Source organism: Oreochromis aureus, linkage group 3, assembly GCF_013358895.1.
Source record: "Oreochromis aureus strain Israel breed Guangdong linkage group 3, ZZ_aureus, whole genome shotgun sequence".
NCBI classification, from domain to species: Eukaryota; Metazoa; Chordata; class Actinopteri; order Cichliformes; family Cichlidae; genus Oreochromis; species Oreochromis aureus.
Window position 1 is genome coordinate 128,735,999 of NC_052944.1, and position 72,089 is coordinate 128,808,087.

Consider the following 72,089-nt stretch of genomic DNA (forward strand, 5'->3'; position numbering starts at 1 on the left):
GAGCTGCAGCTTAAGCCTCTTTTAATGTTCAAACTGTTTTTGGCTGCAGAGACACCCACAGTGAGGCTGTATACTGTTGAAAAGTCAATTATTATATACAGTGCAGCAGCTGAACTTTGTCCTGTGAGCTTCAGACTCTTTGCTGGTGTGAATTCTTTAATGTGACTTCAGCCTGCAGACACAGAGGACTGTTGACGGAGAAGCAGAGGATTTTCTCTGTTTCTACACAGACCTGGTCCAGACAGCAGAGAGCTGCAGAGTGAAGACGTTCATGGGAAGAAGTTGAGTAAGTGCAATGTCCTCTTTGAATCCTGGATCAGAAAGTAAAGCCGGTGAATATTTGGTGTTTGGTTTCTGTCTTTGACTCAGTCTGCTGTCACTTTGTTTCCGAGAGAAAAAGAGATTTCAGATTAACTGGTGTTCCTGCTGCTCCAGCACTAAAGGACAGTATAGGTGACCGCGCTGATGCCTGTTCATTAGTGATGGGATTTCCGGCTCTTTTTAGAGAACCGGCTCTTTCGCTCGGCTCACTAAAAAGAGCCAGCTCTTCAGGTTGTTTTGTTGCTTTAATTAATTTATTATTAACAATAATATAAAATTATGCACAAAAGGAATTACTAATGTAAAAAAAGTGGTTTTATTTATATATTTTATATATAAATATATGCGGTGGCCCCTAGAGACACGTACAAACTCCAAAACACATTTCTAGCGTTAACTGAACTTCCAAAACAGCTACCTAGATCACTTAAATTACACAATTGAAAGCATATGTGTATTGTTTGTGTATTTATACACAAGCACTCATATATATTCAAATAATTTTAAAGAAATGTTCATTTACCTGTTACTACCACACACCAAAACACCTCAACACTGCGCCGAGCATCCTGGAGCACTTCTGTTGTGTTTTGTACGTGTTTTGGAGTTTTTACGTGTTTTAGAGTTTGTATGTGCTTTGTCTCTAGGGGCCACTGTAAATATACTTTTATTTATTCACTCCACATAAAATGTAATAAATAAATCATATAATTCAAAAAACAACTATTCACAGTTCAGCTTTTAACTATTTAAATTTTCAGCTTTTTCCTTTTAAACACATTTAAAATGAAACAACACAAAACACTGCAAACCACAACACAATTAAATATAAATTAAAATATGAAAAAGCAGATGCATATTCTTTGTCATATTGGCCTGCAGGAATAAACTTTCTGAATCCTTTATCATCTGCAACTGAAAATAGTTGTGGATGATTTCTATACCTTTCTAATTTGATGTTGTTGTCCCTGGCTCTCTTTCTCTATCTCTCCCTCCTGCTCAGTTTCCGTGCTACTGCGCTACTACCGCCTCTCCCCCCTCTGCCCAGCGAGCACAAGGCTCGCTGCGGAGTGAAGCGGAAAAAAAGTGACAGAGAGAGGGTGAGAGAAAGAAAAAAAACCCCATGGCTCCAGTGTTGCCAGCTTAGCGACTTTGTTGCTATATGTAGCGAGTTTTCAGACCCCCTTAGTGACTTTTTTTCTGAAAGGTGACTAGCGACTAATCTGGCGACTTTTTTCTGGAGTTATTGGAGACTTATTTATGACAACTTTTTGACGTGAAAGCGCGTATCGTTCTTACTCTGAACAAGCAGCGGTGCTGCCGTGGGCACCTCACCCGTGCCAAAGCGCTCATGAACGGAGGATAGTCCTCACGCAGCTGCTATCAGGGCAGGAGATGTTCACACCTGTGCGTCCAAACTGCAAATAAATCGGGCATGAGCGAAGCCGCTGCTCCCGCACTGACTGTAACACAGTCAGTTCTTCTTTTACTGTTATGCTGTTTTGTGGATCACAGGGTTTAAAACTACTCATAAACACACACACACACACAGAAAGTAACTCCACCAGAGTGCCTATTTCGGGTCACTTTTGCCGGTCCAAGCCCGGATAAAGGTCTAGGGTTGGAACAAAAAAAAATAAAACAAAGTAAAACGAAACAAAATAAAAAAAACAATAATTGCTAAAAGAAATTTAATTTGTAGTTCTAAATAAATTCTAAATGCATTTACGAAGTTTTTTACTCACTTTATGTCTCTTCCACGATGTTATTTCTCATTCCAACAACTTAGGTTACAATTACATTAGCATTACCAATTATGCAAATTAGGCGATGACGTCATTTAACAACTTCCAGCGACTTGTAGGACAGCCAATAGCGATTTTCCTTACTGAGGAGTTGGCAACACTGCATGGCTCGCAATAAGGAGCGTCGTTCACGTCAAAGATCCAGCTCTAAGAGCCATTTCGTTCGCGACCGACCCATCACTACTGTTCATAATTTCAGCAAAGCTGATAAACTGTTGGCTAAATGTTCTTGTTGTCAGAGGTAAACATAGGTGACAGGAACAGATAATAAGTGTAACAAGTGTCACCTGGCAGTTTGTTGCTCTCTGCCAGGTGATTGGCTGAAAGAGCTGTGAAAAGGTAGTGGGTGTGTGGGGTGAAGTCAGCGCTCTTCTGTGGAAGAAACCAGAGGCAATTAATTCACTCGGGTGCGAGTGGGTATACTGTCGGTAAGAGACTTTTGCCGTTTTGTTTGGATCATTTGCTGGTTGTATGTGCCTATTTTTAATGTGTCGTTGGACTTTTTTAGTGTGACCACCAATTTTAATAGAAGAATTGATCAAGCCCTAGATCAACTGCGCGCAGGGAAACTGATCAATATTGTAGGTATATTGAGTGTTTGTTTTTAGCTTCATGATTTTAAATGGTTTCATAAAATTGGTATTTTATTGGGTAATATTTTAATTGATAATGTTGTTTGTTTTTCAGCTGTGCTGTCTCTGCTGTCCTTTTTGGTTCTTTTGATTGATTTGTAATTTTCTTTTGGTTAGTCCGTCCAGCCGTAAAGGCGGTTATTGATTGAGAGCGAGTTGTGTAAGGGCGGACTAACCTCCCTTCTTTGTTTTTTTGTTTAATTGTTTGTGCCACTTCCCTTTGCCTCCCAGATTGCAGGCCATACACAGCGCTGATTCCCAGCTGGGCTGAGACCTGAATTGTTTGCAGTGCGTTTCACGATTGCAGTGTCGCTAAGCGGGGTGTGACGGGTTGCAGTGTAATTATATTCGCACAGTTAGTGTGGTAAGTCTCATGTGCAGCTGGGATATCAGCAGGCTGTGTTGTAAGTCCTGTCTGGAAATAATGGGGAATTTGTATGTTTAATTAATGTAATAAATAAATGATCAATTTATTTCTTTGTCCCGTTCACTCCTACCTTGTCCTCGGTTACATTTTGGCATTGTTACGAACAGGATTCAAGGGAGTGGCCGGTTTTTGTTTTTTTGTTATTTTTTTTAAGGACAGCAGGGACAGGTTTGTAAGATTGGAGTGAAGGAGCAGCCAGGTCTCGATTTCCATCATGGAGGGAAGCGAGCAACAAACAATGGCCCAACGTATACAGGAGTTGGAGAATGAACTTAGAGACTTGAAAACAGCATCTGTGGCTACTAGGGCGGCGGAAAACTAGTACCCACCAGTGCACAGAGCCACACACTGGTGGGAGGGTTGCAAGGCTCCAATAATGTAGAACTCAGCCATCTAGTTGGTGAATGCTTGGAAGGGGAGGTTGATTTGGGTGGGGTTATTATTTCATGTTTGCTGGACACAGGGTCCATGGTCACAACAATCACAAAAAGTTCTTTTAGAAATAACTTTTCTCATCTCAGTGACGAAAAGCTCAAAGACTGTGGTTGGTTGGGGCTTAAAGCAGCTAATGGCTTACAAATTCCTCATTCTGGGTATATTGAGTTGGATGTTACAATCCTGGGAATTCACCTACCTCGTCGAGGGGTGTTGATTGTGGGAGATCCAACAGATAGCCACATGGCACAGAAAAAGACATCTGTACCTGGTGTGTTGGGAATGAATGTATTGAACCCTCTGTACTCTGAATTGTGTAAACAATATGGTTCTGACCTCTGGGAGGCTCCAGTTTTGAAGACTGCGCCCCGTGGGTGGAGAAGAGCGCTGAGATACTGCCAAATGATGGAGGCCATGGCAAATTCTCCCGAACCCCATCGTGTTAGAGTACAGGGTAAGAAGTCTTTCTGTGTTCCAGCTGGAACGCAAAGTTATGTTCCTGTTACCTGTCCAAAGATGCCTGTGAAGACACCCATTGACCTTTTGATTGAACCCCTAGGGCCTGATGATGGTTTTCTCCCGGAAGGCTTATTGGTGTCTCCTTCATTGGTAAAGGGAGAAGGAGGGGAGGCTTTTGTTCCAGTTACTAATGTGGGTAAAGCTGATGTCTGGTTGACACCTCGTCGGGTGATTGCTACAGTTCAACTGGCCAGTGTGCTAGTAGAGGGTCATTCTGAAATACAGGTCTCTGTAAATTCACAGTGTTGTACAGCTTATATTTCCAGTCATACAATGGCAGACAATTCAGCGGAATTGGATCTGCCTGAATTTGAAAATCTTGAGGAGAGCGAGAAACGGCAAGCAAAAGTTCTATTGCAGAAGTATAGCGGTATGTTTGCCAAGAATGAGTTGGATGTTGGTTGTAGTAAATTGATCACTCATCAAATTCCTTTGATAGATGAAACACCAGTGCGACAACCTTACAGGCGAATCCCTCCGTCTCAGTATGAACTGGCAAGGGATCATATCAAACAGCTGCTGCAAGCTCGCATCATCAGAGAAAGTAGTGGTCCGTATTCATCCCCAATAGTTCTTGTTCAAAAGAAGGATGGAAGTTTACGCATGTGTGTCGATTATAGACAGTTAAACGCCAAGACCAGAAAGGATGCATTTCCTCTGCCAAGGATTGAAGAATCCTTGGATGCTTTGACGGGTGCTCAGTGGTTTTCCACTTTGGACCTGGCTAGTGGTTATAATCAGGTGGAAATGGCTGAGAAGGATAAGATTAAAACTGCATTTTGTACCCCATTTGGTTTGTTTGAGTTCAACCGCATGCCTTTTGGTTTGTGTAATGCACCCAGTACATTTCAGCGCCTGATGGAGCGTTTGTTTGGAGATTGCAGACATCAGTCGGTGCTTTTGTATTTGGATGATGTGATTTTTTTTTCATCCTCTGTGCAACAGCATTTGGAGCGTTTGGAAGAAATATTCTCTCGTCTGGATAAAGAGGGGCTTAAAGTGAAACTCTCAAAGTGCCAGTTTTTCCAGAGGCAAGTGAAGTATTTGGGGCATGTGGTGTCTGCCGAAGGAGTTTCTACTGATCCAGATAAAATAGCTGCAGTGCGGGATTGGAAAACGCCCAGCAATCTAGCAGAACTGCGTTCCTTTTTAGGATTTGCTAGTTATTATAGGAGATTCATAGCTGGGTTTTCACGCATGGCTGCTCCCTTGCATAGACTGGTCTCGACACTCCTCCCTCCAGGTAGAAAAGGTAGGACCCCCCCCAAAACCATTATTGGATTCCTGGGATTTAGAGTGTGAACGAAGTTTTCATCAGCTCAAGGCTGCCCTAGTTTCTGCACCAGTGCTTGCTTTTGCTGATTTTCAGAAGCCATTTACGTTGGAAGTAGATGCAAGTTATGGCGGTCTAGGGGCAGTGCTCTCCCAGGAGTATGAGGGTAAGTTGCGGCCAATAGCTTTTGCTAGTCGGAGCTTAAAGCCTACAGAGCGGAATATGAAAAATTATAGTTCCATGAAGCTTGAGCTTGTAGCTCTTAAGTGGGCAGTCACTGAAAAGTTTAGGGAGTATCTTTTGGGTCATCGTTGCACTGTATTTACAGACAATAACCCTCTAAGCCATTTGTCCACGGCAAAGCTAGGTGCCACAGAACAGAGGTGGGCATCAGAGCTGGCTGCTTTTGATTTGACCATAAAATACCGGCCTGGGGCTCAGAATGCTAATGCAGACGCACTGTCCCGCCTACATAGTACTGTAATGGAATCGGATGGTCCGTTATCTAATGATATTGGAGTGCAGTGTGAGATGATTCCTAGTGTTCAGGCAGAGATAAGTGTGTTACCTGGTTGTTCTTTCTCTGATCTCTGTAGGTTACAGAAACAAGACCCGGTGATTGGCCCTTTCTTAAAGTATTGGGAGGTGGCCAGGTTGCCCGATTCAAAGGAAAGAGATGGTCTTGGTAAGGGTTCGAGGGAATTGGTCCGTCAATGGGGGCGGATGAAACAAAGGGAGTCTGTGTTATATCGCTGCACTCATACTCCTGATGGAGGGAGGGAGGCTGACCAGCTTGTGTTGCCGCAGTGTTTACAGAGCCACGTCCTTCGTTTACTCCACGATGAGCATGGCCATCAAGGGGTTGAGCATACACTGCAGTTGGTGCGCTCACGATATTATTGGCCACATATGTATGTAGATATTGAGAGATGGTGCAGAGATTGTGAAAGGTGTGTTCTTTCTAAAGCTGTTGTGCCAAAGATTAAAACCTTTATGGGCAGTATTTCTGCATCTCAGCCTCATGAAATTTTGGCAATTGATTTTACAGTACTTGAACCCTCAACCGATGGTAAAGAGAATATTTTGGTAATGACTGACATATTTTCTAAATATACTCAGACTGTCCCTACGAAAGATCAGCGAGCCAGCACAGTGGCAGAAGCTTTAGTGAAGCATTGGTTTCATTTATTTGGGCCTCCAAGTCGCATACATTCTGATCAGGGGCGAAATTTTGAAAGTGCTTTGGTGCAACAGCTGTGTAAGATTTATAAGACAGAGAAGAGTCGGACGACTCCCTATCATCCGCAAGGTAATGGTCAATGTGAACGATTTAATCGTACATTTCATGACTTGCTGCGTGCCCTGCCTCCTGAACAAAAGCACCGGTGGCCCCGGTATCTCTCCCAAGTCACATATGTGTGTGTTGAAGGAAGGGACGTTGAGTCCCACACATGTGGGGGTGCCCCATTTGGACTGTTCTGGAGACCTAGAAATTGGGGAGGAAGATGTTGCCAGCTTGGCGCAAGGGCCTCGTAGGTCAATGAGGAAGACTGCAGGACAGCACTCAAACCCATTTAAATTGCCACAATCCACTATAAAATGAGCCAAATTTTAAGTGTGCTCTCTTTTCAGCTCATCGTCGGGTCGCCGATGCCCTTTGAAGGGGAGGGTTGTAACAAGTGTCACCTGGCAGTTTGTTGCTCTCCGCCAGGTGATTGGCTGAAAGAGCCATATGACAGAGAATATGCATCTGCTTTTTCATATTTTAATTTATATTTAATTGTGCTGTGGTTTGCAGTGTTTTGTGTTGTTTCATTTTAAATTTGTTTAAAAGGAAAAGCTGAGTTAAAAGTTGAACAGTGACTAGTTGGTTTTTGTATTATATGATTTATTTATTACATTTTATGTGGAGTGACTAAATAAAAGTATATTTACTGTCAGGCTCTGGAGAGACTCGGAGGCAGACCGTCACTTGAGTTCACAATTTATTTCCACAATACAGACATCAGGTGCGAATATATACAGGTGAGGAGGAGGGGGCACAGGAAGAGGGTCTCCGGAGAACACAGGCACAGAAGGGAAAAGGGCTATGTACACGATCCTTGCAGCGGCTCAGGTTGGCTCGGACTCCGGCTAGCTCACCCAGTGGTGGTCCCAGGCTGGCGAGAATCAGTGTTACACAATAATCCAGCGAAGAAGCTTTCTCAGCCGCCGCCTTAAGTGAGCGTGGTGATGAGCTGATGAGTCGCAGGTGTTTGAGCCAGGGGCTGGAGTCGTCATGACTCCGCCCCGTAGAGCGCAGTGCACAGGAGGGGAGAGAGAGAGACGCAACATACTTGTAGCCATACAGGGACCGCCGAGGAGGCACAGGGTCATGACAGTACCCCCCCCTCAACGGGAGCCTCTCGGCGACCCACCAGGCTTACCCGGATGCCGCTGGTGAAACTCGTGGAGCAGACCAGGAGCCAGAACCGCCGACCGGGGCACCCAGGAACGTTCCTCTGGCCCGTAGCCCTCCCAGTCCACCAGGTACTGAACGCCCCTCCCCCGTCGCCGAGAGTCCATGATGCGGGTGATGTTAAACACTTCCTGCCCATCCACGAGCTGGGCGGGCGGAGGGGGCCTGGAAGGAGGGCACAACGGGCTGGAGAGCACGGGTTTGACCTGGGAGACATGAAAAACATTGTGGATATGCATGTTGCGAGGCAGCTTTAGACGAACTGACACAGGGTTGACTCGGGCCTCGATCTCGAATGGACCGATGAATGCTGGGGAAAGTTTCTTTGACTCAGCACGAATGGGAACAAAGCGCGAGGAGAGCCATACCTTCTGCCCAACCGTATAGTCCGGTGCAGGGATCCGGCGGCGGTCGGCGAGCGCCTTGTTGCGCTCTGCCGTCCGTAGTAGAGCGGCTTGGGTGGACCGCCAAAAGCACATCGATTAATAAAATCCCTCAAAACATCGTTAACTAGAGCCTGGAAGACTGCGGGCGCATTGGTTAAGCCAAAGGGCATGACGAGATACTCGAAGTGTCCGATATGTGTGTTGAAGGCGGTCTTCCACTCATCTCCTTCACGGATTCTCACCAGGTGGTATGCGTTTCGCAGGTCTAATTTGCTGAACACTGTGGCCCCCTGGAGCAGTTCGAACGCAGAGTTCAGGAGGGGAAGAGGGTATTTGTTTTTCACTGTGATCTTGTTGAGGCCGTGGTAATCAATACACGGCCGGAGTGTTTTGTCTTTCTTGTCAACAAAGAAGAAACCTGCCCCCACTGGAGAAGACGACGGGCGGATTATCCCAGCTGCCAGAGAGTCATTGATGTATCTCTCCATGGTTTCCCTTTCGGGCTGTGTGAGGCTGTAGAGACGGCCAGAGGGCAGGGGAGCCCCAGGGAGAAGATCGATGGCGCAGTCATAGGGCCGGTGTGGTGGAAGCGAGCCCGCCTGATCCTTACTAAAAACGGCTGCGAGGTCATGATAGACGGAAGGAACTGCATATAACTCTGGCGCCTTTGAAGTTCTCACGGGGATGGAAGAAGGGACAGATGGCGAGGCGGCCCGCAGGCAGGTCATGTGGCAGTCTGTACTCCACCCCATGATTTGCTCCTTCTTCCAGTCAATGTGGGGGTTGTGTAGTGAAAGCCAAGGATAACCTAGTACGAGCGGGGTCACAGGTGCTCTAAACACACAGAAGCAAATGTTCTCAACGTGGTTACCGGACAGAGTGAGTGTGACAGGTAAGGTGATGTGTGTGATGTCTGGCAGCCGGTGGCCGGACAGGGCGGACACGCGTAGAGGATGAGGCAGTGGCCGTGTGTCAATGCAGAACTTGGAGACCAGCGACGCATCAATGAAATTCTGTTCGGCACCAGAGTCAATTAACACAGAGAGGGAATGGGACATCGACCGGAGGGTGAGTTTCGCAGACAGCAAGAGACGGGGAAGAGGTTTGTTGCCGGACAGGTCGCCCACCAGTACCTCCTCCATTACTGGCGGGCGCCTCCTTTTGCCAGCGCCGGGCAGGCAGAGATGTAATGCCCCTTGCGGCCGCAATACAAACACTCACCCGCGGAAAACCGGCGTTGACGTTCCGCAGGAGTGAGTCGAGAGCGTCCCAGCTGAATGGGCACCTCCTCCTCGGTTCTGGAGGCTCTAGCCTCCCGTGCGTCGGGCTGGAGGTCCCGAGAAGCCAGCGGCTCGCGAAACAGCTGTCTTCGTGAGCTCTGGCGCGCCCGCAGGCGATCATCCACCTGAATACACAGGGACATTAAAGCGTTGAGAGAAGCAGGTAGCTCACGCAACATTATCTCATCCTTGAGTTCTTCGCGGATATTATTTAACAGAGTGGTCTTCAGAGCCTCAGGTCCCCACTTGGTCTGTGCCGCCAGGGTCCAGAAATCAACAGAAAAGTCAGCCATGCTTCGCTTACCTTGCTTCAGATTAATTAAACGATAGCCGGCAGCCTCCGTACTCGAGCCTTTGTCAAACACCGACTTGAAGCAAGACAGGAAGTCATCGTAAGACATTCCGGGGCAAGCCTGCAGCTGGGCCTGGGCCCAGGCCAGGGCCCGATCTCGTAGTAGCTGGGTGATGTAAGCAATCTTAACTCCGTCAGTAACAAACACATGCGGTAATAGTTGAAACTGCATGGAACACTGCAACAGAAATCCCGCACATTTTCCCATCTCCCCAGAAAAGGCCTCAGGTGAAGGCAAAAGCTTATCCAGCGACACCGCGGAAGCTACTGGAGCTACCGCGCTAGCAGCCGGAGTAGCAGCGGCTGCAGTAGTGACGGCAGGAGCGTGTGTTACCTGGGGAGGGGCTGCAGGAAGCGGGTTGTCGGCCAGAGGAATCCGCTGGGCAAAAGCCTGAGTCAGCGACGCCACTTCTCCACTGAGCCTTACTAGCATTTGTTCGTGTCGGTGCAGAAGCTCCTCCAGGGACATGGGGGCTGTCGCGGCCGAGGCTGGGTCTGCCGAGTCCATAACGATGGCTGGATTATTCTGTCAGGCTCTGGAGAGACTCGGAGGCAGACCGTCACTTGAGTTCACAATTTATTTCCACAATACAGACACCAGGTGCGAATATATACAGATGAGGAGGAGGGGGGACAGGAAGAGGGTCTCCGGAGAACACAGGCACAGAAGGGAAAGGGGCTATGTACACGATCCTTGCAGCGGCTCAGGTTGGCTCGGACTCCGGCTAGCTCACCCAGTGGTGGTCCCAGGCTGGCGAGAATCAGTGTTACACAATAATCCAGCGAAGAAGCTTTCTCAGCCGCCGCCTTAAGTGAGCGTGGTGATGAGCTGATGAGTCGCAGGTGTTTGAGCCAGGGGCTGGAGTCGTCATGACTCCGCCCCGTAGAGCGCAGTGCACAGGAGGGGAGAGAGAGAGACGCAACATACTTGTAGCCATACAGGGACCGCCGAGGAGGCACAGGGTCATGACATTTACGGTGGCCCCTAGAGACAAAGCAGCACGTACAAACTTCAAAACACGTACAAACCCCGAAGCACGTACATACTCCAAAACACGTAAAAACTCAGAATCACGTAAAAACTCCAAAACACATAAAAACTCAGGCTACGTCCACACGTACCCGGGTATTTTTGAAAACGGAGATTTTTCTATGCGTTTGCAAGTTTCGTCCACATGTAAACGGCGTTTTCGGTCACTGAAAACGGGATTTCTAAAAATGCCTGCCAGGGTGGATATTTTCTAAAACTCGGTTTTTGCATTTACGCGTGGATGAGGAAAACAGACAAAACGCAGCATCAAAGATGTGCGCCTTTTTTGACGTCACACTGTGCGCCACGTTTTGTTTCAGTGAAATAAATTTCTACAATAGTGTTACTGTTAATTGTACTCTCTGCAGTGTTTAAATAATTACATATACAGACACAGTTACTGTCCCTCCACACATACGACTCGGTTCTGCTTCTACGCCCCATCTTTGTTTACTATTTCCCACCGAGACTTCTAGACTTCTGATTGGCCAACATTTCTACACATTTAGGAATATATCGGCACCTGTTGCTTTGGCATGCTCCTAGCAGCGTTTTCCTTCATTTCTGCATTTACATGTGGAAGGGATTAATTTTTTAAAACGAAAAAACGGAAAATCTCTGTTTTCAAAAATACCCGTGTACGTGTGGACGTAGCCTCAGAAGCACGTAAAAAATCCAAAACATGTACAAAACACAACAGAAGTGCTCCAGAATGCTAGGCGCAGTGTTGAGCTTTTGTTACCTAGAGGCTACACAAGCCAGCAAGTACCAACGACCGGTGTGTGGTAGTAAGAGGTAAATGAACTTTTTTTTTTTTAATTATTTGAATATATATGAGTGCTTGTGTATAAATACACAAACAATACACATATGCTTTCAATTGTGTAATTTAAGTGATCTAGGAAGCTCTGTTTTGGAAGTTCAGTTAACGCTAGAAATGTGTTTTGGAGTTTGTACGTGTCTCTAGGGGCCACCGCATATATTTATATATAAACATATATAAATAAAACCACTTGTTTTTTACATTAGTAATTCCTTTTGTGCATAATTTTATATTATTGTAATAATAAATTAATTAAAGCAACAAAACAACCTGAAGAGCTGGTTGGGCGCGGAAAGAGCTGGCTCTTTTTAGTGAGCCCAGCCGAAAGAGCCGGTTCTCTAAAAAGAGCCGGAAATCCCATCACTATCCCTCGCTCCCTCTCATCTGCCTTTCCTCCACTCCTCTGTCAAGCTCATGTGCTTTATGGCTCCATCTAGTGGACTGATAGTAGAGCAGCTGATGGCAACTTCCTCTGCCTCACACTGCTGTCTGACTGCATTCAGCTGACACTGAGATGAAGCAGGAAAGAAGCAGCTGATATTTGGACAGCACACATGATGGAAAGGAGGATTTCAGTTGATGTGCACATGAATGATTTGTGTTTCCTCTGCAGGTGAAGGTAGAAAGTGTGTGTGAGCTGAATTGAGCAGCATGGATCAGTGTGAGGACAGAGAGGAGGGAGTCCCTCCTCTAAAAGCACTCTGTGTGGGGAACATGAGAGCCAGACCAAAGCTCAGAGGTGAGATGACCATCTCTAACTGTCCATGACTCTTCTCCATGTCACAGCTCAGCACTCACATCACTGCTCCATCATTATTCACAGGAACCCACCTGGACCTCCACCCAGCTCTGTGTCCTATGAAAGTAACCGAGTCAAAGATGTCATTAAAAATTTGAGCAAAGACAGTCATCTGAGAAAAGTAAGTTAATATCAATAATATGAGTTTATATGTGATCAGGCTTTTACTGAAGATTTGAACCTTTTAGGATCCATCAAAGACTCAAACCTGGACCTCCACCCACCCTTGTGTCCTTAAAGAGTGACCAGTCTGGAGGTTTCCTCATTGATTTTAAAGTCTCTGCTGCAGAGAGGTGAGTTGTTACTAAGATGAACTTATTTCAGTTTGGCATCTGATTTAAATAATTTTGATGTTTCCTGGTTTCTAAAATGCATCTCTATAGGAGAGCAGTGTTTCCAAGGACACACAGGCTCAGCTGTAACTGTCAGCCTATGTGGTTTAAAACTGTTGGGAAATCAGTTTTAGCCCGGTTCTTTTATTCCTCGGCCTCCAGAAATGCACCGGACTCAGTAGCCATTTTACAAAAACTTTATTCATCTTTATTCATCTTCATTTAAGCATGCACTTCTAGAAGGGAAGACGAGGCCGGTGTCCCTCTGCAAAATCTTCACCCCTTTGTTAGTCACAGCCAGCTTTATAGTAGCAGCCCTATCATAAATCCCCACAGAGTGCTCCAAACTCTGTGTCTGTGTGTATGCGAGCACGTGAGTGCCTGTGTGTGCGCTGCACCGTATGTCTATGTGAGTGCACGTGAATGACTGTGTGCATGTGGATGTGTGTGTGTAATAGTTTAAGCACTGTGTGTGTGTGTCTCTGTGTACGTTACTCCCTGACAGTCATAAACTCCCTCTCCTTCCAGACCACAGTTATCAAGTTACAAATGTTGAGACCCCCACACAGGTATCCTCTGGGGAATTTCCACTCAGCATTAACTCCTCTTTGTCTTACTTTCACCATTCAACTGGGGAGGGTCTCCTAAGATCTACTCCTAAGTTCATGACACAGTCAGGCCTTTATTTATATCCAGGGCAGTGTCAGTGTCTCTACCATAATTCTACATTCTATCTTAACACATTTCTAAACTCTAAAACAAACTAAACGTTCCTACATGTCTGAATAAGCTAAACATTTCTACAAATCCCCCTTTTTATCTGCCCTATGGCAGATAAAACTACACTAAATCTTTCACCATAACTTTTTCATACTGTGACTCCCCATTTCCCAAAAGTGGTCTCCTGGTGTTGGACTTTGTATCAGTCTCCCACAGCACGATTGATGAGTCTTACGAACAAAGCTCTGATACAAGGCACACAACAACACCCACATGTCACTATTATTGCATATAACAGACAAAGAAACCATAATTAACATAAGGAAACCTTTTCATTGCCCAAAGACAGAGGTCATCCACTCTTCCCGCCGGTTATCCACTCCTGAATGCTCATACATTGTGGTGGGCAACGTCTTTATGTCTTCCAGAGTTCTGGTCACAGAGCTGTCTGGAGCTGTGTTATTCAAAATAAAAATACGATACAAACATCGCGCAAACGCCCCCTTTTTCTCCCAACAACATATATAACGCCATCCGATTTTGTACCGCCATTAAAGATGTTGGACCCAACTGATCAGCAAGCTCTTCAACCGCGTCCATCATATCTCCGCCATGAACTATTTAAACCTTTACATTTAATGACAGCACAAAAGTTGAATGTATACGAGGTAGTGGACCCTTTAAGATTGTCCAACTCTATACCGCCATAATAATCAAAACACTCATCTGATTTACCTGTTTCCCTACGTTTTTGGTTTGCTTCGCCGTGTCCTGTGACGGTGAAGTCACCGAAATGGATTCGGGTCTGTCTATGGGCAATTCACTTATAAGACAAATCACAGTTACAATAGCAACAATTATCACACCAAACACTACCGTTTCTCTCCAATTTCCCCTCAACCAGCCTAGACAAGTTGACATGATATAAATTTAGATGAAAGGCTTGTCTGTTTACATCTTTTCCCATGCTGAAGGCTTCTCTGCAAAGGATCAAATCATTTGTGCTGTTCACAGAATCACAAGTCCATCGCTGGACTTCCTCTCCACTTTTGGAGCTTGGCACGCTCCCTCCATCCCTCGATTCTCACGTTCCAACGCTGCTGAAGATTTTAAGGCAGAGCACGTCGTACACCTTAGCTGTCTTCCTCAATGTCAACGTCGACACTCTTTCATTTTATTTAAGATCTTGCTGTGGAGAGTCTCCTCATGACGATCTCCTGCACGATGCTGAAGGTGATCTCTGATCCTCCTGAAGACTCTCTCCTGGCCTCAGCTCCCATCTTGTGGACGATCTCCTCAGTCACTCCTTCTCCTCATGGCACCTCACGACATCTGCAAATTAAAATGACACTCCTCTCGCCACATGGCTTCCGCCATGTGTCAACTCCCAATGAGACATGTACAAGAATGTTGCACAGTCTCCCTAAAACAATCTCCAGGGTTTCCCACTTGGAGCAGCCATACTCCAACCTGTAACCCTGTGTAAAAACATTAGTCAGCAGTTACATGTTTAGCCTGTTTAACTCCCAGCTCCACCTGGAGCCTGTATCCTGGAAGACAATGTCTGTTAAATCAAACTTCACATTTGCAACCTCTACATGAATCCTCTATATGCACTCTTAGAAAAACAAACATTAACGACACAGATGGACAATCCTGATGGTCAGACGCAGGTCAACAGGTTCCAGAGGTGCTATAAAAGGTCATAAAGTTAATCCTGCTGTAAAAGAAATGACACTGATTTCAACACAGGATGTGTTACACACTATTTTCACTTCTCCCCTGTAATAGTCAACATTTTCCCAAGAACACAGTGTAATAGCATAATCAACAGCCTGTAAACACAGTTCCCTTTACTCATAAACCCAGTAATCCTGTAGTAGAAAGAACATTAACCATTAGTGTGTCCTGCTGAAACTCACATAATCAAACACATGAATAACTCTCTGCTGTAAAAAACAAATGCAAATGATAACGCTGCGCACAAGCCCATGAATAACACACCTCTGACAAATTCACCAACACAGAAAATGGCATTCAAAAGGTTAAATCTCATGCAACCTAGGATGCTGCTGTCATCTTCCTGCTCCAATAAAAGAAACGCGCATAAATTCATCCACCCTTTTGTCCTGTCTAGGTGGAGGTTAACCATGAGTAGTGGTCAAGTCTTGTCAGCTTTTGTCAGCTTTTACCAGTCAGTCAGTTTTTCCTCTTTCCTCTCTTCCACTCATTAATTCATTCATCCATTTATTTATTTTTTTGCTGGTAGTGGAAAATATCATCACGTTTAGCTTCCACTCTCAGCAAAATGATGTCATTTCAAAAAGAAAAAGGAGAATTTTAAATCGGATTACCTCGGTGAATCCTTTTTAGGCAGGGACTCATTTTCTAATTGTCCCAAATAAGCGGCTTTCTCCAGAGCCCATTGTAATTTTTGGAGAAACTCACTTGCAACGGTTTTCTCGACATGTTGTAAAACGCTTTTAATTCCCGATGTGCAGATCTGCTCAAAGAAAAGAAATTCACAAACACAAGTCAGTGCACTTGTTCAAAACAAAAAACAAAATAAAAATAACAAACAAAACCGTCAAACAAAACTCCCAGTGCACTGTCCAAAAAACAAAATAAAAATAAAAATAACAGATCAAAACAAAATTAAATAAAACAAAAACAAAATTAAATAAAAATACAGAAGCCCAGTCTTAGGACTTATCCCAGAATATTCTTTTTCTAATGGGTGAAAACACACCAAATCTAAAACTTGGTGCCATGGTAAAACCTTCCCCATAGATCAGGAACAAAAAACAAAACAAAAATCTGCTAGTTTTATTCATTTAAACTCTGGCTGCAGGATTCTGTTCACCCCTGTTATCATGTTCCCCAAAATAATACTAATTCAATCGTCTATGTATCACTTCTCAACCCACTCAATAAACCAGATAGGATGATGGTAACAATATTGCCTACTTAAAATTGTGTTTGATTCCAATGAGCTTCATTAGATGTGTGTGTGTGTTAGTCGGGTTAATACATTTTCTATTTCTGTGTGTCCTTTTATGTACCTTCCCCCTTTTTTCTGAAACAAAACTCCATTGACTCCAAGTTTTGTTTCAGAAACATCTAAATGAAAATCTCTGTCATAGTCAGGCACAGCTAAACCCCAAATGCTTGCAGGTTACCATCGGCAACCACGCTGTATGTTATTAACCCCTTCTACAAATATCCTCTTTTGATGTGTGACACTTTATGTATGATTTTGTATTCTCTGTAGTACACATCATGTGCATGTGTGGTGTTGTCTTTCCATTTTCTCTAACAGTACTCTTGCATACCTCAGTGCTCGTCTTCCTTCCCCTTTTGTGGTGGTCTGGACACTTTGTCAATCCTCCACTTCCAGGCAGTCGTCTGTCTCCCTGGATTCCTTGACCCAATTTGATACCCCACACTAAAACAGCCTTCCTCTGTCCTCACCTGCTCCTTTCTCCTCTCCCACTTTGCAGTCCAATGACAGTCAGTTCTCTTCAGCTTTGTCCCGTGTTTGCTCCCACTGTCTCTTTCATTGCCATCTTGCTCCAAACATGGCAAGTGTCAAACTCCAACAATCTTCTCAAAAGTCCTTCACACATAGTGAAGTTGCAGCTTGCTGGAAACGCATCTCCATTCATCCAATCAAGATGATGGATCTTCTCTTTCTGATGCCGTTTGCCCATAGTGCTGCTGGACCTCTCTGCTCAGGTCTCTGGTATTGTCTCTTGGACTGCTGTCCACTGTTGATGTTCATGGCTTGTGCTTCAGGAACTGCACTCTGTGTCTTCAGGGAGAGATTAGCTTCCTTGGAGCTTGCTTATTCAGGATGAGGACGGGAAGCTACAAAACAATTCAGCCAAAAATTCTGGCTGGTGTTTCTATTTTTTTTAATGATCTTAACCTATAATTTTCTTCCGACTGCTGCCGTGGAGAATTGATCCAGGTCCGTTCCCCACCTGTAAACGACAGACTGAGAGACTTTCATTATTCACTGTGACTGCATATGTTTTCATCACTCCTAAAGCAACACATCTCCACTTATTTTGTTTTGAACTCTGCTGACTTTAAACCCCGAAAATGAAATTTTTATTTGTTCTTAACCGCAAACACAAAAAATCTTCATGATGTTGTTGTTAATTATTTTCACCCACAACACTCCAAATTATGTTTTCTTTTGTGTCCAGCAGGGGAAGAAGATGGCCTGTAGTGTCACTGCTTCCCCCAGTTGGAGACAATTTCCCACTCACACTTACACACTTTTATTTTTCTTTGTTTTCATCATTTTCTTTCTCTCATTTCATTTCATTTTTTGTACCCTATTGTTTCACACACACACACACACACACACACACACACACACACACACACACACACATTAACTTGTTAACTCACTCCTCCAACCTCATTCTCCTTTAACCCTAACAGCTCTCATACAGTCAGCAAACAAATTCTCCATCCATCCTTGAGTACTTGGTCACCTTTAAATGTCACTATTAATTTAATCAATTTATTTATCATTTCTTAACACTAATCATTAGTTCACTTTCTCCTATTTGATCACTATGATTTCTTGACTATTATTATTTCACAGAAAATCAACTAATGTACTTTTTTCTCCCTCTTTTGTCGTCAAGTAGTTCACACACACACACTCACAGGCTGGTTACTCGCCCCCACCGTTCTTTCTCTCTCACACACACACACACACACACACACTTTACTCCTCCTTTGCTCCATCTGTGAACCCGCCCCTCAAGGCTGGCTCACACACACACCTCATGCTTCTTACAGTCCCATACAAACTTTCTGCGAGACACTTTCTCTGCTGATTCAGGACAACGCCCTAGTCGGCACACAGAGCGGGTGCCGTCCGCTCTTGTACACCTCACAAATTATTCAAACTGCGCCACGGACTCGATACCGCGGTTTCTCTTCCCCTAAAAATATAAAACCAAAGTCAACCCCCCAATTGACTTCACAGTTTGCAACAACTCATGACACGGCCTCCTGCCGCGATTTCTCTTTTGTCTCAAAACACAGTCAAATTCAATCTCCAATAAACTCAGAATACATAACATTTAGTGGCACGGCCTCGCGTCCACATACAGCACAACAAACACAACCTTATAGTCAAATCTCTTAGTTCCTACACACACTCACACTTTTCCCCAAACACACACTTTCAGACGCGAATTCTTTTTGTTGCTTTAATTGACTCCCGTACTTCAAACGAGACACCGACTCTAACGACGTTTTCACACAGACTACGCAGTCTACACACGCTGCAGTCAGGTTATCAACCGCGACTAGGATCCAACACCTAGCTTTAGTTATTTAAGGCGCCCTCAGTGCCCAGGTCACCACCCCGGCTATCCTGTCCCACAGGTCCCAACGACGCATCCGAAGGAGGGTGTAGTTGCCAAACTCTGAGCACACAGCCATCAGCTGCGACGAGGCCTCTCAGCCACGCTTTCTAACTAATAGTAACACACGTTTCCTGCTTTAACGCACGGAGGAAGGATCACACACTGCCACTTTTTTCCTAATAACTAATACGGATGAAACACCGATTCTATTAATCCGTAACAAGCGTCTCCTGCTTTAACGCACGGAGATTTTCTTACGGGGCGCTAAACATCAACCTGAAGTTCTTAACAAAAGTCTCTTGCTTTAGTCGCTCTCATCAGTACGCTAAACATCAACCTGAAGTTCTTAGCAAAAGTGTCTTGCTTTAGTCGCACTGGGCGGCACGCTAAACATCAACCTGGGTTCTTAACAAGAGTCTCTTGCCTTATTCATGTCGGGACGGACCTAGCCGCCCCTTTATGCTACTGAGTGAATTTACACTGAGATATGCTCAACTTAGCGAACAGAAAATTTACAATATGCACGGTTCAGTTTTAGCCCGGTTCTTTTTTATTCCTCGGGCCTCCAGAAATGCACCGGACTCAGTAGCCATTTTTACAAAATCTTTATTTATCTTCATTTAAGCATGCACTTCTAGAAGGGAAGACGAGGCCGGTGTCCCTCTGCAAAATCTTCACCCCTTTGTTAGTCACAGCCAGCTTTATAGAAGCAGCCTATCATAAATCCCCCACAGTGTGCTCCAAACTCTGTGTCTGTGTGTATGCACGAGCACGTGAGTGCCTGTGTGTGCGCGTACCCGTATGTCTATGTGAGTGCACGTGAATGACTCTAAAAGCACTCTGTGTGGGGAACATGAGAGCCAGACCAAAGCTCAGAGGTGAGATGACCATCTCTAACTGTCCATGACTCTTCTCCATGTCACAGCTCAGCACTCACATCACTGCTCCATCATTATTCACAGGAACCCACCTGGACCTCCACCCAGCTCTGTGTCCTATGAAAGTAACCGAGTCAAAGATGTCATTAAAAAATTTGAGCAAAGACAGTCATCTGAGAAAAAGTAAGTTAATATCAATAATATGAGTTTATATGTGATCAGGCTTTTACTGAAGATTTGAACCTTTTTAGGATCCATCAAAGACTCAAACCTGGACCTCCACCCACCCTTGTGTCCTTAAAGAGTGACCAGTCTGGAGGTTTCCTCATTGATTTTAAAGTCTCTGCTGCAGAGAGGTGAGTTGTTACTAAGATGAACTTATTTCAGTTTGGCATCTGATTTAAATAATTTTGATGTTTCCTGGTTTCTAAAATGCATCTCTATAGGAGAGCAGTGTTTCCAAGGACACACAGGCTCAGCTGTAACTGTCAGCCTATGTGGTTTAAAACTGTTGGGAAATCAGTTTTAGCCCGGTTCTTTTTATTCCTCGGGCCTCCAGAAATGCACCGGACTCAGTAGCCATTTTTACAAAAACTTTATTCATCTTTATTCATCTTCATTTAAGCATGCACTTCTAGAAGGGAAGACGAGGCCGGTGTCCCTCTGCAAAATCTTCACCCCTTTGTTAGTCACAGCCAGCTTTATAGTAGCAGCCCTATCATAAATCCCCCACAGAGTGCTCCAAACTCTGTGTCTGTGTGTATGCACGAGCACGTGAGTGCCTGTGTGTGCGCGTACCCGTATGTCTATGTGAGTGCACGTGAATGACTGTGTGCATGTGGATGTGTGTGTGTAATAGTTTAAGCACTGTGTGTGTGTGTGTCTCTGTGTACGTTACTCCCTGACAGTCATAAAACTCCCTCTCCCTTCCAGACCACAGTTATCAAGTTACAAATGTTGAGACCCCCACACAGGTATCCTCTGGGGAATTTCCACTCAGCATTAACTCCTCTTTGTCTTACTTTCACCATTCAACTGGGGAGGGTCTCCTAAGATCTACTCCTAAGTTCATGACACAGTCAGGCCTTTATTTATATCCAGGGCAGTGTCAGTGTCTCTACCATAATTCTACATTCTATCTTAACACATTTCTAAACTCTAAAACAAACTAAACATTCCTACATGTCTGAACTCTAAAATAAGCTAAACATTTCTACAAGACACATTTGGACACAATTGGCTGTTTTTAACTATTTATTTTAATCACAGGTGTAAATTTAGACCTCACACATCTGGACCTAAAACAGCTGCTAGCAGTGGGTAGTTTGACTTTAGCCTGGTGGCTAAGCTAACAGAAACAAGCGTGCCAGCTGTGCTCTGTGAGGATGATACGCTGCTCTAGAAAGCAAACAAAGGTTTGTGCAGCTCCTCTTCAGAAAAGTGTTCAGAGAGCAGCTGCTGTATTAGACAAAAGCTCGCTGTGTGAGCTCAGATGTGTGTGTAACAGCTGGATGAACCTTCACAGTCACGTCTCTATCCACCTTTATTAATGAACTTCCTGTTGCTTGCAGATGACAGGAACACAATTTGTTTGTGCCATGTGATGCTGCAGGATTTGTTAACATCTCCATGATGGTAACATCTCCTCATCTAACTGCAAACACGTGAACGCTCCTAACGGCAGCTATCACAGCCACAGAGGCAGACTGTTTCTCACTGTTGCATTCAGGGACATTTGTTTTCCTGTAAAAAGCTGAACTCTAATCTAAGAGGACAGTTACTGACAGGAAACAGCTGCATTATCTGCAGTCTGTGTGATCACAGCTGTTTCAATGACTTTAATCAGATAATTTATCATTTATCAGGATGGATCAGGATGAAGTCAAGGAGGCAGCTTTATTTCAGCTGTGAGCATGCAAACACTAGAAATAAGAAAACATAACTGTAGATTTGCAGTGAATGAAGCCTCAGCTCGACGCTCCACTTCGTCCCTCTTTTGCTTCTCCAAACAGCCACATCAGTAGTCTTTGATAGAGTTTTAAAATATTTACTTACAAATTTCCAAAGATGAGTACCTGAATCCACAATTATCAAAGATTTACAGTTCAAAAGGATGCAGAGAGATGGAGAGGTCAAAAAACTGTGTGGCTCCACTCTCCTCACTTCCTGGTTCTGCAAGACTTTTAAAATAAAAGCATATATTTCAAGTACAAGAAATCAAATATGAGCTCATTCTATTATTCTTAATATGTCAGTCTGTAAATAGTCCTTCCTCACTCTAAGCCAGTGAGTCATAACTTTATAGTTTTAATCATTAACCCACATTATGTTAATTATATTAACTCCACAAACTTTATCTAGGCTAAATAAGCTAAAACTAGAAACTAAGAACTAAGTAAAAAACTAGGAACAGACTCTGAAATAACCTGGGAATCGAGGAGCACAGAGAAAACACACAACATATGTGGATTCCTGCCTGTAAAACACACGAGACATGGAGGAAGCAACACTGAACACTAGACGAGGGACCATCAAAGGAAAAACAAAGGAAACATGATGAGACAGTGTTGGGAAATCAGTTTTAGCCCGGTTCTTTTTTATTCCTCGGGCCTCCAGAAATGCACCGGACTCAGTAGCCATTTTTACAAAATCTTTATTCATCTTCATTTAAGCATGCACTTCTAGAAGGGAAGACGAGGCCGGTGTCCCTCTGCAAAATCTTCACCCCTTTGTTAGTCACAGCCAGCTTTATAGTAGCAGCCCTATCATAAATCCCCCACAGAGTGCTCCAAACTCTGTGTCTGTGTGTATGCACGAGCACGTGAGTGCCTGTGTGTGCGCGTACCCGTATGTCTATGTGAGTGCACGTGAATGACTGTGTGCGCGTACCTGTGTGTATGTCTGTGCACGTGAGTGAATGTGCATATAGGTGTGGGAGTATATCAGTTAAAACACTGTGGGTGTGTGTCTCTTCCTAGGGGCCATAAATACCATCTCCCCTCCAGACCACAGTTATAAAGTTAAATGTTGAGACCCCCACCTAGGTATGCCCTGAGGAATTTCCACTTAACATTAACTCCTTTCTGTCTTAGCTTCACAGTTCAAACTGGGGAGGGTCTCCTAAAATCTACTCCTAAGTTCATGACACAGTCAGGCCTTTATTTATATCCAGGGCAGTGTCAGTGTCTCTACCATAATTCTACATTCAATCTTAACACATTTCTAAACTCTAAAACAAACTAAACATTCATACATGTCTAAACTCTAAAGTAAGCTAAACATTCCTACAAATGACATGACAGTGACGATTGACTAGTGAGATGGAGCGAATATGACAACAAGATGAACTAAACCAGAAGGCACAGGAAACAGAACAGAGCTGCTCTGTCTCTGATTCCCGTGTCTTTGTGTCTGATCTGTTAAACAGTCTGAGAGGTCACAAAGAGACCCAGCAGCTAAAGCCTGGATCATACTGGCTGCTGTTAATGAGACATCTGTAATGTTCTTATTCCTCTATGAATAAAACATCAAGAATTGCTCCCTGTGCTAGCTTCAGCTAGCTGTTTACTTTTTTTTTTACTTGCACTCACTTTCTTCTTCTATTCTATAAGTCTTTTTGATTCTAGAACACCCCTGTGGATAGCTTCCTCAAAAGCAACTATCATTACAACATCTATCAGGAGAATACTATATACAACAGTGTTGTTCACGCTGGCTCAGCTCCATCCTGCCTGTCATAGGGTTGTGTCAAGATGGCACCTGGGTCAGCTGTTACCATTTCTGTTCATGGTTGCTTTTTCATTTTGTCTGTTCTTATAAAAACTTTAATCATCATTTTGACAGATCTATCCACTCAAACAAACGACAACTTACTTTCTGTTTAATTCAACCTGTTTAGAAATCCTTGATCCCATTGGTCATCTCACAATCAGGAGTCTAAAACCTAAACCCAGCCTTGGTTGAATAATGTTACCAGATCATTGTTAAATGATCAGAAGGCTGTAAAAGCAGCAGAAACAAAGTATTTCCCCAAGATCGTGTCTAACGTCTGTACCAGAGCTCATATTTTATTTAGTGTTATTAACTCAGCTCTAAATGCTCCTGCTGCTGCTCCTCTTTTGTAGCATCACTGAGTCTCAGGAGAAAGCCAGACTGTGACACAAAGCAAACAAGTCATTCTTCCAAAGGATGGTCAAATACTACTAATAATAATATGTTTTAGAAGCACCAAACAAACTCAAACTCTGGATTCTAATCCAGCAGGAATATTGTAGAAGTTCCTGAAGTGAAAATCCACGAACACCCACAGCTGAAGCTGCTCTGTGTGAAGGACTGAGCTCAGATTCACTCAGTGATGTTGAGGAAAGTGAGGAATGCTCATAGTTGCTGCAGATTCTGTACGAAAAGTTTCACATTAGCATCTTATAGATGGAGAAGACTTTGTGCCTTCTCGAGATCAGTTCATCTTCTGCCCACTGAACTGTTGACACAAACAGACATTTGAAGCTTTTCCATATAAATGTTTGAAAGCTTCAAGCATCCTTCTGTCCACACAGGCTGATGTTTTACTGCTGTGTGTGTGGGAACATCTGTCTGAAGCATCTTCTTACTCTGCACACACATAACTACACTGACTGTGAGCCAATGGATGTGTAGACCATCACCATGGAAACATGTTGTTAGAGGTCAGTCCCAAAGTCGATCTGTGAGCGTTTAGACTCCAGAAACATCTCCTGCTGTTGTTGCAGATTCACTTCAGCTGACAAACCTTTAGTCTCCCAACACGTAACATTTTACGCTAGGTGACAAATCGTCAACATATTACGTTTTCGGGCACCCAACACGTTCCTACGTGACAACATAGGAAAACTGAGGACATATGAGAACCGTTTGGACTCAATCTACAAATATTTGCTATTTTCCTTAAAATCGCTTGGAAAACACTTCACGTCCTTACAGTGGTGGTTAAGGTTAGGAATAAGGTTATGGTTAGGCTTAGGGATAAGGTTAGGTTAGGTTTAGGGCTGCAATACAGGGCGGGAATGTCTATTACCGCGGGAGCGTAATTCCACTGGATTTAATCCATAACCCGGCTCGTACCATAAGAACGCGGAAGGTCATCTTTCGCGTTCCTCAGGAACGCCGAGGGATGTGAGAAAACGTCGGGATGTTACGCCTCGGGAGTGAGAACGGGCTCAGTCTCCGCACCCTGAAAGTCTATGTGTGGTCAACAACAAACACACATTATCCCCATATCATGGTCTAAACCAGAAACAATCAGGGGCGGGACCTCTCTGATTGACCGTGGCACAGATATTCCTGTAGTCTTTCATGTGTGGACGTTTGAAAGTGCAGGCGGATAGAGAGAGGTGAGTAACTTGAATAAAGCTATATCGATTCATTAAATCCTGAATCGACTTTTAAATATAAATATATTTTCGCAGAAACGCCAAAATCTCAGGTTAAACCTCACAAAACTATTTCAACTGGAGATGGCACGATACCACTTTATGTCTGATACCAATGCTGATATCATAAACTTGGATATCTGTTGATACCGATATGAATCCAATATAGCCTATTTTATAATAAATAAAATAGTTTTTTTTAATATATTGCTGCATATTGTAGATAATCATTTGCAAATCAATATTGTCTGTATGAGCAGCAATTTTTTTTAAAAAAAAGCGTTAACATATAAAACTGTGGTGTTAAGCAAGGAGTTTGAAAAAAGCTTCTGCAACATTATCACTGAGAGGGAGTTCATAAAAAACAGACTGTTAACTACCTATATTTTCACATCTGAGAGTTTAAAACTTGACAAACTTGATTCAGAGGAAGTTATTTGAGCAGAAACTTCTGGATCTTTATCCTGTGCTTGAACTAATCCTTCATGGTTCCTCCACAGAGTGGACCAGCAGAGCTCAGAGGTTCCCAGTGGTCAGTCTGCCCAGCAGCATCAAACACAGCTGGACTCCATATTTATGGTCTGTACATGTACAACAACTACTGTTACATCTATTGTGTTCACAGTCATCTCCATGCTGCTCTTTGTAGACCAGTGGATTGTCAGTGTGTCCAACATGGATCTGATGTTTGGCTCCATGATTTCAGTCTGATTGGCTCATTCATAAAGTATTCTGTTCCAGCTGTTGGAGGACAACATCATCACTTTTGTGAAGAACGAGCTGAAGAAGATCCAGAAGGTTCTGAGTCCGGATTACCCAGAATGCTTAGAGAGTCAGAGGGAGGATGATGAGCAGAGGAGCAGCAGCAGAGAGGCATTTGTGAAGATCACACTGGATTTCCTGAGGAGAATGAAGCAGGAGGAGCTGGCTGACTGTCTGCAGAGCAGTAAGAGGATTTATATAAAGATTTAAGCTGCTGGATAAATGAAACATTTATTAATGTCTTAAGAGATGGAACAACATGTTTTAAAGATTCATTCTTTTGGAATTAAGTATTTGTTTCCACTTTCAAATGATATTCTACATATTTCTTCTCATTCAGAACTTCCAGCTGCAGTTTGTCATCGTAACCTTAAATCTGCTCTGAAGAAGAAGTTCCAGTGTGTGTTTGAGGGCATCGCTAAAGCAGGAAACCCAACCCTTCTGAATCAGATCTACACAGAGCTCTACATCACAGAGGGAGGGACTGCAGAGGTCAATGATGAACATGAGGTCAGACAGATTGAAACAGCATCCAGGAAACCAGACAGACCAGAAACAACCATCAGACAAGAAGACATCTTTAAAGCCTCACCTGGAAGAGATGAACCAATCAGAACAGTGCTGACAAGGGGAGTGGCTGGCATTGGGAAAACAGTCTTAACACAGAAATACACCCTGGACTGGGCTGAAGACAAAGCCAACCAGGACATCCAGTTCATATTTCCATTCACTTTCAGAGAGCTGAATGTGCTGAAAGAGGAAAAGTTCAGCTTGGTGGAACTTGTTCATCACTTCTTTACTGAAACCAAAGAAGCAGGAATCTGCAGCTTTGAAGACTTCCAGGTTGTGTTCATCTTTGATGGTCTGGATGAGTGTCGACTTCCTCTGGACTTCCACAAAACTACAATCCTAACTGACCCTAGAAAGTCCACCTCAGTGGATGTGCTGCTGATAAACCTCATCAGGGGGAACCTGCTTCCCTCTGCTCACCTCTGGATAACCACACGACCTGCAGCAGCCAATCAGATCCCTCCTGACTGTGTTGGCATGGTGACAGAGGTCAGAGGGTTCACTGACCCACAGAAGGAGGAGTACTTCAGGAAGAGATTCAGAGATGAGGAGCAGGCCAGCAGGATCATCTCCCACATCAAGACATCACGAAGCCTCCACATTATGTGCCACATCCCAGTCTTCTGCTGGATCACTGCTACAGTTCTGGAGGATAAGCTGAAAACCAGAGAGGGAGGACAGCTGCCCAAGACCCTGACTCAGATGTACATCCACTTCCTGGTGGTTCAGGCCAAAGTGAAGAAGGTCAAATATGATGGAGGAGCTGAGACAGATCCACACTGGAGTCCAGAGAGCAGGAAGATGATTGAGTCTCTGGGAAAACTGGCTTTTGATCAGCTGCAGAAAGGAAACCTGATCTTCTATGAATCAGACCTGACAGAGTGTGGCATCGATATCAGAGCAGCCTCAGTGTACTCAGGAGTGTTCACACAGATCTTTAAAGAGGAGAGAGGACTGTACCAGGACAAGGTGTTCTGCTTCATCCATCTGAGTGTTCAGGAGTTTCTGGCTGCTCTTCATGTCCATCTGACCTTCATCAACTCTGGACTCAATCTGCTGGAAAAAAGGCAGAAAACCTCTATCAAGTATAAAGTGTTTAAAGAACGAGATGTAAGTAGAGAATTTGAATATGGAGAAAACGACCTTTACCAGAGTGCTGTGAACAAGGCCTTACAGAGTCCAAATGGACACCTGGACTTGTTCCTCCGCTTCCTCCTGGGTCTTTCACTGCAGACCAATCAGACTCTCCTACGAGGTCTGCTGACACAGATAGGAAGTAGCTTACAGACAAATCAGAAAACAGCCCAGTACATCAAGAAGAAGCTCAGTGAGAATCTGTCTGCAGAGAAAAGCATCAATCTGTTCCACTGTCTGAATGAACTGAATGATCATTCTCTAGTGGAGGAGATCCAACAGTCCCTGAGATCAGGAAGTCTCTCCACAGATAAACTGTCTCCTGCTCAGTGGTCAGCTCTGGTCTTCATCTTACTGTCATCAGAAAAAGATCTGGATGAGTTTGACCTGAAGAAATACTCTGCTTCAGAGGAGGCTCTTCAGAGGCTGCTGCCAGTGGTCAAAGACTCCAACAAAGCTCTGTAAGTAAATCTGTGCTCAGTATTTTCTTTGTAACATAAACAGTGTAATGTCTGATGGCTGCTTAAAAACCTAAGCATATTTATTTAAATGATCATCAGCACTAAATATAGTAGATTTTATTTAATGTTTGATAGCAACAGAAAATGTCAGAGTTTATTAAAAATTTCTGGGTGTGAGCTTATGTGAAAGCTTATGTCATATCCAGAATCATCCTGTAAGTAAACTTTATTAGGGCCCGAGCACCGAGAGTGCGAAGGCCCTATTGTATCTGCTCTGTTTATTATTATTATTATTAGGGCCCGAGCACTGAGAGTGCGAAGGCCCTATTGTATCTGCTCTGTTTATTATTATTATTATTATTATTATTATTATTATTATTATTTTTTACCGAAATGAATTGCCTTTTTGAGGGCTTTAACATGCTCAAAAACTCATGAAATTTTGCACACATGCCAGGTCTGGTGAAAAATTTTGTATTTTAATGGTTTTACATATGAGCACTGGGAAATGGCTCTGTAGCGCCACCTATGCCTTGTTAAATGCAGCCCTACGAACACATCGTTTTAGCTACATGTATGAAATTTGGCACACATGTGTATCATGGCAAGACGAACAAAAAGTCAGTGGGACCATTGACGCTTAAACCCAACAGGAAGTCCGCCATTTGGAAGTGAAGGTGACATTTTGGCTCTAATTTTGCCATTTCCATGCCTCGAACTTTTGCGAACTCCTCATTGGAATTTCATCGCACAAGCTTCATATTTGGTCAGTGTCAACTACACACCTGGGCCATGTTAAATTGCGGAGCTTTTGAGTTTTCGGGTTACTGTGAGGCCGTGGCGCCACGGCGAATTTTGATGACTCGCCATGAAAATCTTATTGCCTCTCGTTCTGTCATACATTGTCCGACCTTGACCAAAGTGGACACATATGATAAGGCTCCACCCTGAACATATTTCAACTGCCATATTTGACATCAGGTACAGCGCCACCTAGTGGGAACAGGAAATGTCATGTTTTACACTTTGGGGTACAGTATTGTAATGGGTGACATCTGCAGCCTCAAATTTCTCAGGAAAGCCTTAAGGAGTTGGTCTTGGGTTACAGAGAAAACTGTGAGTTTTCGCTGAAGGGTGTGACCCCAGCAGCATGGCGAACATTGAGGTCTCGCCATGAAGAAACAAATTAGTGTAACTCAATGAAATCCAATGTGATCAGTACCAGATTTTACAGGGATGATGTCAGACCCACCCTGAACAGATTGATATGCCCATTGTCAGGAATACGTAGAGCGCCACCTAGTGGCACCAGGAAATGTCATGTCTTTCATTTTGTTGTACTGATTTTCACAGGTTCATCGTGGCCACCTCAAAAGTGGTGAATATCACTATCAGTCCCTCTTGATGCTTCAGTGAGAAAATTGTGACTATAAACTGAACGGCGCACCCTGGTGGCAACGCAGTTCACCATGAAAGACGAAGTGGCTTTTGAGGGGCTTGAAAAGTTTAAAAGTCTTGAAATTTGGCGCACACCTCTAATGTGATGAGGATTTCTTTTATATGTTCATTTTCCTTGAAGAGCGCAAAATGGCTCCACAGCGCCCCTACAAAATTTCAAAACAACAGCCCCTGCTCTGTGTTTTATGTATGAGTTTGAAACCTGGCAAGCTTATTGGAGATATCAAGATGTACAAAAAAGTCTCTTGGAGCAATATCCCAAATCCAACAGGAAGTCAGCCATTTTAAAATTAATGTGTAAATTTGGCGACATTTTCCCCTCTTTTCAGGCCTCATACTTTGACGAACTCCTCCAAGGGATTTCATTAGATTTACGCGATCTCCTGTGTGTGGAATCTAAAGACCTTTGTGATGTTAAATTGCGAAGCTTTTACGTTCAGGGAAACGGGGTGGTCATGGCGGCACGTGGAGTTTCAATCACCGCCAAAAGCAGTAACCTGCTGTCGCTCAAAAACACAATGTCCAATCTCTCCCAAAGGTCGCAGGCGTGATGAGACTCGAGCTCGGAAATGTTTGTTATGCCATTTGTCAGTAATGGTTAGAGCGCCACCTAGTGGGACGACTATAATAATGGTTGAATGAGATGAAATTTTAGCTGGTGGTTAAATGCATGAATTCCATCAATGTGACATCAGATCGGAAGCGCTGGTTTTAGGTGTTGGGCTTGGCTCGACGCGCCTTGAAGTGCGAGGGCCCTCATATCGCTGCTTGCAGCTTTAATTAGGGCCCGAGCACAAAAGTGCGAAAGGCCCTATTGTATCTGCTCTGTTTCTTATTATTATTATTATTATTATTATTATTATTATTATTATTATTATTATTATTATTATTATTATTATTTTCGGCAAATGAATCGGCCTTTTGAGGGCCTAAACATGCTCGAAAACTCATGAAATTTTGCAGACGCGTCAGGTCTGGTGAAAATTTACGTATTTTAATGTCCGTAGACATGTCCAGGGAAAATTGGCTCAGTAGCGCCACCTAGAAAAATGAGAAACGCGAGCCCCCGAGATGGGTATGACCTACATGTATAAAACTCGGAACACATATCTAACGTTCGCGCACATAAAAGTCTATTATGGCCATGTCCTAAACCCAACAGGAAGTCCGCCATTTGGAAGTGAAGGTGACATTTTGGCTCTAATTTTGCCATTTCCATGCCTCGAACTTTGCGAACTCCTCATTGGAATTTCATCGTACAAGCTTCATATTTGGTCAGTGTCAACTACACCCCTGGGCCATGTTAAATTGCGGAGCTTTTGAGTTTTCGGGTTACTGTGAGGCCGTGGCGCCACGGCGAATTTCGATGACTCGCCATGAAAATCTTATTGCCTCTCGTTCTGTCATACATTGTCCGACCTTGACCAAAGTGGACACATATGATAAGGCTCCACCCCTGAACATATTTCAACTGCCATATTTGACACCAGGGACAGCGCCACCTAGTGGGAACAGGAAATGTCATGTTTTACACTTTGGGGTACAGTATTGTAATGGGTGACATCTGCAGCCTCAAATTTCTCCAGGAAAGCCTTAAGGAGTTGGTCTTGGGTTACAGAGAAAACTGTGAGTTTTCGCTGAAGGTGTGACCCCAGCAGCATGGCGAACATTGAGGTCTCGCCATGAAGAAACAAATTAGTGTAACTCAATGAAATCCAATCTGATCAGTACCAGATTTTACAGGGATGATGTCAGACCCGCCCTGAACAGATTGATATGCCCATTGTCAGGAATACGTAGAGCGCCACCTAGTGGCACCAGGAAATGTCATGTCTTTCATTTTGTTGTACTGATTTTCACAGGTTCATCGTGGCCACCTCAAAAGTGGTGAATATCACCATCAGTCCCTCTTGATGCTTCAGTGAGAAAATTGTGACTATAAACTGAACGGCGCACCCTGGTGGCAACACAGTTCACCATGAAAGATGAAGTGGCTTTTGAGGGGCTTGAAAAGTTTAAAAAGTCTTGAAATTTGGCGCACACCTCTAATGTGATGAGGGATTTCTTTTTATATGTTCATTTTCCTTGAACAGCGCAAAATGGCTCCACAGCGCCCCCTACAAAATTTCAAAACAACAGCCCCTGCTCTGTGTTTTATGTATGAGTTTGAAACCTGGCAAGCTTATTGGAGATATCAAGATGTACAAAAAGTCTCTTGGAGCAATATCCCAAATCCAACAGGAAGTCAGCCATTTTAAAATTAATGTGTAAATTTGGCGACATTTTCCCTGTTTTCAGGCCTCATACTTTGACGAACTCCTCCAAGGGATTTCATTAGATTTACGCGATCTCCTGTGTGTGGAATCTAAAGACCTTTGTGATGTTAAATTGCGAAGCTTTTTACGTTCAGGGAAACGGGTGGTCATGGCGGCACGTGGAGTTTCAATCACCGCCAAAAGCAGTAACCTGCTGTCGCTCAAAAACACAATGTCCAATCTCTCCCAAAGGTCGCAGGCGTGATGAGACTCGAGCTCGGAAATGTTTGTTATGCCATTTGTCAGTAATGGTTAGAGCGCCACCTAGTGGGACGACTATAATAATGGTTGAATGAGATGAAATTTTAGCTGGTGGTTAAATGCATGAATTCCATCAATGTGACATCAGATCGGAAGTGCTGGTTTTAGGTGTTGGGCTTGGCTCGACGCGCCGGGGGTGCGAGGGCCCTCATATCGCTGCTTGCAGCTTTAATTATTATTATTAGGGCCCGAGCACAAAAGTGCGAAGGCCCTATTGTATCTGCTCTGTTTCTTATTATTATTATTATTATTATTATTATTATTATTATTATTATTATTATTATTATTATTATTATTTCGGCAAATGAATCGGCCTTTTGAGGGCCTAAACATGCTCGAAAACTCATGAAATTTTGCAGACGCGTCAGGTCTGGTGAAAATTTACGTATTTTAATGTCCGTGAGACATGTCCAGGGAAAATTGGCTCAGTAGCGCCACCTAGAAAAATGAGAAACGCGAGCCCCGAGATGGGTATGACCTACATGTATAAAACTCGAACACATATCTAACGCTCGGAGACGCACATAAAAGTCTATTATGGCCATGTCCTAAACCCAACAGGAAGTCCGCCATTTGGAAGTGAAGGTGACATTTTGGCTCTAATTTTGCCATTTCCATGCCTCGAACTTTTTGCGAACTCCTCATTGGAATTTCATCGTACAAGCTTCATATTTGGTCAGTGTCAACTACACACCTGGGCCATGTTAAATTGCGGAGCTTTTGAGTTTTCGGGTTACTGTGAGGCCGTGGCGCCACGGTAATTTCGATGACTCGCCATGAAAATCTTATTGCCTCTCGTTCTGTCATACATTGTCCGACCTTGACCAAAGTGGACACATATGATAAGGCTCCACCCCTGAACATATTTCAACTGCCATATTTGACACCAGGGACAGCGCCACCTAGTGGGAACAGGAAATGTCATGTTTTACACTTTGGGGTACAGTATTGTAATGGGTGACATCTGCAGCCTCAAATTTCTCCAGGAAAGCCTTAAGGAGTTGGTCTTGGGTTACAGAGAAAACTGTGAGTTTTCGCTGAAGGTGTGACCCCAGCAGCATGGCGAACATTGAGGTCTCGCCATGAAGAAACAAATTAGTGTAACTCAATGAAATCCAATCTGATCAGTACCAGATTTTACAGGGATGATGTCAGTCCCGCCCTGAACAGATTGATATGCCCATTGTCAGGAATACGTAGAGCGCCACCTAGTGGCACCAGGAAATGTCATGTCTTTCATTTTGTTGTACTGATTTTCACAGGTTCATCGTGGCCACCTCAAAAGCGGTGAATATCACCATCAGTCCCTCTTGATGCTTCAGTGAGAAAATTGTGACTATAAACTGAACGGTGCACCCTGGTGGCAGCGCAGTTCACCATGAAAGATGAAGTGGCTTTTGAGGGGCTTGAAAAGTTTAAAAGTCTTGAAATTTGGCGCACACCTCTAATGTGATGAGGATTTCTTTTATATGTTCATTTTCCTTGAACAGCGCAAAATGGCTCCACAGCGCCCCCTACAAAATTTCAAAACAACAGCCCCTGCTCTGTGTTTTATGTATGAGTTTGAAACCTGGCAAGCTTATTGGAGATATCAAGATGTACAAAAAGTCTCTTGGAGCAATATCCCAAATCCAACAGGAAGTCAGCCATTTTAAAATTAATGTGTAAATTTGGCGACATTTTCCCTCTTTTCAGGCCTCATACTTTGACGAACTCCTCCAAGGGATTTCATTAGATTTACGCGATCTCCTGTGTGTGGAATCTAAAGACCTTTGTGATGTTAAATTGCGAAGCTTTTTACGTTCAGGGAAACGGGGTGGTCATGGCGGCACGTGGAGTTTCAATCACCGCCAAAAAGCAGTAACCTGCTGTCGCTCAAAAACACAATGTCCAATCTCTCCCAAAGGTCGCAGGCGTGATGAGACTCGAGCTCGGAAATGTTTGTTATGCCATTTGTCAGTAATGGTTAGAGCGCCACCTAGTGGGAAGACTATAATCATGGTTGAATGAGATGAAATTTTAGCTGGTGGTTAAATGCATGAATTCCATCAATGTGACATCAGATCGGAAGCGCTGGTTTTAGGTGTTGGGCTTGGCTCGACGCGCGTCCGGGGTGCGAGGGCCCTCATATCGCTGCTTGCAGCTTTAATTATTATTATTATTATTATTTCGGCAAATGAATCGGCCTTTTGAGGGCCTAAACATGCTCGAAAACTCATGAAATTTTGCACACGCGTCAGGTCTGGTGAAAATTTACGTATTTTAATGTCCGTGAGACATGTCCAGGGAAAATTGGCTCAGTAGCGCCACCTAGAAAAATGAGAAACGCGAGCCCCGAGATGGGTATGACCTACATGTATAAAACTCGAACACATATCTAACGTTCGGAGACGCACATAAAAGTCTATTATGGCCATGTCCTAAACCCAACAGGAAGTCCGCCATTTGGAAGTGAAGGTGACATTTTGGCTCTAATTTTGCCATTTCCATGCCTCGAACTTTTGCGAACTCCTCATTGGAATTTCATCGTACAAGCTTCATATTTGGTCAGTGTCAACTACACACCTGGGCCATGTTAAATTGCGGAGCTTTTGAGTTTTGGGTTACTGTGAGGCCGTGGCGCCACGGTAATTTCGATGACTCGCCATGAAAATCTTATTGCCTCTCGTTCTGTCATACATTGTCCGACCTTGACCAAAGTGGACACATATGATAAGGCTCCACCCCTGAACATATTTCAACTGCCATATTTGACACCAGGGACAGCGCCACCTAGTGGGAACAGGAAATGTCATGTTTTACACTTTGGGGTACAGTATTGTAATGGGTGACATCTGCAGCCTCAAATTTCTCCAGGAAAGCCTTAAGGAGTTGGTCTTGGGTTACAGAGAAAACTGTGAGTTTTCGCTGAAGGGTGTGACTTTCAGCAGCATGGCGAACATTGAGGTCTCGCCATGAAGAAACAAATTAGTGTAACTCAATGAAATCCAATCTGATCAGTACCAGATTTTACAGGGATGATGTCAGACCCGCCCTGAACAGATTGATATGCCCATTGTCAGGAATACGTAGAGCGCCACCTAGTGGCACCAGGAAATGTCATGTCTTTCATTTTGTTGTACTGATTTTCACAGGTTCATCGTGGCCACCTCAAAAGCGGTGAATATCACCATCAGTCCCTCTTGATGCGTCAGTGAGAAAATTGTGACTATAAACTGAACGGCGCACCCTGGTGGCAGCGCAGTTCACCATGAAAGATGAAGTGGCTTTTGAGGGGCTTGAAAAGTTTAAAAGTCTTGAAATTTGGCGCACACCTCTAATGTGATGAGGATTTCTTTTATATGTTCATTTTCCTTGAAGAGCGCAAAATGGCTCCACAGCGCCCCCTACAAAATTTCAAAACAACAGCCCCTGCTCTGTGTTTTATGTATGAGTTTGAAACCTGGCAAGCTTATTGGAGATATCAAGATGTACAAAAAGTCTCTTGGAGCAATATCCCAAATCCAACAGGAAGTCAGCCATTTTAAAATTAATGTGTAAATTTGGCGACATTTTCCCTCTTTTCAGGCCTCATACTTTGACGAACTCCTCCAAGGGATTTCATTAGATTTACGCGATCTCCTGTGTGTGGAATCTAAAGACCTTTGTGATGTTAAATTGCGAAGCTTTTACGTTCAGGGAAACGGGGTGGTCATGGCGGCACGTGGAGTTTCAATCACTCGCCAAAAAGCAGTAACCTGCTGTCGCTCAAAAACACAATGTCCAATCTCTCCCAAAGGTCGCAGGCGTGATGAGACTCGATGAAAATTTACGTATTTTAATGTCCGTAGACATGTCCAGGGAAAATTGGCTCAGTAGCGCCACCTAGAAAAATGAGAAACGCGAGCCCCGAGATGGGTATGACCTACATGTATAAAACTCGAACACATATCTAACGTTCGAGACGCACAAAAAGTCTGTTATGGCCATGTCCTAAACCCAACAGGAAGTCCGCCATTTGGAAGTGAAGGTGACATTTTGGCTCTAATTTTGCCATTTCCATGCCTCGAACTTTTGCGAACTCCTCATTGGAATTTCATCGTACAAGCTTCATATTTGGTCAGTGTCAACTACACACCTGGGCCATGTTAAATTGCGGAGCTTTTGAGTTTTCGGGTTACTGTGAGGCCGTGGCGCCACGGTAATTTCGATGACTCGCCATGAAAATCTTATTGCCTCTCGTTCTGTCATACATTGTCCGACCTTGACCAAAGTGGACACATATGATAAGGCTCCACCCTGAACATATTTCAACTGCCATATTTGACATCAGGGACAGCGCCACCTAGTGGGAACAGGAAATGTCATGTTTTACACTTTGGGGTACAGTATTGTAATGGGGACATCTGCAGCCTCAAATTTCTCCAGGAAAGCCTTAAGGAGTTGGTCTTGGGTTACAGAGAAAACTGAGTTTTCGCTGAAGGGTGTGACCCCAGCAGCATGGCGAACATTGAGGTCTCGCCATGAAGAAACAAATTAGTGTAACTCAATGAAATCCAATGTGATCAGTACCAGATTTTACAGGGATGATGTCAGACCCGCCCTGAACAGATTGATATGCCCATTGTGAGGAATACGTAGAGCGCCACCTAGTGGCACCAGGAAATGTCATGTCTTTCATTTTGTTGTACTGATTTTCACAGGTTCATCGTGGCCACCTCAAAAGCGGTGAATATCACCATCAGTCCCTCTTGATGCTTCAGTGAGAAAATTGTGACTATAAACTGAACGGCGCACCCTGGTGGCAACGCAGTTCACCATGAAAGATGAAAGTGGCTTTTGAGGGGCTTGAAAAGTTTAAAAGTCTTGAAATTTGGCGCACAGCTCTAATGTGATGAGGATTTCTTTTATATGTTCATTTTCCTTGAACAGCGCAAAATGGCTCCACAGCGCCCCTACAAAATTTCAAAACAACAGCCCCTGCTCTGTGTTTTATGTATGAGTTTGAAACCTGGCAAGCTTATTGGAGATATCAAGATGTACAAAAAGTCTCTTGGAGCAATATCCCAAATCCAACAGGAAGTCAGCCATTTTAAAATTAATGTGTAAATTTGGCGACATTTTCCCTCTTTTCAGGCCTCATACTTTGACGAACTCCTCCAAGGGATTTCATTAGATTTACGCGATCTCCTGTGTGTGGAATCTAAAGACCTTTGTGATGTTAAATTGCGAAGCTTTTACGTTCAGGGAAAGGGGTGGTCATGGCGGCACGTGGAGTTTCAATCACCGCCAAAAGCAGTAACCTGCTGTCGCTCAAAAACACAATGTCCAAAATCTCCCAAAGGTCGCAGGCGTGATGAGACTCGAGCTCGGAAATGTTTGTTATGCCATTTGTCAGTAATGGTTAGAGCGCCACCTAGTGGGACGACTATAATAATGGTTGAATGAGATGAAATTTTAGCTGGTGGTTCTAGGCATGAATTCCATCAATGTGACATCAGATCGGAAGCGCTGGTTTTAGGTGTTGGGCTTGAATCGACGCGCCGGGGGTGCTCGGGCCCTCATATCGCTGCTTGCAGCTTTAATTATTATTATTATTGTTATTATTATTATTTTTCATTGAAATGAATTGCCTTTTTGGGGGCTTTAACATGCTCAAAAACTCATGAAATTTTGCACACATGCCAGGTCTGGTGAAAAATTTATTATTTTAATGGTTTTACATATGAGCACTGGGAAATGGCTCTAGAGCGCCACCTATGCGTTGTTAAATGCAGCCCTACGACCACATCGTTTGAGCTACATGTCTGAAATCTGGCACACATGTGTATCATGCCGAGACAAACAAAAAAGTCTGTGGGCCCATTGACGCAAACCCAACAGGAAGTTCGCCATTTGCAAGTGAAGGTGACATTTTGGCTCTAATTTTGCCATTTCCATGCCTCGAACTTTTGCGAACTCCTCATTGGAATTTCATCGTACAAGCTTCATATTTGGTCAGTGTCAACTACACACCTGGGCCATGTTAAATTGCGGAGCTTTTGAGTTTTTGGGATACGGTGAGGCCGTGGCGCCACGGCGAATTTCGATGACTCGCCATGAAAATCTTATTGCCTCTCGTTCTGTCATACATTGTCCGACCTTGACCAAAGCGGACACATATGATAAGGCTCCACCCCTGAAGATATTTCAACTGCCATATTTGACATCAGGTACAGCGCCACCTAGTGGGAACAGGAAATGTCATGTTTTAGACTTTGGGGTACAGTATTGTAATGGGTGACATCTGCAGCCTGAAATTTCTCCAGGAAAGCCTTAAGGAGTTGGTCTTGGGTTACAGAGAAAACTGTGAGTTTTCGCTGAAGGGTGTGACCCCAGCAGCATGGCGAACATTGAGGTCTCGCCATGAAGAAACAAATTAGTGTAACTCAATGAAATCCAATCTGATCAGTACCAGATTTTACAGGGATGATGTCAGACCCGCCCTGAACAGATTGATATGCCCATTGTCAGGAATACGTAGAGCGCCACCTAGTGGCACCAGGAAATGTCATGTCTTTCATTTTGTTGTACTGATTTTCACAGGTTCATCATGGCCACCTCAAAAGCGGTGAATATCACCATCAGTCCTTCATGATGCTTCTGAGCGAAAATTGTGACTTTAAACTGAACGGCGCACCCTGGTGGCAACGCAGTTCACCATGAAAGACTAAGTGGCTTTTGAGGGGCTTGGAAATTTTAAAAGTCTTGGAATTTGGCCCAAACCTCCAATGTGATGAGGGCTTTGTTGTTATGTGATCATTTTCCTTGAATAGTGCAAAATGGCTCCACAGCGCCCCCTACAAAATTTCAAAACATCAGCCCCTGCTCTGTGTTTTATTTATAAGTCTGAAACCTGGTAAGCTTATGGAGGATATCAAGATGTACAAAAAGTCTCTTGGAGCAATATCCCAAATCCAACAGGAAGTCAGCCATTTTAAAATTAAGGTGTAATTTTAGCCACTTTTTCGCCTCTTTTCAGGCCTCATACTTTGACGAACTCCTCCAAGGGATTTCATCAGATTAACCCGATCTCCTGTGTGTGGAATCTAAAGACCTTTGTGATGTTAAATTGCGAAGCTTTTACGTCCAGGGAAACGGGGTGGCCATGGCGGCACGTGGAGTTTCAATCCCTCGCCAAAAAGCAGTAATCTGCTGTCACCAAAACACAATGTCCAATCTCTCCCAAAGTTCGCAGGCGTGATGAGACTCAAGGTCGGAAATGTTTGTTATCCCATTTGTCAGTAATGGTTAGAGTGCCACCTAGTGGGACGACTATAATCATGATTGAATGAGATGAAATGTTAGCTGGTGGTTAAATGCATGAATTCCATCAATGTGACATCAGATCGGACGTGCTGGTTGTAGGTGTTGGGCGTGGCTCGATGCGATGGGGTGCGAGGGCCCTCATAACGCTGCTTGCAGCTTTAATTTATATAGCAGCTTTTACAGGTCAAAAACTACAAAGTGCTTTACAGTAGAAGCAGACAATAAAAAACACAGAAGATAAAAACATTAAACAGCAAACACTGAACATAACAGACGGTAAAACGGTTAAAGTGCAATCTGGATACTAGTGTCTGAATAAATGAGTTAGTGGGACCAGTAACAGCCTTTAACTGGAAGATCTCAGACTGTGAGAAGAGCTGTAAGACTCTAGAAGGTCAGAAGTAGTGGCTGGGACTTGACCACACAGGGCGCTAACAGTAAGGACCAACATTTTAAATGAATTCTAAAATGAACTAGTTACCAGTGTAAAGAGATTAAATCTGGCTGCTGCAAGTGGCCAAAACTTCCAACAGAGTTCTGTCAGTAAATATGTGATAATACCTTTAGTTTTTCAATGTTTATTCTAGTTAACACAAATCAGGTGCAAACAACTAAAATACAAAAAAAATTAAAAAATAAACTAAACCAACGAAGTAATGACTGCTGACGTTATCATCAGTACTCACTTTGTTCAATACTGAATACATTGTGGCAGAAATTGTCCACATTTCTGAAATATTTCGGTGTAAGTGTTACCAAAGTGCCATCTGGACCTGAAGCACATGTTGCTCTGCATCAGTGCTCAGTTTCCTGACAAAAACAAGATTTAACATTGATAATTTAATAGTATGTCATTACACTTCAACATAAGTGGGTTTCTTTATGTTTATCTGTTATTTTTCAGACTGAGTCACTGTGACCTGTCAGAGAGAAGTTGTCAAGCTCTGTCCTCAAGTCTCACCTCTCAATCCTCTAATCTGAGAGAGCTGGACCTGAGTAACAACAACCTGAAGGATTCAGGCGTGAAGCTTCTGTCTGAAGGACTGAAGAGTCCACACTGTACACTGGAAACTCTCAGGTGAGATCAAGCATTTTTTTTCCATCTACTGACAGAATTAGAAAATTAATAATAAGGCAGTTCTCTAATAAGAGGAGATGTGGAGGTCTCCTGAACTGCAACATACTCTTATTTTGAAAGGTTTTGTTATTGTCTAAGTAGAAACTTGATGGTGAAAATTGATGAGTTTGCACAGGTCAATCCACAGCACACAACACAACAATGCTGTTGCGTGCTGAAAGCAGACTTCTCACAGATTCTGAGACTGTCCAACCAAAATTCACTGAACCAGCAGTTAATGAACGTCCAAAACTACACTTCACATTTGAAAAACAGATGAACAGTGGGATCCTCAATTTGTGTTTACATCTTTTTTGTGGAATCTGTTCACTTGCTGTTTTCAGCTGTTTGGTGGTTGTTGAGATGGTTTTGTGAACTTTTAGCTGAGATTCTGAGATTTCCGTAGATACCACACATGCAATGTTCCCTCTAATTTTTCATGTGTCTGAGTGAACACACAAACTCTCTGAGCGACCCCTTGGACCACTGTGAGCGACATCATACGTGTGCACTGTGGTCACGCCAGCATCCAATCCATCCAAGTTACATGTTTATGTTCATTAAATTACAGCATTTACATTTATGTTAGACTACTTTTAATTAACTGCTTTAGCCCACTTGAAAATTTAAAAAACTTTGTTCATGACCTGTGTAGTATGTTAACACTATTGGAAGTAAAAATAACTTGAACTCCAATTTTGAAGACACAACTTTCTTTCTTTTAAAAAAAAGCTCTGACTTGTATTATGAGTCTGTGGTCTGGGACAGAGTCCTGTAACTCTGTCTGCCAAATACAGTAAATAATGACCAATGTTGGGCAATTAATTATATAGTAACTTCCTCAAAAAAGTAACTCAGTTTGGCAAACAACAAAGTTTTTTGCAGCTATTTTTTAATGCAGCCAGGGTGTTTTTAAATAAACATTTCAAACTATTTACAGAACAATCAGCTGTTCTGCATCAAATCTGATGCCACACAAATTATTTGTGCCACTCCAAAAAATAATTTCTGTCCACTATGAGATAAAGGAGAACAATAGCCTGATACCTGCAGGCCTGACAACAGGAGATGTATCACTCCTGTAACACCTGTAACATTCAGCAGTTGCCTCATTGTTCTGACACACACAACAAAACTATTGTCTACATTACACACTAACTACACAAGATTTGCGCTAAACGTCTCAAATCTCTTATAAAACGCCGTTTTTACCGTTTCTTCCCGCAGTAAATATAAACAACGACAGGATTCAGGAAGAAAACCAAACATTGTATATATTTTTTTCATAACACTGGTTTTACGTGGCCGATCAACACAATTTAAAAACTAGTATAAAGTCCACACGTTTCCCTTTTTCAATTGTTCCATCTGACCTGCTCACCTCTTCAATGGTTGTTCACATTGTCATTAACGTGGCTTCACTCCACATCAGCCACGCCGCTTTGCCAGCTAAAACTCCGGTGTCGGCACATAAGGACGCTGTCATAGCCTGTCAACGACGTTGATTGGCTGCATATATACGAATGTGAATCGCATCATTGGCTGGACTATAGGATAAGGTGGCATTGTTCTAATCCCATACGGGAGCAGCCAGTCACTTACTGACTAACACTGCAAAACAGAATTGTTAAAGTTTTAATTTTAATTTCAATTCAGGTCAGATCTTTTTTTTGTGCGCAACACAGATTTTCTGTGCGCAGAGACCGTGCCAGCAGTGCGCAATTGCGCACGTGCGCAGCTTAGAGGGAACATTGCACACATGTCTAAATTTAAATAACAGATCTGGTGGTACATCCCGTTAAACCACATGTTCTCCCTCACCCGTGAAATGGCAAACATTGGGATTCAACAGCTTAAATGTTTATTGCTTAATTACTTTGTATACTATGAATGTCCATAATGAGGTTGTTAACGGTAAGAAAACTTGTAAAACTTCAGAAAATACATTTGAAAGTCCAAAACTTCTACTTTTGTTTGCTTGTGGTAAGTAGCAGATCAAACGAGCTAAGAGTTATAAATTTTAATTATAAATGGCTTCAGACAAATTCAGACACTGAGCCATGGTTCTGTGCTACATGCACACATTTCTGTGTCTCTGCCATTCAAACACACTTTGTATATAGTTTATTTTATGGCTTAATTAACCCTGAAATTTACATTTGGTCTTTTTAAAGGCAGCCATTCTTATTCACTGTTTTCATAAAAACCTTATTTTTATCCATTTACTGCTACTAGGAACACATGAGGTTTAAGGCCTGGACAAGTTTGAAACATTTTGTCTGCCACAATGGAAAATGGGTGAAAATATTGTTAAGGGTCCGAAATTGAGGACGAGAGTAAAACAATGATGGTCCAGAAGAGGTCGGTCAAACAATTGATTTTAATGAATGCACGCAGCGTGGAGAGATGCAAACTGCAAAACATCAGTTGTACATCTCTACCCAAAATACACTCCAGATTGCTTTTATAACATCAGGGTATTGTAACGCCCCCTCTTGCGTTTACAAGCACATAATTTGCATGTACAGAACATTCATGTATTTTAAGAATTAAATGCAAACACAGAGGTTCCTCTTTCTGGCATCCTCTTCCGAATATGGTGATGATCTCAGGCCTTTGAGGTCACCATGGACTGGACCTCTCCTTCTGTCACCTGTAACTAGGCAAACTCAAATGCAACAAGAAGCTGAATACATTCAGGCCTTTGCTCAGCTACTATTTTACTGTAACAATATACTCAGCATATGAGTTTTGATATATATATTTAACTCAATCACTTTAAAGTGGTTATAACCGCACCTGTAATAAACATGTTAATATTTGATTATGATAACCCCTGTAATACAGATTATAACATAATGCCAACAACTTCAATAAATACTTGGATGAAATGATAATTAATGCAATGATAAAGATAATGGTTATATACAGTCCAGCAGTAAACTAATTTCTTTAATTCTACAATATAAATGGGCATCACTTTACCAGCTCCCAATTTTATTAATTCTACTTTTTTTTTTTTTTTTTTTTTTTTTTTAACCTGTCCCGTTTGGTTCTTTTGCCATCAGAATTATTGTCTAAAGGCGAAGAAAGATGCCCAACGGATTTACTTTTACCAAATGAAGGTCCCCGCCCTTGCCGAATTGTCCATCTGATTCACCTTTTATTGTTTATTTTATTTTCACTTGCTGAATACGGGACAGACTTGACTGGTGGAAAGAAAGGGAGAAAGAAAGAGGGAAAGAAAAAAAAAAAACCTGAGAAGAGGGACGGGGAAAAAGGGCAAAAAACAAAATCCAACAGAATAAGCAGACAAAAAAAAATACATATCGATCACCTGGATCACCTGTTGAGAAAGAAGAAAGAAAGCAAGCAGATGAAGACGAGAGTAATAAACAAGATCACAATGATATATGGGAATATGACAGTAAATACTAAATATTAAACATTATGGTGCAGCACGTGAGATCGACAGCGCACAGTGTGCTTTGAGATAGGAGCCCAAAAGGGGCTCCTATTAATTCTACTTTCAGCTTCTCCTATGCATATCTCCTATATAAATTCGGCACCCAGCTTTGTGGTGTCCAGTATCACTGAAATGCAGCCAGATGCTGCTCAATTTGTGTTTTCACACTTTCCTGACACGCTTGCGTTTGAATATAACTCTCCATTTCTCTGTGTACCTGGTCTCTACCACTACACTCGCTGTCTATGGGACATTTCTGTCTTCTTTCAAATAATGGTATGATCCCAGTCTGTCTCTTACAGCGTTTGGCCACATGGTGTCACTGATGAAACCTGTGTGCTTGTAGAAACTGAAACCAGATGAACCAGAAAAGAAGGACATTAAAATGAAGTGTCAGCTACACAAAGGCAAAGCTGTTCAGTTGTTGGTGTGAGTTATTTAAATGGAGGATGGAGTCAGACTTTAAGCTGCTGGACTCAGTCACTATATCCTGTTCTCCTCATAGAACCTGGATACACAGACTCACCTGTGACACAGTGACACACAGTGTGGGCTACACACACATTAGAAAGTGGATCAGTCACACTTGTACAATCATTTGTAGTCCTGGGCAACCATGAACACTTTGAATCACCATTAATGGCTTTGTTACAGCAACATGCAATCATGAGTTCAAAAGTAGTGTATTGTGCACTTATTTTAATAGTACTGCAGTATGAGAAGTGCAACATTCAGTGTGCAGAAACACATCAGGTGCTTTCTAACAGCAGTGTTCCCTTTAACACAGCAGTAGTTCAAATATTTCTGTCAATCTGAGCTGAAACATGAATCTAATCAAATATCAAATCAAAGTTCTTTGCCTCTGCCAGGACGTCAACATTTGATCTAGTTTGTTCCAAAGTTCCCCTCAGAGTCCAGAGCCACCAACATACCTTTGACCAACAGCAAGTGAACATTTATAAATGTGTGTTTTCAGAACAGGAACCAGCAGAACTATTTTTCTGTTATCAGGCAGCAGCACAAACGCTCATCAGCTCATTTACTGTGCAGGACTTTGAGTGTGTGAAGTGTGTGTTTGTGCTGGATTTCCTTTGGAGAATCTCAGTCAGAAACAAGACAAAGAAAAACTCTTTCAGTCGTCCAGGTTGAGTTGACAACATGAACTGCATTTATCTTTCTCTGACTTGACATGTTCTTCCTCCTCTGCACTGAGCCAGCTGCTAAGACACAAGCTCACTGACATTTTCTGATGATAAAGAAACTCTCTTCTTCTGTACAATATGAGCAGCAACAGAGAACAAGCTCTCACAGGTACAGATGTTGCAGCTGTGGCCAAGTACATGTGCTGCATGTTTGGAGTAGCACTCTAATGGACAGGCCTCTGTACTGATGGTGGGCTCTGCTCTGTATCCACCACACTGTTCTCAGCTGAGTCTTCCTCCTGTTCACAGTCTGATGAAGCACCAATAGGGCCAACTTTTTCTCTGGTGGCTCGGATGTTGTTGCTTCCACAGGTTTCCCTCCAACAACCCTCTGTTCCTTCAGTAGGTTCAGTAAGATCTGGGTAAACACTTGAGCTCCTTGAATCTGGCTCCAGTGCAGCAGCAGTTTCACATATACAATGTTGGCATTTTGTTTGCGTGTCTCCAAGTCTGTTCTGAATGTAGACTTGAATTTGACCACGTAGGCGGGGTCATCATCTGAGCTCTCCATCACCTGAGAGAGACGACAAAACACAGAATCACAGAGCATGAAACCAACTTTTCTCCTCCCAGAGGTTCAGTCACAGACCTGCAACAGAAACAAGAATCAAAGATTCAAATGACGTAGAGCATTCATTTACTTATATACACAAACATGTCCTCTACATATTCATGCTGTATTTACACACACATACAGAGGCTGTTTGTCTCTCACACACAGACAGGACACTGAGAAATACATCATGTTAAATATACCTGCAGGGTTCCAGCTGTGCACGTTGTCCCTGTTAGCTGTGATTGCCATGGCAACCTTGGTGTTGTGCGTGATGCAGGGACGTGTTCAAAGGCAGACGTCTGGCAGCAGCATCATATTTGATGCACTATCTGTACTGAGTGTGCTGACTTTATTTCAAATGTCCCACTGCTGTGCAACATGAATCACATGTTAGCACGTTTCTGTAACTCCCAGGTAACCATGGTTACCCAGCCACGCCCAGTAGTCTCCAGAGAGACCAACAGCAGGTTCATGTTGTAACACCGTGGCTTTCGTAGTCTCTCCTTTTTCTACAGCTCATGTGTTCTTCTTGTGATGCTGCGTCTTGAGGCTCATACATGCCGTCATTTGTTGATCCTAAGAACGCTCCTCAGACCAACTTCTTCATCAACACTAATCGGCCTGCAGTTTGTAGCTACTAGACTCCTCCCACCAGCTGAATCTGCGTAGTCTGCCCAAGCCTCCCACCTCTGTTTGTTTGGGTTTGTTTGCTGCCATCAACAGTGTGTAATGCATTTAAGTGATACTTCAGACATGAAGTACTCCGGTGATAAAAAACTCAACTTTGCTTCCAGATAACTTTAGTTGTATCAACACTGCCCTCTGGAACAGTTTAAAATGAACATGTCAAAGATCTGTACCTGTCTCCATGTTTCTGTCCCCGCCCCTTTCTTTCTGTCCTGGGTCATGGGAGCGCTGCAGTAGTATTAGGCCCACCGTCGATGCTCTCATTGGCTGAGACGCATAATGACGCCCATTTCAAGCCATCACTGGTCAACATCCCTCCTGTGACCCATGGCTTTTATATTCAGAGCCAGTGAGCACTTTCACAATAATCATCATTTTAAAACTGTGATTAAAATAATTGCTGACATTAATCAGTTAATGAGTTAACAAGATAATAACAGGTTAACTTGCCCTAATAATTAGACTTTGGTGACAAACCGATGTGATCTCCATGTTTCCTTTGTTGGACTGTGGGCGAGTGTCAGAAATGAACGTGTAGTGTTTAAATATGTGTCAGTTCCAGTTTTAGAGCTCTAAAGTGCAGCTATCATGTTAGGAATATGTTAGGAATAGACAGAAACACTGAGGTCAAATCTTTATTTTACCACTCGCTGCATTCTTGATGTTCATGAACTCAGCAGGTTCATGATTGTCTGCAGCATTAATCTCATATTTCCATCTAAAGTGTTGAATTTGACTGTTTGATGTTCTTTATGATCTCTGGCACCAGTTCATCTGTAGGCCGAGCTCAGTCCATCCATTTACTGAAATGATGTTTAAAGGTCTCCTTGTTCTGTGAGCGTGCACAGATCCTGCAGCAGAAAGCCTGGGTTAACAGAGAAATGATCATCACTGTGATGATGCTCATCATCTCTGACTGGGATTTGAGGTTTGGTAGTGAACACAAAGAAATCCTGGTAATGTTGGACTGGGTGTGGAAGCAGCTCCCAGTTTGAGTTCAGGAGACAGACACCCTCTCTACTTTGAAGATCAGCTTCAAACTTTCCTTTTTGATAAAGCTTATAGTTCGAGCTGGATCAGGTGACCCTGAACCATCCCTTAGTTATGCTGCCATAGAGATGGATAACAGACAGATTGTTGTTTTGTGTGTCTGCAGTCTGTCAGGCTGTCTGATCACAGAGGAAGGCTGTACTTCTCTGGCCTCAGCTCTGAGCTCCAACCCCTCCCATCTGAGAGAGCTGGACCTGAGCTACAATCATCCAGGCGACTCAGGAATTAAGCTACTGTCGGCTGGACTGAAGGATCCAGGTTGGAGACTGGACACTCTCAGGTATGAAGAGAATGTCTGATAGAGGAGGAAGAGCTGGAAACATTTCCTGTGTCCTTCACTCACTTCCTGTTTGTTTCCTGCAGATGACACATGAACAATCACACATGCAGGAACATCTAGGTCACAGGTGTACCTGAGATAGATGCCACTGTGTACCTAATAAGGTGTCAGCCATGTGTATGTTTCCCATGCTGTATGTCCACAGTGACAGTGAAGTCAGTGACACTGACAGAAGGATGAAACAAGGTTGTGAATCATTTCAGTCTGTGTGTGTGACAAAGAGGCAGACAGGAGCAGCTAACATTTGGAAATGGAAGCTTAAACTCTACATTCACAGCTGAATTCACAATAAATTTGTTCTCAAGTGCACATTTAGCAGCTAATGCTAATACTGTTTTCCTTTGCTTTCTACAACTGGAGCAGCTATTGCTAAGGAGGCCACTTTACTCTGCTAAGGATTTGTGTGACCATGATGGAAACTCTGATAAGCTAATGCTGCTAAGCTAATGCTGTTTATGCGCCCTGTTAGAATCAATATTTCATTCTCATTCTGTTGTTTTAGAAGAATATTAACGTCTCACATCATTATAACACAAGAGAAAAGGGTATTAGCGTTAGCTACTAACGCTTATTCACCTCAAATTAGCTTTAGCTGCTAATGGGAGCCTACTTAGCATAAACTGCTCTTATTGTTATAAGGAAAGAGAAAACGGTATTAGCATTAGCTGCTAATAATTATTCACCCCCAATTAGTTAGCCCCTAATGGCAGCCTACTTAGCATTAACTCCTGACATCGTTATAATGCAGGGGAAAAGAGTTACCATTATTGGATAATGCTAATTCACATCAAATTAGCAATAGTTATTAACGGTAACACGCATCACATTGTTAAAATGGAAGGAAAAATAGTATAAGCATTAGCTACTCATATTCTTAAAATGTAAGAAAAAACATTGTTAGCATTAGCGGATAAATTAGTATTAGCTAATAACTGCAACCTACTTAGCATTAACTCCTCACTAATATAATGCTTATTCACATTAAATGCTAATACCAAATAAAATATGGTAGTAGCATTAGCTGGCAATCCCTATTCACCTGAAATTAGCCTTAGCCACTAATGGCAGTCTACTTAGCATTAACTCCTCACTAATATAATGCTAATTCACATCAAATTAGCATTAGCTGCTAGCATCAGCCTACCTAGCACTAGCTGCTCACATTGTTAAAAGGGAAGGGAAAACGATATTAGCATTAGCTGGTAATAATTATTCACCCCTAATTAGAATTAGCTACTAATAGCAGCATACTTAGCATTAACTCCTCACGTCGTTATAATGCAAATGATGCGAACTCGCATTAAATTAGCATTAGCTAATAACAGCAGTCTATTTAGCAGTAGCTGCTCACATTGCTGTAAAGCAAAGGAAAACGATATGAGCATTAGGTTCTAATGCGTATTTGCCTTAAATTAGACGTAGGTGCTAATGGCGGCCTACGTAGCGTTAGCAGCTCAGATTGTTGTAATGCTAGGGAAAAGAGTGTTAGCATTAGCCGTTCACATTGTTAAAAAGTTAAGGGAAATAGTGGTCGTGTCCAAATTCATGGGCTGCATCCTCCTGAGGACCCGGCCTTCGCGGTCTACGTGGGCCGGGTCCTCAGACGGTCGGGTAGGCCGGAAGTAAATGGCAGTGAAATTGGACGGTCTAGCCTTCTGATTAACGTCACCGCTGTCTCGGTGGAGTTTAATAAACTCGGCCGTCTGCTCCTTGCTATCTAAAATATAACAGGACACTGGAGTAAACTCTCGACCGTCTCACACTTCTGTTTAATCAGTTTTCTGTTTGACGTTTAGTCAGCTGTATAAAAACCAAGGAGGAACCCACTCGGGGGATTAATAAAGTTTTATTTTATCTAATCTAATAAGTTTAATCTCAGCCAAACCGATTTACTCACGAACAAACAAAACACTGAAAAAGCCCAACAATAACATTTTTAGGTTGTCTCAGGTACTTATATACTACGTTTAACCCGAGTAGCGAAAGTCCGCGGTGATCTGAAAATGATGTGCCGGAAGTTGTGCCGTTCTCAGCGGCTTCAGTGACCCTCAAGCTCCCGGCTCGCTATCGAGCTGGTGGGTAGCAGGCGTCTCCGAAAACGTCGAAGCACTTTTCCAAATATGCGATATCTTGATAAACCGAGCAGATATTTGATGTTTACACAGCTACTTTCTCGCCTGAAAATATGTTAAAAGTTTATTTTGTGACCCAGAAAAATTAATAAGAGTAATTTTAAAACGTAGTACCGGCCGCCATTGCCGGAAACTAGAGTTTGGCTGGGCCGCGCTATGAATTCTGGGATAGAAGGGCCAAGAAGGATACACCCGACCCATCCTCAAATTCGGGGAAAAGGAGGACGCATTTGTCGGCTGCATTCGGAGCAGTCTACGAATTTGGACAGCCTCCGGCACGTCGCTGTGACGTAATCGGTCTACAAATGCGGCCTCAGGAGGATGCAGCCCATGAATTTGGACACAGCCAGTGTTAGCATTAGCTACTCACATTGTTAAAAAGTAAGTGTTAGCATTAGCTACTCACATTGTTAAAAAGTAAGTGTTAGCATTAGTGCATAATGCTAATTCACATCAAACTAGCATTAGTCAATAACGGCAGCCTATTTAGCATTATCAGATAATGTTGACCTTGGCCCACTGGGAAAGTTCAGAACTAAAGATTTAGGAGTGTTTCTCGATAGCTTTCTCATTTGAGAAACAAATAAATTCTGTTTTTAAAACCAGCTTTAAGGTTTATATTGTTGATTGTCATTTATGCTTAGAGTTTTATAATCGATTGCATAATGATAGAGGTTTGATCCTTAGTAGTCTGTAAAGACTCTGTGTGCCTTCCAGAGTGCTCTGGCATGCACACACAACTTGGGGTCATGAGAGAGGTCGTACCCTCTCTTACTGATTTATGGTATAGGACAGGGGTCGGCAACCTGCGGCTCTTTAGTAATTAGCTGAAGTGTATTTTATTTATGTTAGTTCTTTTTTAACTTGTATTTCAAAATTGGAAGATTATTGTAATATTGAAATATAAATATAACATTATATTCTATTATTTTTTTGATCATAATAAGTGTCACGCTCGCGGATGCTGATATACCCGCCTAAACACCATGCATTTATCGAGACTTTCAACCCCAGGTAGGCCAATTATGGATCTTTGGATCCACATTATGTCAGCAGCTCCACCGTGAACTATGTTAAAAACCATCACTGCTCACGCCTCACAGACGACAGCTTACAGTCTGCATAAAGATGAAAGTGACTTCGTATAGCCCCGAGCTGCAGACGCTGTGCGCAGAGGTTCAGGAGCAGAAGTCCCATTGTAAACATATCACGGCAGACCCGACAATGTTTCCATGAACACGCTTTTCAGCATCTCTTTATTGACCACTTTTCACACACGGTTGCTGTGCGCATACAGCCGGCTGTAGCTTTGCAGCTCACAGCCCGACACACACCAACAACAACACAACAGCATAGATAGCACAGACGTTAAGTCAGCGAGGTGTGATTGCGGGTGCCGCTCAGGTGCATCTGCCTCCCCTGCAGCGGCGCTGCAGACCACGCCCCGCCACACACATTAACAAGGTAAAATACATATTTAGGCAGAATTTTTCAAATATCTATTTTTCATCTTTTAGCAGCAAAGTGCTTTTTTTCCCATTATTTTTTAAAAGTCAGGTCAAGGCTCCAAAAGCCCAAAGGCGATATAAGGGTGGCGGCTCACAACAGTTTTTGTTTGCTGGATCATTTTAGTTCAGCTGGGTGTCTTTGCTTTTGTTATATTTCTTTAAGAGTTCAAAATGTGTTCATTACATAAATAACATGTAATTTTCTCTGTAGCACTTCATGGATTTCATAAGCAACAATATATACAGTGTTATCTTCATTTTAGATGTCAGAAAGTATTTGTGGCTCCCAGTGTTTTCTTTTGTGTGGAAATCGCGTCCAAATGGCTCTTTGGGTGTTAATTCAATTCAATTCAATTGTAATTGTAAAGTAGATAGCACAATAAAAGGTTGCTGACCCCTGGTGTAGGGGGACACCTACTCTGTGTCTGGTTAAGTATAAGAGCCCTTTGTTAGGGGGACCACTGGACTTTTAGCACCAGCTTTGGGGTCACAGGGTCACATCTGGAACACACACACACACACACACACACACACACACACACACACCTACACTATGCACAGACTGGTACTCTGTGTTCATACCTGTGTAAGACGTCATATGTTAATGACCTTATGCATGTTCATGTAACCTCAATAAAGAGCAGTGTTACGAGGGAGCAGACGAGAGCGACTGAGGTCAAGTGGAGGAACGGCGCTGTCACAGTTCTCTCCCTCATGAATTGTCTGGTTCCAGCGGTGGCTCTGTGCTAGACGACCCATCACCAGCTTTTTCCAGCTTTTTCCACTGGTTACCAGTACGTCGTAGAATCCACTTACAGATCTTGTTGTCTTTAAATCTCTGAGTGGATTGGCTCCATCTTATCTCTCTTTAACAAAAATAATCCAAGTCGAGCCCTCAGGTCTGCAGATAAGTAGCTTCTGACCAGAACTAGCCATAAAAACAGAGGTGAGCTTTATCGATGGCTGCAGCCAAACTCTGGAACAGTCGCCCTTCACATCAGGTCGTCACCAACACTCGACATTTTTAAAACCCGGTTGGAAACACATTTGTACTCTGTAGCTTTCAATTCTGACGAGTCTTTATAGTAATTACTGTGTATGTTTCCTATTTTATCTCTACTCTGTGCAGCACTTTGGCTCAAGCTGTTTTTAAATGTGCTGATAAATAAATGTAGATTTCTTTGAATCAAACAGTGGAGCCGAGCTTTGAGCTCAGTGTGTAACAGTGTGTGTGTGAGAGCCATGTAATGTCCATGTGTGCATGCTGACTGCTCTGACCCCTCCTCCTTTCAGGGTGGAGCCTGCTGGAGTCCGATGGTTGAGACCAGGTCTGAGGAAGTGTAAGTGTGTTTTTAATGGGATTCATGAAAACAAAGCAGCACACATTCAACCATCTTCATCATGTCAGGAGTCATCATCAAAGTGTCAATCAATAAACAGATGATGGATCAATAACTGCAGCTGGATTGTGTTTGTTCTCTCCATCAGATTCCTGTCAACTCACAATCGACACAAACACAGTGAACACAAACCTCCAACTGTCTGACAACAACAGGAAGGTGACACATTTGGAGGAGGTTCAGTCATATCCTGATCATCCAGACAGATTTGATGGTTTGAATTATCAGCTGCTGTGTAGAAATGGTCTGACTGGTCGCTGTTACTGGGAGGTCGAGTGGACTGGAGAGGTCGATATATCAGTGAGTTACAGAAGAATCAGAAGGAAAGGAGACAGTAGAGACTGTGTGTTTGGATTCAATGATCAGTCCTGGAGTCTGTGGTGCTCTGATGATGCTCCTCGTTATGTCTGTCACAATAAGATAAAAACATCCATCTCCTCCTCCTCCTCTTCCTCCTCCTCCTCCTCCTCCTCCTCTGTCTCTAACAGAGCAGCAGTGTATGTGGACTGTCCTGCTGGCACTCTGTCCTTCTACAGAGTCTCCTCTGACACTCTGATCCACCTCCACACCTTCAACACCACATTCACTCAAACTCTTTGTCCTGGGTTTGTGGTAGGAATCAGATCTATATCAGATTTTTATCTATTGTCTCCTGGTTCCTCAGTGTCCCTGTGCTGAGTGTAAAGAGTGTCTCCTGTTAGAGAAACACTCTGACTGTTGAACAGATAGTTCAGTCTGTACATGTCTGTCTCTTTCACTCACAAACACGTTTTCACATTCATGGATTCAATCAGTTGATGTTTGAAACTCTTCTAAATGATTCCTTGTAAACTTCTTCCTCTTCAGTCACAAACAAACAGGAAGTGATGTCACATGTGTTCCTGTCCACACAGCAGAATGAGTCTATTGCTGACAGTGATGTACAAACAGAGTGAGCATTTCTGAGGCCAAAATAAACTGAGTAGTTCACTGAATGAACACTGTGAGCTCAGTTCCTTCATCATTAGTATGGATTATATATGTATATGTATTATATTAGTATCATATATATCAGGTGCTGCTGGTTTCAGTCATTGTGCAAATGTGCTGTTTGTAAGGTTGTAAAGCTGCAGTCAGCTGAGACTGAAGAAGTCACCTGATCAGTGAGCAAACGTGAAAACGTCCAGATGAACAGAATCAACCTTTTGGGATCAGCCAGCAATGCAGCATCATTGTTGTTCAGGTTCAGAGGTTTGCAGGAATGAACTGATGACCAGAAACAGCTGCAGAGTCCAATAAAATACCAGCTGGAGTTCAGCTGCATTTGAAGAAGTCAAAGAAAAGTAAGGATGGCAAAGGGCGATGTTTTCTTCCAAAGAACTGAAAACATGGTCGACGCCTCATTAGAAGAATAATCTGGACATTTGTGAGGAACTCTAACCAAGAAAGCAACACAAGAAAGCAACGTCACACAGATCCAACAGACAGTTTCCATGACTGGAAGTGTTCAGTGTAAAATGCTACATTGCATTATTGCATCCTCTCACCACAGGAGGCGCTGTTGGCACCACTGATTGCTGATCAGCTGTTCTCTGATGATCTGATTGATCCTGTGAATAACGGGACTCACTGAACTCTGTGACACAGTGAAGATCACAGAGTTTAACATCTGACTGACGTCACACAGACAGAAGGATGAACCAGTGAGGCACAGAACACAGTTACTGGAGATACTGGATCAGCTCCATGTGAACCTCTGATGGAGAAGCTGCTGACCCAGAGAAACATCAGGACATGACAGGCAGCTGCACTGATCTAACAACATGTAGCAGAGCTGATCTATGTTAGAGGATCTATGACAGCAGCTGAAAGTCCAACACTGGATACCAGCTGAGCCTGTGCTGAGTGTTACAGGAAAAGAAACACTGACACTGGTAGACACAGTGATGCTGACTGGGGCACAGAGCTGAATGATGCAGCATCAGGACACTGTTTCAGTCTGACTGACAGAGAAACCTGTAGCTGCATCTACATGTGAGGCAGAGGCCACACAAGCAGGTTTCTATGTTTCACAGTGACTGAGATCTTCAGTGGGGTGGACATGCTCCTGTACAGACCTCTGAGGAGAACCAAGGTGCAGTCAAAGAGTCCAGTCTGTCCTCACAGATGTCAACATGTGGTTTCATCAGGTCTGCTGTCAGCTAGCAGGCTCACATCAGAATCACTGTTCCTGAAAAACACAGTCTGTGTGACATCATCAGTCAGCTGATCGTCCCAGATCTGAATGGTTTCTGTCTCTACTGAGGAAGTCAGAGAATCTCACTGAGGTGTGGATCAGGTCTGAGTGACCTGTGGAGGGACAGCTTTAAACAGTCCACAGGTCTCACGTCCTGCTCAGTCTGGTAGCAGATACCTGGTATTGTTCCAGATGTGCTGACATCACCAGCAGCAGCAGCACAGCTGTGTGATACGATGAATCTCAGTTATTGATCCAACACACAGTAAATACAAAGATCAGGATTTATGAGAGTAATCATTATGAGTCTGAACACATGATCACTGAATGTTAGTCTCCACAATAATAAGCTAACACAAGCAAACACAGCTTTCAGCTCTTATTTTGAAACTTCTTTAGAGAGCTGTGATGTGAGCGTGCCTGGCTCTGAGGCACTTGGGTCAGCCTCTGTTGTTTAGAAGTGTTACAGACTGTGAATGACACAGACCTGTCAGTTTCATGTTTGTCTGTAACACAGCTCAGGGGCTCCATGCTGAACGCATCCATCCAGTGTTATTGATCCAGGACTAATACCAGCATTGGGATCAATACTACACAATCACATGTGTCCACGTGATGGATTTGACCAGCTTTATTCATTAATGATCAATCAACTTATTTACTGCATCTGAGTCCAGCTTCATTTAAATGATCCAACCATGAAAATGACATCAGTCCTACAGAAGCAGTTAATGCTAACAGGAAGTCAGTGGGGTGGAGTGGGGTGGGGTGGGGTGGGGTGGCTGTAGCTCAGGTGGTAGAGCAGGTCATCTACTGATTGGAAGGTTGGTGGTTCGATTCCTGGCTTCCCCTAGTCTGCATGCCAAATATCCTTGGGCAAGATACCCCAAATTGCTCTCCGATGCATCCGTCGGAGTATGAATGTGTGTGTGAATGTTACTTAGAAAGCACCTAGAAAAATGTGCTTGTGCGAATGGGTGTGAATGGGTGAATGCACAAGTTGTGTAAAGCGCTTTGAGTGCTCAGAAGAGTAGAAAAGCGCTATATAAGAACCAGTCCATTTACCATTGATTAAGGTGGAATAACATAGAGAGACACAACCACTCACAGTTAACCTGACCCCACTAACTGCATGTGTTTGGACTGTGGGAGGAAGCCGGAGTACCGGAGAGGACGCACACAAACACGGGAGAACATGAAGCACTGAAACAAAGATGGTGGATTTGACCTCAGGACCAGGCGCGTCATTTCCAGGGGGGTTACGGGGGTCATGACCCCCCAATAATCAGATCCAGCCAATATAATTTCATCATTCCAGTTTATAAAATTATGAATTATCTTGATTTTCTTTGATCGTTTCAATTATTATCAGCAAAATAGTTTCATGTTTAATCATCTAGTAATGTAACCCCGCCTCCTCCGCTGCATACTTGGTATTACCCAACCAGCTTTCTCTACCAAACCTTCACTGTTTGCTGTGTGTTTGTTAGCGCAGTCGCTGGTGCCAGAGACTGCCAGTGACTTCAGTCTGAGGGTTTGAAGTTTCCATGTCTGTGTGGTGTGAAGGCTGCTGGTTAAACTGGGACTCACTGTTTAAAGCACTGAGTGCTCATAGAGAGATGCTCCATGAGTCCCAGTACAGACTACAAACATGGTGGAAACTTAGCTTTGATATCCACACACTCTGCACGTCTGTGAGTAACTGTGATGAAGATGTGCAGAGATCTGTGTACAAACAGGAGAAAGACTGTAAAGACTCTGTGCTTCTAACAGCCTCTGTTAACATATGTGAGGCTGTTTGTTGTTGTTGCCATGGAGCTTTTCACTGTTTGGGTCAGCAGGTCATGTGATCAGGTTTGTTCTGCTCGACGATGGTTCAGTGTCAGGGTTTGTTTGCATTCATCAATAAATATCTAAATAAATCAAAGACTCCATGTTTGTTCTTTCATCATGTGACCTCTGCTCATCCATCTCTGTGTGTATCAGGATACATTTAGTTCATAATACACAGAAAAATCAGAGTTATTACCTGTAATAAATGTGAAAGATTCCTGCAGTGATAACCAGGCAGGACTGAAACACATCAAGCCAAGCTGTCACCACGGTAACAGCACCGTCCATCCACAGGTGAGGGAGGAGCAAAACGAGGGACTTTCACCATTTTATACTAAAACACTCAACTAATGTTTCTAATATGAAACAAATAAGCCCACATTAATGTGAGCATTTATTAAATAATAATAATGATGATTTCCTCCTGATCTCATTTCCATAGCAGAGAAAACTGTGGTGTATATTGAGGTGGAGGGTGTGGCCTATGGCTCAGGTGTAGAGTGAGGTGGGGTGCACCACAGCAGCATGCTGGGACTGCTGAGGGTGGAGGAGGGAGTGATGATGACATCAGAGCAAAGCAGTCAGCAGCACAGAGACCAGTGAACACACAGTCTGTTCATCTTTGCATAGATACAATATATAGCACAATATTGAATGACAGAGACGCTGTGTGAGCTTCCACAGATACACTGACGTCAGCATCCAGAGTCCTCCTGCTGCTCCCCCTCAGAGCCCCGTGATCAGCACCAACACATTCAGTTAGATGACAGAGTCCAGCTGCAGCTAGAATCAGCTCCCCTCTGTCAACAACAGCACAGCGTCAGTGTTTCACACTTAGTGAAAGGAGGAAACACCAGAAGAACACCATGTGTGCTACGTTTCCCAGGACACACTACAAACTGCACAAATACAGAGCAGCACGTGGAAGGACCTGGAGCTGCATTTAAAGAGAAAAGACAGCGTGATGTCCTGTATGGACAGGTGGAAGGAACCAAGTCCTCAGCTGAAACACTCGTGTTTGTCCACAGACAGGAAACACAGCAGGAAACAAAGAAGTGCAGCTCATGGATAACACACTTCCTGTCAGTCAGAATGAGGCTGCAGCCAAACACAGAAAGGTGTTTTTGTCCAGATGAGCCCAGAGAAGAAACACGAGTGTTCACAGACATCAGAAGCTCAGAGAGGTGAAACATGAGGTTGGAGTCCTCGTCAGCATTCAGAAGAGCTGCTGTGAAACCCTGAGTACTCATGACAGACTCTGATGGCACAAACACATCATGATTCAAACATGAAGACAAACATGGAGCTCCTGATCCTCCTGCATGAGAACAAGCTGACATGAGCGCTGTGTCTGAGAGTGTCTCCCTGTCACAGTGACAATAACATAGCTGCTGCTCACAGTCATTAAACTGACCTGAGGTCAGCTGCTAGCACGTCTCTGTGCTCCTTACATATGAACCATGTGACCTCACATCAGTGCTGTGGATGACTGTAGTCATAGAAGAGTAGAGCTGTAGCAGGTGGTGTGAGGAGGAGGAGGAGGTGGTGTATTCTAGTTAACGCAGTACTGCAACACTCCAGCAGAGGGCGCTGTTAAGTCCTTATTGTAACACAGTTACTGTGTGCAGTTATACTTCATACATAATCTGCACTTATTTACATCAGACATGCTGTCAGTAAATGATTGGTTTCTATTGATTCTACTTCCTGTTGACTAGTTTGATGACAGTGAAACAATCACAGCTGATTGTGTGATGATGTAAACTGTCACTGTTACATTCAGTGTGTGTGACATCATGTTAGTGCAGCTGATAACAGCCTGGTTATGATGCTGTTAGAAACACATGAACGTGTCCATAGATCAGTGTGTGTTTAACATGAGAGCTTCAGCCCTGCTGATGTGTTCAATAAAGACATGCAGGAAAACTGATGAGACTCTGAAATAACTCTTTATATTTATAATGTAACTCTGCATCAAAAGAACAACAAAGGATCCCAGACAGGTTTATGTCAACAAAGACGATTCTGATGTTTCTGTGTTTCTAACAGTTTGACATTATTAGTAAACAGACTGCAGTGAACAGGATTTATAAAGAGCTTATATATAAAGATATGACAGCTGTTTGTTGATCACTCTGTGTTTGGACCTGATCAGTCCAGCTGTTTACTTGAAATATGTTCATTTACCTGTGACGTTATATTTATGTTCTTGTCTCTGTTGAAAAACACATTTTAATGTCCCTCAGATTTTTCTCCCAGATGAATAAATATAAAAATGATCAGAGATGGGCAGTAACGCGTTACTTGTAACGCGTTACTGTAATCTGATTACTTTTTTCAAGTAACGAGTAATGTAAGGGATTACTATTGCAAAAACGGTAATTAGATTACCGTTACTTTCACGCGAGGAACGCCGCTGCGTTACTGCATTACTAAAACCGTGATTTTTTGCGAGAACGTCTCATGACAGTGATTCCTTAAGCGAGTGCGACGTTCAGTGACAACAGCTGTCTGCAGATCATAATATATCGAGTGCAGGACAGAGTGTAGCATGCAGCGTTTAAAGCGTGGAAGTACTGACCTTATTTTGAGTTTGATTCCATAAAAAGTGACAAAAACATTAGTGTCCGTTGTGCGTGGAAGAAAACTTCTTTTACAGCGAAAAACCCCTAAACTTCCAAGCAAGCACCGAGTGTACTACGACGTAATGTGAAATTCACAGAGAAACTCGCGGATTCTTCCACTGACCGCCCGCGGCACACCTGCACCAGGGTAAACCTCCGCCTACCCCAGTCCTGCTTTACAGGTGAAAATAGAGCAACAGGACCGCTAGTCTTTGATTTTATTTATTTTCTGCTGTGTTTTACTTGCATCTATTTGAAAGAGTGAGTGTAAACACAAAAACATATTTTATTTTATGTGCTGGAATGTGCAGAAAATAGGTTTAAATGTTAAACAAATTTCTTCCAGTCAGAGAATGTTGCATATAATTTAATTTTGCTTGATGCATAAAGTTAAGAGATTAAAACTAATAAAACAAGTTTTAAAAAGAGACGTTTCCATTTGATTACATTTTGTATGATGAATTATGCAGAAAAAGTAGAATTGGGCTGAAAGATCTATCGCTTTATCACCTATTCAGGTTGTAAATCGTGTTTTTTAAAAGTAACTAAGTAACTAAGTAACTAATTACTTTTGAAAATAAGTAATCAGTAAAGTAACGGGATTACTTTTTGGGGGAAGTAATCAGTAATTAGTAACTGATTACTTTTTTCAAGTAACTTGACCAACACTGAAAATGACACAAACTGACTGCAGCTACTTTTTGTCCTTTCTGTCAGAAACCTTCATGTGACTCATGAGAGACACGTTTCAGCTGTTTGTGACAGATCAGAGGCCAACAAGTCATTTATAACACTTTCCATCATTGTTTAGCACAAACACATGTTGACACAGCAGCGGGGCCGCAGTGAGAGTCAGAGCCAGGAGATAAAAACTCCTGTTTGACCACAGCCTCAGTTTGTTCCTGCAAATACTTCCTGTTGGTGACTGGGTGGAGTCAGGAAGCCAGCGAGGCCCTGCAGGACTGAGACTGCAGACTGGGACGTGCTCTGTGATGGAGATCAACAGCATCACTGACTGTTTCTGTGAGGACACCATCATCCCAGCAGGGCTGTTTCCCAACAACAAGCCTGGACCATCAGAGACCTGAAGCTGCTGCTGAATGAAAGAAGAGGATCTTCAGGTCTGGAACAAGGACGAGCTGAGAGTGTTAATAACGTTACTAATGTTCAGCTACACTTTACTAGGTCACATCTGTGACACACGTCACTTAAATAAAGAAGGAAATATTGGCTCTGTTTTATCTGCTGGGCCCAAAAGTGACTCCCGTATTTAAACTGCTATGAATAACTTGTTGGTCTCTAATATGTGAAACATGTGTCAAATGTCTCCATCATGAAAGATATCAGGTCATCTTGAGCCACAAAAACATTCCTATCATGAGGTAGAAGCTGGAATCAGTTTGTTGCAGAGGGACGTTTATATATCCCATATTTATCCAGTTAAAGTCACATTGAAATTCAAAATGTCTTTTCAAGAGTCGTCTGTCCAAGAGGAGCAGAAACAAATATAACAACAGTTATTTAAGCTGTTTTAAAGGCCACAAAGGAGCAGATTGGTTATAATGCAGCTGCTTCAGAGGAATAAAGATGAAACACTGGTTTTATTTCATGTGTAACACCTTTCAATCATGTGTTGACTAAAGTCTATTGACCAGTATAAGTAAAGACATCACACACACACACATGGAAACACTGAAACCTGTTTTTGGTGCAGCAGCGGTCCCAGCTGCTCGCCTTTATCTAGACTGGGTCGGCTGCTTATCTCAATATAATCAATGTTTAAAGTTCTCAGTGTTTCTGTGTTGCTTCAGTATAGGATCTCCCAGCATCATCACTGTGCTGTCCAATCATTGTGTGCTAGGTTACCCTTATAGTGCAATGTGTGTTTGCACAAAGAGAAGCATGTGTGTCAAATATAAAGAAGCACAGAACAGAAAAAGCTGCCAGTTTCTTCTATTTAGAGTCAAGTTAGTGTTTTGTGTCTTTGTTTGAGGCCCTAATGTCAAGCAGAGGTGTGTGTAACTGGACTGCTCTGTTATATGTGTGAAATGTGTGCTTCAGCATCATCTTCGTCACTGCTGATTCCTTTGTGTCATCATGTGTTGAGAAGAGAGAACAGTTATAACGGAGGAGCAACAGGAAGCCCTGAAATCTGCATCAACAAGGAAGTGTTGGCTCACCAGTGATCCCAGCAGAGCCACTGGTTTGGCTCCAGTTGTTATAGATTCAATGATGTTGTTCCTACAGATACATGTTAGCATCTTTATTGTAGTAAAGTCTTGTAATGTGAAGCTAGAAACAAGGCAGGAAACAGCTCCATGATCTGATCTTAATGATGTTGTTTTTATTTCTGTCTTTCAGAACTGGATTGAAACTATCAAAGGTCTAAAAACAGCCTCAACCCTCCCAAAGACAAACTTTACACACGTCATCTTTCAGCTACAATCTTTGTTGCAGGGATCTTCTGCCAAACAAGGCTGAGAGAAGATTTCTTACAGCTGTCATGTTGATGCTGTTTCAATCTTTGGGCAAACACACTCATATATTAGGGCTGATATCAGGGCTGCACAAGTTCTTTGTGATCATGAATAATAGAAGTGTGCCTGTTGAAGATCATGTTTGCTACATGATTATATGTCCTGTTATTGTTCTGTATTATATTCAGCTTTCAGCATCCTTTCCCAGCCCCTGTTACACCATCCATACAAAGCCAATCTGACTGTGAGCCAATGTGTTTGATAGTTTGTGTTGGATCAATAGATTTGACAGACTTGGTTCTCATCCAGAGGGAAACAGTCCAAATTCAGATCTAATGAAATGATGGAGGCTGTTTCCTACCACGGTGCTAATGTGTGACTAACAAGGCTCATGGTCTCCAGCAGACAAGCGCCTGGAATGAGGTGAGCTGAGTGTTGCTTTGGTGGGTCTGTGCCCACGTCATGCATCAGGATTCATATTGGCAATAGTTCATATCTCTGTTCTTTAGCCTTCATCACAAAGCTGTGAAGGAAAAACAAACATCTAACAGGATTTGATGGATGCAAAGTCCACTGAGCTCTTTGTCATTTACAAACTTGTCCAACCAACAAGAGCACAGATGAAAAACACAGTGACAGTTAAAGGATTTTGCCATATATGAGCATAGATTACTTTCATATAGATTTGCAATGCAGGCTTTTGGTGAGCCGCTGGGTTCTGTCTAATAATCATCTCAGCATTTTACAATAGAATAGCTCTTTATTAGCTCTTCATTTATTGTTATTGGACATGAAACAAGGAAGCTGTGTTTCTCATTGGATGTTAGTTTCATGTTCATCAGGATCATTTTCTAAAGAGCTGATATTTAGACCATTTACTGCACTGGCTGCACATTCTGTCTACATTTCTCTGTATGTGCTGTGTTTGTCTTTCATATTTCTCCATATTGACACAAACAGTGAACAGCAGTAGATCTACTCTTCATCTGTTTTAGGCCCAGTGAAAGATCTGAAGCAGAAATGGTGTCATTAGGAGAAGAAGAACAAGTGCGGCGAGGAGGCAGCAGCTCTTAAAGATGAAACACAGCAACTTAGCCCTGAGCTCAGAGAGCTTCACATGAAAAAGCTCCTCAAGCAGATCATGTCAGAGGTTTGTCATCAACAGGAGGAACTGTTCATATCATAGGATGAAGGATGCTGTCAGCTGGATGAAGAAGGTTATTTAATGGCAAACGTTCACATTGAAGTCAAATTGTTGTGGTGTTGAACAGATTCATGGACTGATTGTCTCCAGAATGTTAGAAGAGCTTCAATGAATCATTAGAAACAACTTACAGCTGCACAGTTGTGTCAAACACATCTTTGTGTCATTGTGGGATTTTTGTGTTTCTACATGTGACACACGTCTAAAACATGCACACAATTTGAAGACAAACAGGGACTCATTTGTTCCCACAGCCAGATGCTGAGAGCCATTTCCTTGTAGTCCTGTGTCTATATATATGTACCATTAGATGTTATTGGAATGATTGTCAGCTGTGATAGTTTCATGTATGTTTAGCTGGACGGCTGTTTGATCCTCCACATGTTTAAAGGTGTCCAGTCCTGAGACACTGGGGTGGAAACAGCTGTGATGTCATTGGACTGTCACAAAGACGGAAGTGCATGAAGTGAGCAGCCAAGGAGCCGCTGATGTTTTGGATTCAACAGCATTTGAAAGGTTGACACAGACACATTTGCACATAGAAAGCTGAATTTGTCATATGCCACAGTGAACTCACTGTTCAGTGTTTTTCAGGAAGCTTCTTAACTGCCTCTGCTGCCAAACAAGCAGCTGATGTCCTTGAGAAGAAGCTGAAGAAGTCTTCAACAACAAATACAGGAAGTGGACTTTCAAATACTAGATTCACTTTAGACTCACACAAGAAATGACTCAACTAGCTGTGTTTGATTGACTCCTTTGACTCTATGAAAGCTCAGTGTGTGTCTGTACACAGACTGTTGTGTTGGACTATTATTCAGTCGTCTGCTTTTCAAATGTCTGCATCTCAGTGTAGATGAGGCTGGGGGTCATGGGAGGCCACCATAGCAGTCTCTTCAACATCATGACATCATCATAAATGCTGCTGGACTGTCTGATGGGCTGACGGTGAAAAAGCCGTCGGGAAGGAAACAGAAGACATTTCAGAGGCTGCAGCAGATTTCTTTGATTTGGGGCCTTTTTCAGCTTTATTGGACAGAGCAGTGAAGATAAGTGACAGCAAAGCAGAGGGGAGAGAGAAAGGGGCGTGGTCAGAATCAAAGCCAGGCCAGCTGCTCTCCACCTCGTGGCACATGGTCACCTGCTCATCCTAGTGAGCTCCACCAGCAGCCCTTTCACACAGTTTACACTGTCAAACACTGTGTGTGGACCTCAGCTAACAATAGGCTACATTTAAGTCTGGACTACATGCTTTTATATTGAGGCAGATTTTTACCTGTTTTATTCCATCAGCAGCTCAACATCATGAGCAGCTTTGACATAAAGACATCAAACTCAAGCTGACTTTAAACTGGATCTACTTTTAATACAGGGGCTCAAAACAACCAACATCTTTATTATATATCAGGACAGAAAGTCATTTCATCTCAAATGGAAAACAGCTTTATTTGGAATAATCAGCACTATCAACTGGTTTGGGATCTCCACCAGTTTCATGTCTTTCCAGCTTCTCCAACAAAGTTCCTGTAAAATCAGCATCTTTATTGGTTTGATAGTGATTGATTATTCAGTCCCAATCTGCTGTCATCTAAAGAACAAAATGATGTTTCTATGAGTCAAAAAGCTCCAGATGTTGTTCACAAAGAAAACAAAGATTAGGAAGTTAAACACAAAGTGTTTGGAGCCAAAATGTTCCCAAGCTGCTCTTTTTGAAATGGCAGAGGTACAGTGGTGTCTAACAGCACACTGTGGAAGGCAAACATGTTATTGTTGGATGAAACTTCATGAATCCTTTGTAGATTTGAGCTTTTGGAGCCTTTCTTTTTCTCTTCAGGTGTACACAGGCTGAGGAGGCAGGTGAAGCAGGTGGAGCTGTTGTAATGCTGGCAGAGGGTGTGTCTTAGTAACTCTGTGAGGTAGAACTGGATCCAACATGGTGGATGTGTTGATGTTGGAGCCATTAAGATTCTCTGCACACTGTAGGATTTCCTGTGATTCACTGCGGGGCATTTTGGAGTCTGTCAATGAAACTCTTCATATTTGTGTTTGACACCAGTTTATAGAAACAGAGAAATGTGTCATGCTTTTTGTTCGGCCTCCACAAATATACACATTTGTTCATTGGTTGGACTTTTGGAAGGAGACACATTGAAAACCATGTTAATAAGATCTTGTTGTTTCCTGTGGATCCGACACAGAGAGTGGACTTCAGACAGAAAGCGTGGAAGAGATTTTAGAGGCCGTGTGTGGCAACAGGAAGTTTCTGTATGTTTGCTGATCTTACATGTGGAAAACAACACGTGATGTTTGTGAAGTTCTACAATGATCATTGTTCTGACAGCATTTTGAGTGGGAACAGTTCAAACTGAGAGTAGTGGGAGTTATTTACTGATTGAAACAAGCTGAATGTTTCTGTGCACGATGAAGATCAGCAGCAGCAGCTCAGCTGATCAATGAATTGACATCTATCAGTCATTTCATGAGATGAAGTCATCAGCAGACATTTGTTCTAACTGTGTGATAAATGTCAGAACGTCAGGGCTCTGCTTTAGTCACTACTTGATGATCATTGGCTCATTCTTGAATCACGTGGCCCAGTCTGACCTCTGACCCTTTGCTGCAGGTCTTCTGTGTTATCTCCACTTTCATGTCTGATCTTCTGCTGTATCGTCCAAAATAAACATCTGAATCATTTCCAACACTTCAGCAGATCTTTAGTTTGGGCAGTACAGTACAAAATAACACATATTGTACTACAGTGGCTTGCAAAAGTATGGACTTGAGTTAAATCGGACTAAGGCGGGCAAGCGTGCATTCATAGAACCAGTGAGTCACATTGGGAACGTATTTTATTTCTGTTACTGTTAATGTAATATTGTAGAAATGTTTTACTGTTGCCTTGCGATAGGAGCTAAGCTGTAGGAATAAGTAAGTAGTAGCCGGGCTCCACAGGATATTCCTCATTTCTGAGTTGTTTCAGTTATTGTGGTTATGTTGTGTGTTAAGATTTTACCTGATGTTAGCATAAGTTAGCGTAAGTTAGCATACAAATCAGTTCTTGTTTATAAAGCCTGCATACACATGGCGGCCTTTGACTGAGTAATTGTGTCCACTAGAGGGTGATGTTGACCCACAAATGAAAGAATTGGCCTAAATTGATTATGATTCTGTGTTTTAGCCATCCTGTGCATTTGATGACCTGCAGAGGAGAACAAGTCGGGCTTTTCAGCCCTAACATGTCCTCTTTGTTCTCAATACTACAAAACCTTCAAAGGCTGATATGCAAGTTTGCATGAATCACCAACACAGTTGTGTTTGTTTCTAGTATAGTTATAAATAAGCTGATCAAATATCTGCTGACTGATTAGATCCAGTATCTATTACAGATGAACTGGATATCACAGCATGTTGTTAATCCGTCATATCAAACTAAACAGTGTTGCTGGTGTAAATATCCTCCAATAAAGTCAGATGAGGGCTGCTGTTGCCAGGTAACGATGATGTCACACTGGATCTTCTGATCTTTAGCATCGTAAGCCGGAGTCTGATGTTGGCTCATGTGTTGTCATACACCAACATGACGTTCTACTAGTCGAGGCCTCACCTTAACCCACTGATGCTGATCACACAGACCCACTAATAGAACTGTTTTATCAGGTTTATGCAGCGTCACCATTAATGTCACGTTTAATCACATTTACATTACAAGCCCACTACAGCCATTATCAACATGTTAAATTACATTATACATCTGCACTGATTTAAAGTATTTTAACGTGATTCATTTTTTCCACCTTAACAGTTCATTCCTCAAATCAAACAGGATATTTGACCCTCAAAAAATGTACCAATGTTTGATCTCAAAGAAGGAGCAGCATCCTCTCTCCAACCTGTTTCTCCATCTTCTACAACACCTGATTCATTCCAGTTTCTCTGCTTTCACTTTGATTCATGTCAACATGAAGCCTGAGCGTCTGTGATGAACACACTATCAGCATCACTGACATGTTTCATCATTTACAAACACTTCCTGTCACTGTGGTGGTTACAGTGACATCATGCAGTTTGTGTTTTGACCTCCAGAGGGCGACAAATCAGCACAGACAGAGAGCTCCATTCAAACTTTGCTGCCATCAGTAATAATTCTTCAAATATAATCATCAGTGTTTGAGCAGTTATGATATCAGGGACAATCTAGACATGTGTGACAATACTGAACATGTCACATGACACACCTTAAACATCATGTGATCCACTCTCAGTCTGCACTTTCATTCATGACCTCACCAGGTTGAAATGAGCTTTGAAGAAACATTCAGTGAAATAAATCTTTCATCACAGGATTCATGTGAGCAGCAGATGAACTTTGTACCAACAACATCTTCAATAACAGAGTCTGAATGAATCTATAGACTGGAAACAGGATTCATGTGAGCAGCAGATGAACTTTACAAGAATCAGTGGATTCATCTTCTTTTTTAGATCAACTTTGATCACTTAGAGCGTCTGTTTGTTCTAACGTCTCACTCACTAACATCTCGTATGATTTCAGATCCCTGCTGTTCCCCACCTGCCCTGTAGGTGGTCTCAGTGTGTTCACACCTGCAGCTGCTACAAGGTTTCATGTCCTTCCACCTCAGCATGTGAACTTTACTCTGACTTAGACTCAGTCTGAGCAAGGTGTGGCCCAATCACAGTCTTCAGGTGGAGTCCCGCCTCCTTTCAGGAAGCAGCTCACCTGTGTGTCCATGTTTAGTGTCCAGCTGTGGAGTGGAGCTTGTTGTTGGTGTGTGAAGAAACCGTAAGTTTGCTTTGTTTCCTCCTTTAACAGTTTGTCTTTAGGAACTTTACTGTTTGTTCAGCTCATGTTTTTACAGCCTGCAGCTGTGTTTGATCAGAGCCCAGGTTTTTATTGTAACTGTTATTATTACTTATTACTTAGTAATCTAAAATCAATACGGTATAGTGATATACACTATATATATATGTATATGTAAATACATAATAATGAAAATGTTTTCATTTAAACTCATGTTAGAGCTGGAATAAAGTCTGTGGTGTGAAATAGCTGTAGTTTGTTCCATTAGATCATTTTCTTCAGGGACACAGCAGATAAAGAGACTCTGTCACAAAATGTGAAATAAAACCATTAATATGTAAATTAAATGGAATAGATTCATTAAATATGAGGTCAATTAAAAGACTTTGTTAAAATTCTGCATTGAAGCTGCTGGGTTATGTTTACAAAGAAAATCATGGTTTAGATTAAAATACAACAGTAAACTTTGTTTTGTTGGTCACCATGGTGACACTCTCCTATTAAAGTGCATTACTTCTGAATTAATCACATGAACGTGGTTTGTGTGTGCGAACACAAAACATAGTTACTTTTACAGGACTGTTTCACAAACTGCTGTAGGTCTTAATCATGTGTCAGGTAACTTCATTCCATCTCATCCTTCTGTGGATCCACATACATCAAAGTCCTCTTGAAACACATGCTCTTATTGTGAAAATCAGCATACGCCTCTCTCTTGTTTCTATCAGAGGTGGAGTTCTGACTCATTTCAGGTACCAGCTCATCTTTTCTAAGTACCAAGTACAGCAAGTTTGAACAAGGTCACTTAGGAGTCCTGAGAACTGGATTCAGTAAATGTGACACAGCTCAGCTCAAGTTTCATGGATTCACACATTAGCATGTGAACTTACGTTGGCTTAGATTCAGCCTGAACAGTCCGACTGGACAGGACTGAACACATGAAGGTGTGGCCTGCACACAGACACAGACACAGACACACACACACACACAACAACAACAACAACAACAACAACAACAACAACAATCTTTATTTATAGAGCACATTTGAAAACCAACGGTATACCAAAGTGCTTAACAAAGAGCAAGGAAATAACACAAGTATTATAAGGCCTTAATAAAAGTGTGAAATTATGTTCACAGGAAAATGCCACAAATACACAATGGTAATATAACATACACAGCACAAATAAAAGCATAATAAAACACCAGTCAAAGAATGAGTAGGAAATTTAAAAGAATAAATCTATGCAACAACTGCAAGCATTAACAGGTAGAAAAGGCAAGATTAAACAAATACGTTTTAAGCCGTGATTTAAAAGATTGAATAGAATCAGACGCCCGGATGCCAATCGGAAGGTTGTTCCACAACTCTGGTGCAGCCAGGGCAAACGCCGGTCACCTCTAGACTTCAGCCGAGATCTAGGCTGCACCAATAGTAACTGAGTAGATGATCTCAGAGCCCTGGCAGGAACATATGAGTTAAGGAGTTCCTTAAGGTAGCTCGGTGCTGTATTGTTAGTGATTTTAAAAGTAAGCAGCAAAATTTTAAATTGGATACGGTATTTCACAGGCAGCCAGTGCAAATCAGCTAGGACGGGAGTGATGTGGGCAAACTTCCTAGTTTTGGTTAGAATGTGTGCTGCAGCATTTTGGACTGTCTGCAATCTATGAAGGAGGGCAGAATGGAGTCCAAAATAGAGTGAGTTGCAGTAGTCCAGCCTCGAGGTCACAAAGGCATGGACGAGCTTTTCCAGGTCTTTATGCGGGATATACTGCCTAGCCTTAGAAATAAGGCGGAGTTGGTAAAACTGGATCTAACAACAGCAGACACTTGTTTATCAAGTTTAAACGAGCTGTCAAGTAACACGCCCAGATTCCTAGCAGTGTCAGAAAAGGAGTTAGTAAGAAAACCAAAAGCATCACGAAGTTGGCCACGAGGAACGTTACTGCCAAAGACCTCAATTTCAGTTTTCTTATCATTAAGGATAAGAGTATTTGCTAGGAGCCATTCCTTGACCTCGCACATGCACTCTCGAAAACAATTCAAGGACAAAGCTAGGTCATCATTTAGCTCAAAGTAAATCTGAATGTCGTCAGCATAGCAATGGAAAGAGATGTGGTATTTCTCAAGATTGCACTTAGAGGAAGCATGTACAGTGAGAACAGGGTAGGGCCTAACACAGATCTTTTGTGGAACACCACAGCAGACAGGTACAGCAGAGGAAAAGCAAGTGCCCAGGTTGACCGAGGAAAGCCAATTGAGAGGTATGATTTAAACCAATCCAAGGCAGAACCTTTGATGCCTACAGTATGCTCAAGCCTCGCTAATAAGATGTTATGATCAACCATGTCGAATGTCAAGATAAACCAATAGCACTAGGATCGCTGGAGCGTCCATTATCAGCCATTAGTAGAAGGTCATTAAGGACTCAAGCAGCGCCGTCTCAGTGCTATGATGTGGTTTGAAGGCCGATTGAATTATTCTCATCCAGGTATGCCTGGAGTTGCAGCAAAATTATCTTCTCAAGGATTTTGGCCAGGAACGGGAGCTTGGAGATCGGCCTGTAGTTCGCATAATCATTATAATCAAGGTTCCTTTTTTTAAGAACAGGTTGAACTATAGCATGTTTAAAGGCTGACGGGACGCAGCCGGAGAGTAAGGAAGAATTCAATAGCGACAATATACTGGGTCCAATAACACTGAAGCAGTCCTTAACTATGCGAGATGGGAGAATATCATATATGGGATTAGTATTGTTCAGTTGTTCAACTAAACGCTTAAGAGTAGGAAGTGACACGGGTTCAAACTGATGGAAAGTAGACGAACAGTCAGGGATAAACGCGGGGCCTGTCATTAAAGGAAGTGAGGATTTAAGAGATGAGACTTTATCTAAAAAGTGATTTAAAATTGTTCACAAAGAACCGGGAGCACGGCAGCGGCATAATAGGGCAGGGGTTGACCACAGAATTAAAAATTTTAAATAAAATTCGAGGATTGTGACCATTGGTTGAGATAATTTTTGATAGAAAAGCTGCTTTGGCCATTTTGGCAGCAATTTGAAACTTCGAGCGGCTGGTACGTAGAATATCATAGGATGCCTGGAGTTTATCTTTCCTCCACCTCCTCTCATCACGCCGACACACACGTCATAGGGCGCGAACAGAGTCGCTTAACCAACATTGTGAATAAGTTCTGGGGCGCTTCAATTTAATAGGTGCAACAATGTCGAGGATAGAGGAACATGTGGTTAACAGGGTGTTGGCAAAATTCTCAACCATATGAGGGGTAAAACAATCTAACGTAGTGAAAGCAGAATTCAAAAAAGAAGCAGAAAAATTCGCCACAGTATCAGCATTAACTGTGCGCATAGGGCAAAGAAGGGCCTCAAGGTGCAATTCGGTATTACCTAGATCAACATCAAAATGACCGGGAGTGGTCAGAGAAACCAGCATTTCTAATGTCCTTGATGCACATGTCCACATTTATATGAAAAGACCAAATCAAGGGTATGGCCTTTAACATGAGTTGGTTCATTTACTTACTGAGTAAGATTAAAAGAGTCAGTCAATGCAAGAAAATCTTTAACCAATGGGTCATTCATACAGCAGACGGTATATTAAAATCACCAGTAATAATAACACAGCCATATTTAAAAAGAATGGATCCCAAAAGTCAGCGAATTCAGAAATAAACATCTTGTGGTATTTAGGCGGACGATAGACCACAACACACAGAGTAGTCAGAGAGCCAGGCAACTCCAATAACTGAGCTTCAAAGCTAGGGTAGGTGGGGGAGGATAGCAGCCGAGCTTTATGTTTGTTTTAAGAACCTGTTAAGCCACCCACCTCTGCCAGTGAGCCTCGGTGAGCTAAAAAAAAAGTACAGTCAGGAGGAGAAGCTCAGAGAAGGGGATGAACTCAACGGGAGAAATCCACGTCTCCG

At 42.8% G+C, this 72,089-nt stretch overlaps 1 protein-coding gene and 1 long non-coding RNA gene across 3 annotated transcripts; both read left to right on the forward strand.

Moving 5' to 3' along the window:
- The first annotated feature begins 12,728 nt into the window (after window positions 1-12,728).
- LOC120438084 lies at window positions 12,729-25,832 on the forward strand. 2 transcript variants are annotated; one of them, XR_005611651.1, is made up of 4 exons: window positions 12,729-12,833; window positions 19,948-20,046; window positions 20,115-20,219; window positions 25,772-25,832. It is a non-coding gene; the product is annotated as an uncharacterized LOC120438084 (long non-coding RNA). The 2 variants fall into 2 exon arrangements; XR_005611652.1 differs by lacking the exon at window positions 12,729-12,833 and adding an exon at window positions 19,813-19,863.
- Window positions 25,833-26,009: 177 nt separating this feature from the next.
- LOC120438077 (protein NLRC3-like) lies at window positions 26,010-28,202 on the forward strand (the record flags this gene model as incomplete). Its single annotated transcript, XM_039608528.1, has 2 exons — window positions 26,010-26,217; window positions 26,383-28,202. Coding segments are annotated over 2 exons (2,028 nt in total), but the record flags the coding sequence as incomplete, so codon positions are not given.
- Window positions 28,203-72,089: the final 43,887 nt, after the last annotated feature.